The sequence below is a fragment of the Cryptomeria japonica genome, chromosome 11 (genome assembly GCF_030272615.1).
Source record: "Cryptomeria japonica chromosome 11, Sugi_1.0, whole genome shotgun sequence".
NCBI lineage: Eukaryota > Viridiplantae > Streptophyta > Pinopsida > Cupressales > Cupressaceae > Cryptomeria > Cryptomeria japonica.
Window position 1 is genome coordinate 699306936 of NC_081415.1, and position 72089 is coordinate 699379024.

A 72089-nucleotide genomic window follows, 5' to 3' on the forward strand; every position below is an offset into this window, starting at 1 on the left:
CTCTGAGTTTAACTATTAATTAATTCTATGTATCTCCATCATACTAATAGTTAACTTTGTAATTATGTCAATTCATATGATAATAATAATTAGTCTTAATAGATTTTTTTGATTGGGTGAAGAGTATAAGAGAAATATGAAAATATAGTAATATCTTAATAATAATAATTTAATATTGATTACAATATCGTAATATAATAATAATTTAATATTAATTATAATATAATAATATAATAATTTTTAAGTGGAATAATGAACGAATATGATATTTTTGGCGTACTTTACCTATTTTTAAAGAAAAGAAAAATAGGTATACCAGTAATTATAAAAGTGAAAATAGACATTTTTTGAACAACTTAGTAAAAAATATTTAAATTTATGATAAAAAGTAATTAAATTATTTTGTATATATCAAAATGATTAATTTTTTTTTTTAAATGATGAAAAAATTGGCTTGTTAATGGGCTTGCTCGGGCTAATTCGGAATTCGAGAAGGTGAAGGTGGTGGAGTGGTCCAAGTCGAGGGAAGGATGGTATAAAATTAACTTTGATGGGGCCTCAAAGGGTAACCTAGGACCGTCGAGAGCTAGATTTGTCACATGAGATTGGGAGGGCAATATTGTGGCAATTCAAGCTTCAAAACTTGCAGAGGGAATGAACAATGAATTTGAGGCTCAAGCGGCTATTGAAGCATTAAAAATGGGGAAAAAATTGGGCTTCTTGAAAATAATTAGCTTGAAGGAGATTCCTTGATTATTATTAATGCGATAAAAAATAGTGTAATACATGCTTGGAATTTGAATAAATATATAACCATTGCCAAGAATTTATTAGAAACTTTTGAAGAATTTGAAGTTGGGCATGTGATGAGATCAAGGAATGAGGTGGCACACCAACCATCCAAATGGCTAGTGACTCTTGATGATGGGCCAAAAAGTATGGTGGAAGATTTTCGTAAACTTGAGTTTGGTCTCTGAGTTAGAATAGTACACCATCTTTTTTGGAAGCTATTAATGAAAGGGTGTGGTGGCTGGGTGATGTGACATGGATAACACTTGGTGCTCACAATTGAGGATAGGTGGAGACTACATTTTAATATAGAGGCCACCTTTTCCTTGATTATGTCAAGGCAACAATTAGCATTTATGGGCAAAGTCGCTAAGAAAAAAATAAAAAATCTTTTCAAATTTGATGAAGATATTTTTATTTAGATAATGGAAATCCTTCTGGGTGAAGAGTTTTTGATGACTAAACATAGGTATAGGATGAATATAGACATTGTGTCAATGGTGGTGACGTGGGGGTTGGAGGTTGGACAGAAAAAAGATGTTGGATGGGTGTTGAAGGGTTGTGTGGAAAATGATTGGTTGTATGGTTTGCATTCAATGTTGAAAAGGACAATTTTAGGGGCATGGTTTATTCCTCCAAGGTGGCCAAGGACATAGGTGAGGAGACTCCCCAATAGCTGATGTTGTTATTCACTAGGCATGGGGGACGAACAAGGATGATCACCATGCAGAAACGTATGTCGATTATGATTTGTTGAATCATTACTTGCGGGTGAAGGAAAGAGAGCAAACCAAAGGAAAGAGAAAGGTAGGGTCAGAGGAAGAACCTGAAGCAAGATTCAAGATGAAATACCAAAGGTTAATGGGACTTTGAAAGTAGTGAGGAAGAAATGAAAAGAAAAACACAACACAAGTTGTAGAGATAGATATTGAGCATGACTATGAAGAGATACTAAACTCTATAGAATGACACACAGTTTGTAGGGAGTGTGCATGCCTAAGGAAAAAAGGAGGCAGGATGGTTTGCAGATAACTATTTAATTTGTCAAAAAAATTCACATGTTTAAATATATAAAAATTATGCCAATTAATGAAATATATGAGTTCATATTCATTGTAGGTATAAAGGCCCTTGTTTGTTGAATCTAGATTGATCCAAATTATATGAAGACATAGAGACAGGAGACAAAAAATTTGAAGGTCAGTAAGAAATGATGAGAGAATGAATTCACATAATTGCCACGTATTGCAATTATGGAGAGAAAATATAAATTGACAAGTTGTTCTTTCCAAGCATGCTATAATGAAATATATTACAAAGTATGCAACAAAAGTATAAAAAAACTTAGAAACATATAGCCAAATATTGATGCATCTTTCAAACATGGAAAACCTTGATGATTTAGCTGCACAAGCATATAGAAGGCTTCTATTCAAGACACTCATAGAAAGAGACATTGGAGCTCAAGAAACATGCCACATGTTGTTAGAACTTTCATTAGTATAAAGAAGTAGAATATTTGTTAATCTAAATGTTTCACATGAGGTGTTTAAACCTATAGTTGTACATATTGAAGAGAATGTTGAAGAACAACCAATATCTCTTAGGGATGGATATAAAGTAAGGCCTCCTTGATTGATGCAACAAGAGCATGGATTTATAATCCTAAAAGAAAAGGAGACAACAAACGTGAGACAAGGAAAAGTGCGTCTATTATCAGAGTTATCCCTAGGTTTGTATGATCCATTCCTCCACATGACTTAGATAAAAGGATTGACTTCCTTTTTTCAGATTTATTGTTGTACAAACCATTTCATGACATAGAAAGAGATATTGGCCATGATCATGACTCCATAATAGCAAAGTGGGAGTCATTCAACTATATTGTTAGGCATGTAGAACGAACAATGGCTAAAGAAAATCTTGAAAATACCAATGATTCTGAAATTGAAGACAATGAATCTGTTCAAATAAATCCCATAGACCATGAATGGGAAATTTTATCTACGTTGCATTAAGGTCAAAATATACAAGTTTTTGAAATAGATATTTTGGTTTGATAAACATACAAATTGGTCTCATGAATATCAAGGTGAAGAGTACACAGTCCGAGCAATAAATTTCATAAGTAGTAGGAAAGAATATGGATGTCTCATATATGATGATATATTGCAATGCATCAACTACATAACCCTCAGTAGTAAACAAAGAAAAGAAATCAACATAATTTTATCCCACTGCCATAGAAATTGAAATGGAGAGTCATTATTCATGATAATACAGGGAACAACATGAACATGAAAGTTGTATTTGATCGGTACCATTAGTTAAGCCCTTGAAAATGAGACAATGCTAGGTCATCCTTCCCTTATATTACTTGCACCAACATGAGTTACAACATTCAATATATGAGCCTCTAGAGTTCATTCAAAATTGATAATCCTAATATGAGACTTTTCTTGGGTAAAAGGAACAAGACTTACAAGCTTTCAAGAAGATATTACATATATTCAAATACCTTTTGATTGATGAAATGAGCTTCATTGGTCAAAACATGTTGGAAAACATAGATTCTCAGCCCCAACAAGCATTCCCACAAAATACACACACAAGCTCTTCATGTAGATCTTTCATTATGACTAATCAAGACAACTATTTTATATTATATTTATTATAATTCATATCTATGAAATTTTTATAATTTTATTACATAATTTAAAAAAAAAATCTAGTCTTCTTTCAAGTATATCTATGATTTTGGTTGGAGATTTGGGCCAATTGCCTCTAGTCAATGATAGACCAACATATGCCAAAAACAAAGGAGCAAAGTTCTTGTGGCAAGAATTCAAAACTGTGGTTACATTCGATAAAATATTCAAGCAAGATGGATAAAATAGTCAACAACAAAGGTTTTGTCAACTTTTGACAAATCTAAGAGATGCACACCCATAAATTGATGACTGGAGATTACTTATGAGAAGAACCCCTATTAACATAGATGTTATAACTAATGTTTTTGATTAAGTAAAAACAGGTTTTAAGGGACCCAAAACCCAATTACATTCGAAAGATATTCAAGAAGGAAACAAACAAGACAGTTGCAAAAGACCAGCAAAAAAACCAACAGCAAAGAAAAGGACAACAAGAGGCCAGCAAGAAGTTGACCCCAAGCCCAACATTACAAGAAAATTAAAAACTCTTCATAGTTTCCTCAACATTCTGCACCAAAAGCATCATTGCCTTGGCCGCTTCCCTTAGGTCATTGTTTTCCTGTCCAATCTGACTCTCTTTCATTTTTGTGTCCTTGTCAGCAGTAGTCTGCCTAGTTCTACGCCTAGTGTTCTGGTGGGTTGGGCTGGAAGTTGGAGCATCTTCTATAATTACCAGGTTCTTCTCTTGGTTTTTCTTTTCCAGATGATCCACCAGCGCGTTCATATTCTGGGAAGAAACTTTAAGGACCTGGAGGCTGTGATTCATAAGGCTTTTCAATGCTTTCTCATTACGGGCAATCCGGGTGTTGACATTGTCTTTGTCCTCCTCCACCTATTCTTTCATAATTTTAATAACGTCCTCCAAATGTTTCAGGTCACCTTTTATCAGATCTTTCTCCAGCCAGTCCTCCATCTCCATTTCCTCCTCTGCTTCACTATTTTCCGTATCCTCATTCTGTTTCCCAGAGTCAGACATCTTAATCAACTTATTGATCTTATCTTCCAGCTCCCTTTGCTTACCCTGCATGCTGGTGATGTTTTCAACAACCCATTTCTGGAAATTGAAGAATTCAAGGGTGTAGTTGTGGGCGGTGTCCAGGATGGTATTCGCAGAGTCCTTGCTCTGTTCAGTTTCCTTAGCATTAGTGTTGTCACCCTCCTTAGGAATCTGAGCCTCATTCTCGCTTTCTGCACCCTTAGGGTTAGAGTGAGGGTTCTCAGAATTACCCCCTTCCTCCCCTTCACCATAGTTCTCATCCTTGTTTGGCTCCATTTCAGTATCAGTGTCCTTATCCTTTCCCTCATCTTCATCATAATGCACCCCCTTTTCTTCATGCTCTGTTTCAACTTTCCTTTTTTTATGGGTAGTGGTGCTGAGCTGATCCCCATTCGAATCACAGTCTTTGCATTTCTTAGATATATGAGCGTTGATGATCAAAGGATCATCCTTGGTTGCCCTAGCCTTATCCTTAATATGTTCATATATAAGCAAAATGAGTCCCTGGTGAGCTAAAGGATAGGAGCTAGGCTTTTTAGCATAGTCGACAAGGCTGTCGTTTAGAGAGGAAGCTAAATAGAAGGGTAAGGATATTTTAGCCCCATGACGGAAATGATTCAGGATAGCGAAATGATAGTTATAATTTTTTGTAAATCTTCCATCCACAGTCAAATATTCCATTAAAGCCCTAAGAACTTTTTGCCAGAAAGGCTTTACCTGCTGGGGGGTGTAATAGGATAAGTTGTCCTTCTTCACAAGGTTGCCCTTCTCATCCTCCATCTTTGGGAAATTTTTGAAAGCCTCCGCTACATACTTCCGATCCCTGTAGAATTTAGTCCCCTCCATCTTGAGTCTTGTGACCTCTGCAATCAGGTTTTCATCGATTTGCCAAATCTCCCCAAACAAGGTGGCTCTGTTGTTACTCCAGCTTTTAGCGAAGCCATAAGACACAGATTTTCTGCTTCCATGAAGCTTTTCCATATAATCAGTGAAGCCATGTCTTTGGAGCCTTCTCCAAACCTTTCTTTCACTCTTCCAATTCTTGTAGCCTGGAGGCTCGTTCCTATTTAGGTTACCACCCATTCTGATTTCCAAGTAAAGATACCCTCTGCTGCAATTCTCAATCCGCGGATAAAACTCTAAAAACTTGTTATTTCTGGATTCCCCATTTAAAGACTCTTTCATAGTTTTGAAGTGGCTACTCATGTCCACACAAACCCAGCTATTATTACTATAATCTTTCGCACACATATGATCTTGGTTATGATGCCAAGAAACACTCATTATCTGACAGTTAATCCACCCCCAAAATCTGTCCTTGGAACTCGTTCTCCAGAAATAAATCATGAGATTAACTTGAACCATTGATGCGATCAAAGTATAATTGCTCTTTAATCTCCCGTTTGATGTGAGTTTCTCCAATGTATTTGACATCGTTCTCCAAATTGACCCCTTCATTGGCTAGGATATCCGCAACCTTATTGCCCTCTCTAAAGGTATGAGTGATACTAATGCTAACATAGTTATTTAGAATATCTTTAGCATTTTAAATTAAATTGGTAATATTCTAGGAAACAAAACTAGTACCTTTGAGGGCTTGTATGATGTTTAAAGAGTCCCCTTCGAGCCAGATTTTTTTGAATTTGAATTCCTAAGCTAGCTGGAGGCTCTTTAGCATTGCCAGAGCTTCAGCCACATGGTTATTTTGGGTCCCAAAAGGAGAAGCAAAAGCAGCAATACAAATTCCTTGAGCATTTCTAATAACTCCCCCTCCACCAGCCTTTCCAGGGTTCCCTTTAGCCGCCCCATCAAAATTAACCTTTATCTAGTCATAATCAGGAAACCTCCATACAATGTTATCTCTCTTCTTCTTATTTTCCAATCTGTAGACCTTATGCATTAGGTTCCATTTAGTAAGGATGTCTTTTTCCATATCATTCATACCTGTAGTAGACCATTGCTGATTATTCTTGTGAGAAATGTTGATATTCTCCTTTATAGGCCTGCATATTTTTTCAAAGACCACCTGAGTATTGCACTTAACTTCCCTAAATATCCTATTGTTCCTTTCTTTCCAAATGCCCCAGCATATCATGGGGAGGGTCAAAGACCAAAGGTTCTTGATGATTTGGCATTTGGTTGGAAAATTCCATTACCAGATGATATCCTTGATGCTCTTATCCATGACCCAGTTAATTTTCCATTTTTCCCACTTTTTGCACCAAATATCCAAGGTGAAGGAGAAGTGGAAAAAAAAGGTGATCAATTGATTCCCCCTCCTTCTGGAAAAGCTCACATCTATTAGGGTATTTGAAACCCCTTCGGATTAAATTGTCAAGAGTAAGGGTGCTATTATGAGTAGCAAGCCAAAAGAAAATGTTGACTTTAGGGATCAGAATGCTATTCCAAACTTTACTCCAAATGGGATTGCTGGTTTGAGAGAAGGTGTTTGTATAGGCAGAAGCAGTCGTAAATTCACCTTTAGGATCACTTTTCCAGAGAAAAACATCATCATAGCCTTTGTTAGGGGAAAAGGACAGCAACTCCTTCTAGAGAGAGGAAAGCCCAGAATGGAGGTCATCAAGCCTAACCCACTTATCCTCCTTCCAATAGTCACATACCATAATCCCAAACCTCCTTTTACACTCTTCAATAATTGTTTTTATAACTAATGTTGAGTTTGACAATAGTGTCAAATTGTTCTCCACAAATGAAAATGCTCATAATCATAACAAAAAAATGTTATATACATTGAAACAACCTATTGCACATAGTCTCGCAACAAACATAGGAAGTGTACATCAAGAAAAATATTTTTCAAATGATGAACTTGATCTAGAGATATTCATCAAGAAGAATTCAAGGGTGATGTTGACTTCGAATATTTGAATACACGCAGGAATTGTAAATGGAACTTTCTAGGATATGTTTGAAATATTATCTATAAACCAAGAAGTTCTCCACCTGAACCACCATCATATGTCATGGTTGAATTTGACAAGTATACATGAATACCCTTTGAAGATCATCATCCAAATATTATTCTAATTACACCGATACAAAGGGGCAGTACATTTTAGTTACCATTGAGATTCGCATAGGCATTGACTATACATAAAACTCAGGGGTTGACTCTATCAAAAGCCATAATAGATATAGGACCAATGGAAAGAACATGATTGATATTTGTGGTAGTGTCTTGAGTAAAATCTTTAGAAAGCCTCAAAATAATGTCAGCATTCACATATGAGCGTTATGAAAAAATAAAAATTGGTAGATAACTTGCAAAGCAAAAGGCCGGAGAAAACATATTAAAGTTCTTAGAAGATAATTGATGTAATATATATTTTGCTAATACTATTTTTGTTGTTAACTTTACATCCTTTGGGTTGTTGTTTATAGGAACAACAACCTTGTTTTGTTGCTTATAAATATATAAAACAATTGAAACTTTGTTCCAATATCTTCTATTTTCCCCAATTTTTACTTTTATTAATGACTTATATTGTGACAAATAATTTGATCAAAGTCATTCTATTTTTTTTACCATTTATTCAAAATTATAAAAAACAAAATGCAATTGAATACTATTTATAGTTTTATGTATCTATTTATTAATACATAATTCAAATTTTGTTTGAAAATCTTCTATTTTTCGTAATGTCTAAGTTTAATACATACACATAACAAGTATAATATTAGTTTTCTCCATAACATCTTATACATTATCTATGCATGCTTCAAATTCTTAAAGAAAAAAATTATATATTACTATTATTATCAAAATATACAACCATTGATATATTGATTTTGTTCATCTATGTTGTGCATTACATTCTCCAATTTCTCTCAAATACTCTCAATTATCTATTCAACCATTTCACTTCAAACTCGCTACTAATAAAATCTTTATTATTATGTATGAATATTAAATATTTTCATAATTTGATATCTCTCAGCGTATCTTACTTAGATTTTTTAAAATATAGGCATGCTAGTAATATTAGATTGACATAATTAAGAAGTTAACTATTAGTATGATGGAGATAGATAGAATTAATTAATAGTTAAACTCGAAGTGAGTGGTAGTTGAGAGGAGAAAATAATAAAATATGTTTTTGTCTTTCATGCATTTAAGTGTCACAAATACGTCAAATTTAATGATTCTAGTTTTTATTAATACATGTGTGTGCATCTATTATGTGAATTGTTATATTATCATATTTTTATATTATTATTATTATTATATTAGATTGACATAATTAAGAAGTCAACTATTAGTATGATGGAGATAGATAGAATCTATTATGTGAGTGTAATACACCTTCAACGTAATAATTAATAACATGTAATAGTATTTTATACATATGTGTGTGTGTTTAATGCATAATCTAAGAAATAAAATAATACTAAAATATAATATAATATAATATCAATAAATATATTAATATATAATGTTATAATAAATGATATACTATATACTACATAATATAATATACTAATATAATATATGTAGTGGGGTTCACCCCACAACGTGACGATGGTCACGAGCCTTGTTGATAGGGAGGTTTTGTGTTCGAATCCCACCCCGATTTGGCATGTTGTGCAGGTCTTCTCGTGGCAGCTGGTCGAGTGGAGGCTGGTGCTGTTGGTGTTCTCGTTGACCGACTGGTGGATGGGTGTTCATGCTTGTCCACTGCGGTCGCTATTGATGTTGGTCGATGTTTCCCCCCCATCGGTCTGTGTTGGTCTTCCTCGCCCGTGTTGTTCCCTGCCTCGCTAGGTGTCCTTGCTATTGTTGTGTTGGATTCTGCCAGGCGCCATGACTGTGGAGGGATAAGTTGTTGATATGGAGTGATAAGGTTGAATTTGGAGTGATAAGGAGCGGGAGTATAAGGCGTATGGAGAGATAAGGAGTGGGAGATATAAGGCGTATGGAGAGATAAGGAGAAGGGAGATATAAGGAGTATTGCAGAGAGCTAAGGATTAAGGGAGTTATAAGGATTCTTAATGCCTTAACATGTTCACCTCGAGGATGGGGTCCCCCTTTGTGACCCCACTAGTTCATAGCTCCAATCAAAAAAAGCATCTCTATTGTAGGGGCGAGACCCCATGTTGTCTTGAGTTAGTGGAACGCTGCTGTGCAGCTGAAATTGAAATACCTGTTACCGATCAAAAAAACAAAAAAAATATAATATAAGTAGTAATAATATTATAATATTAATATATAATATAATTATTGCATAATATTTTACTTAGTGGCTGCACTTTTTAACTCATTATATTTTTCTAAATCAAAAGTTACAGTTTTTCAATGTTATAATTTTTTAATGTAGTTTATAATCAATTTTTTGTATTCTTCGCCAATATTGCCTCAAATTACAAGGGCCAATTACATTTAAGTAAAATCATTTTTCAATATTTTTTTGTTAAAAAATTGCATCTAAACTTTGGTGAAGTAAAAAAAATATACGAAAAAGAATCTTGATATGTGATTGGTTGAAAATATGATTTTTAATAACGAGTTAAAACAACGCTATTGCTATAGTTCTATGACATAACTAATAATATATTAAAACAAAATAATATAACCATATATTAATAATAATTTAATATTAATTACAATATAATAAATTTTCAAGGATAATAATGAACAAATATGATATCTTTGACATACTTTACCTATATTCCTTGAAAGATAGGTATGCTAGTGAGTTAATAGTCTTTCAATTAGGGTCTTGTACTCTATTTACTCTTGTGCATTTTTTTATGAAACCAATCATTATGGATGGTTTACATGTATTTATAGATTTCTTATTAATAAGTTATAGATATAGTGATTTAAGTTGCATTTATATATATAAGTAGAGAATTCTCAAAGTAATTTTTTTTTTTTTATATAAAAGTGACTGAAGTCAGTGAAAAATTCTCAAAGTAATATTAATTTTAGACAAGTTTTTTTTTTTTCTTAAATATGTTTATGAAAACATATATGTTTCACAATTTATAATAATGTTAATGAACAGATTGAGAAACAAAACTTAGCATATGGACAAAGGTTATAAGTTAGGCCTTATTGAATCAAGTCTTATGACACAAAGGTTAGGCAATCATGTAATACTACACACACACAAAGATCATTTCAAAGGCTAGGTAATATGATTTTTCAAAACATATAAAAATTCAAAGATAGGAAGGCATTATCATTAGGCTCTATACCAAATGTAATGACACTTTTCTTCGTTAATTAAATTGTAGTAGGGGATTCAATAGATTAAATATTAGAGTTGAGATCATTTATAAGATTTAATGTTATTAAAATAGATCTAAATAACCAATGTAAACTATAACATGTAAGATTTTGGCAAGAATTCTAAAGTGGATAGTTAACACAATAAATTAAATAACATAGCCATACAGCTCAATAATATTATCATCAAAACATATTTTAAAATATTTATAATATCTTATAACATCAAGGCTTTACAATACTTATATGAATCAAGTGAGCACTCTAAGAATATTTTAGTGGTCTTGGTCCTCATAGCTACAACACATCTAGGAAGAAAGAATTCCTTTCAAAATGCAATGGAATATTGCACTCTACACAAGTGTTGGTTCAACAGAACAATGCTCAACACAAGTGCACGCCATTCCCTAGTCAAGACCATTCCAGTCTACATTGTACCCTAAGTTGGACACACATTGTGTGCCCCCTTCTCCCAATGGCCATAGCCCACCAAGCCACCTTCTTCTTCTTCTTCCCTGAGTGATCTACATGCCCCTTCCAAGCCTCACATGAATTCTTTATATAACCTTTTAAGGGGTGGTTTCCAACCCTCACACCATTTCAAAAAAGATTTCATTTTAATTATATTTAAATAAATAACTATTCCTCCACTTTTATAAGAGTTTTAATAAATAATCTTTATTAATGTCTCTTTTAACCAAATCATTGTAATATCCTTTATTTTATGCCCCTCTTAATTCAAAAAAGATTATTTTATAATTTCATCTTTTCTTTTGGAAAAGTCACATAATACTAGGAATAGTCTTTTAAGTCTAAACTAAGCTCAAATTATAGAAGAGATTACTCACTCTCATCAATTGACATTTAACCCTCCCCAATCTATTAAAGAACTCCTTTTTACCTTCTTGGTGAAAAATTATTTACCCTAAAAGTGAAAGAAAATTTAGAATTGTGGCATAGAAATTCTAAAGTTGCTATAGAAAGATTAAAAGGAACATGGAATACAGGTTAGACTTGAACAACTAACAACTAATTTATACCAATGTATACTCATTAGCTTCCATATCCCTCTTTTTATGGCTTACCAATTGATTGCTAAGGTTTCTCTTATGCATTGTTGGCTATGCCCCTTTGAAGATGAAAGGATTCCAATTACTTAGAATGGAAAGAGAAACAAAATTATGAATGTTATAACTTTTTTTGTTTGATTTGAGTAAACCACCATGACACAAGCACACTTATCACTTGCCACATGCATAGTTGTTTACAAAGTTGACACTTTTTTTTAGTTTCAAATGGGAAATTGATGTCTAGATGAATTTTCTTGAGAGTTAATTATTTTCATTGATCTTGTTATTGTTCTTTGGGTTCTTCATGATGATGAATAATACAATAGCAAGGTGAAATGATTAAAAAAAATGGGACCTAGAATTAATTTGGTGGAAAAGATGAGGCTTTCCATCACATTTCCTTCTTTGCTTTTATTTATTCAATTAATGTGTTGGGCGAATTTGAATCTTGTTGCATAGCATGAACAATTTTTGGTCTTTGTTCAATTTTATTTGCGTAAACATAATAATGAATTAATATATGATATCTCTAAAAGGATATAATGATTTATAATAGACGAGATTGCACATATCTTTATGATTTATAACAAGACAATGAAAGAAATTTAATACTCATTAACTTATATGAAATTTAAAGAATTTTATTTTTTTCTCTTTAGACATTTGTAATATCTCTACTAAGTTTTTAACCATTAAAATTAGATCTCAAAATGATAAAATAACTTTACACCATTTACAACAAATCTCCCACACACAACCAAAATACATCAGAAACCCTTCAAATGCAATTTTATTGAAATAATAATACTTATGCATCAAAAGAGATTAATATAGCAACTCAAGATTAGTAGCATCAAAAAATATAAATTAGAACATAAAATAGAAACTCTACATAAAATCAATACTAACTAGCAATCTAATTAACACTAAAACTCCAACAAATAAAATTGAAATGCTTGCAAACTTTATATTCTAATAGTTTTCTGATTTTTGCAACAAATGAGACTAACATGACAATCATTTCAACTACTACAATAGCTCATACAAAACTAAAATAACATCAATCAAACTACTAAACAACCTTACTAGAACTTCACACAAATCATTGTCAAATTACCTCCACATGAAATGTGAATGTTATATCTTGATGGAATGGTTTTGAACATTGATATACTAACAAAATACACACCACACAATAGAAAAAATATCTACACGAAATCTGAAAAACCTACGCATAAGCATACCCCACTGAAACTAACTAATTTGCAGTAAGTTGTGAAGCTCCCTCCGTTGCACTTCCTAGATAAAAATGCCATATGAATCAAAGGGGTTTCATCATTTAACCCCTGTAACTCGTGAGTTTTCATCCATAACCCATAGTCCTCTATGGATTTGTGTCCACATAAAGGATATTGTAGAACACTAAGTTCATACAATAAAAAGCTAAAGTAAAAAGAAATTGGTAAAAGATGATCCCTTTTGATGAAATATTTTTCAAGTTTTATATGTTGCAAGCCAAATTTAGGCACTTAAACTCTACATAAAATCAATACAAACTAACAAACTAGTTAACACTAAAATTGCACCAAATGAAACTAGAATGCTTGCAAACATTATATAACTATCTTTTCTATTTTTGCAACAAATGGGACTGTTATGATAGTTATTACGAAATTTACACAATAGCTCATACAAAACTAAAAACAACATCAACTAAAATACTACAAGAATTGCTAACAACCTCACTAGAATTTCACCCAAATCATTGTCAAAATGCCTCCACATGAAATGTGAATGCTATAGCTTGATGCAATGGTCTTGAGTATTGACGTACCAACAAAATACACACCACATAAACACTTACAATAAATCTAAAAAACAAACTCCAAACCCATAGTTGCACACAAGCATACCACACTAAAGCTAGGTAGTTAAGTTGTGAAGCTTCGTTACACTTCTAGGATAAAAATGTTATGAATCAAAGGGATTTCTTCATCTGACTCCTATAACTTATGAGTTTTCATCCATAAGCCATTGTTCTCTGTGGGTTTTCGTCCACATTGAGAATATTGTAGAATACTAAGGTCATACAATAAAAAGTTGTCTAGAAGAAATAGTAAAAGATGATCCTTTCTAATGAAATTTTTTTCAAGTTTTTTATGTTGCAAGTCAAATTTGAGCACTCAAAATCCCATACCCCATTTTAGAGAGGAAATTAATTGAAAATAATATCTGAAGACCACTCCATGACCGTTAGCCAAAAATAGTAAATGACAACTATCATAAAAGATACTCTATTTAAATTTAAAGTAAATACCAAATGCTTCGACAGATTTCTAACACATCTACTTGCTGATAAAATTAAATTTAATATTTAATCTGACCTCATTAATATTCTTTAAAGATATAAATTACTATAAATTATATAAACAAATATTAAATAAATTTATTTACTAAATCTCATCTTAATCCATGGAAGACACTGAAATGTATGAAATTAAATTAATTATATGTGAGACATGACAACATTGCCCTCCTAATCACAATGCAAATAAAACAATTGTATGTACTATACAATGACTACGCAGAAAGGGATAACAACAAAATCTAATAGCTGCAAAGCATAAACTGTTTTACATTAGAAACTGTAAATCCCTCTGGTCTATAATGGAGAAAAGTGAAAACAGATGAAATTTCATTACGTCTGCCTCATTCTTTAGAAATTTCTATCCAATATATGATCAGGCATGCCCTCATGAAATTAAACAAGTGACCAGCTTTAGGAAGTTCATGGTAATAAAATACCAAGAGATCCTTTTAGCGATGTAAAGCTGCAACAACACTAGTACAATTGTATAGTGATTCCCTTCCCATAAATGCACTCAACCTTGATGGTTGAGAAACTTGAAATCCAAGGGATCAAAATTCTACTTAACAATGATAGTTATTAATTGTCGGTGTAAAGATTCAAAAGATTCAAAGTGTGAAGGGTTTATCTATTTTACTAAAATTGTATGGAGTGCGATCCTAGTCTTATTTCTGATATAACATACCTCTAAAATTAGAAATCTTAATCTTGGTAGGTGGTGTAATCAAACAACATACCATCACCTTCACTGATTGTATTCAACCAATTGAACTACACCTCTTTTATTACATCTCAAAATTAAAATCAACTATCTTCTTAGAATCTTTGGTGTAAACTCTATATTATTTCAATGGAAATAAACAAAGACAATCAACCTCCATAAAAAAATAAAAATTCAATTGGATGAAAATTCGGAGAACACTACATCATTCTAATTTATTGTTTGATGGTGTTCCTACTAGGGAGAAACATATGGAACCTTGACTGCAAATAAATCAAGAAATTGGGTCACAAAATATAACCCATACAATTATATGGGTGGGAATTAGAGAATAATATAAGCTCAAAAGAGAGCTTTCTTGGAAATCATGATGGATACTTGAAAAGAACTTCTTAAGACTTTGGAAACCTAACAATCCCTTCAACTATTTGAAAACCTCGCAATCCCCTCCTCAATCATTGAAGCCCCACTTTGTGCCCGTACACTTTATAGATGGATTTGTTGCTCCTTACTCAAACTTGACAAGTGTAGTGTACTCCAAACATGCCCATACACGTGAATTTAGACCTAGCAACGTGCATACCTCTTCTGGTCTTGACTGTTGCCTCCCTCTTTTGGTCTTGATTGTTGCTCAATCTTAGGTGGATTCCATGCACTTCCACTGAGGTTTTCCAAAGACCAAATTGGAAATATAATTCATATTTGGGATTATTTTGATGTAAAGGTGGGTTGTTATTCTTCTCCATTAAAGCTACTCTTGCCTAGGTTGCATTTGTAGTACTCTTCAACCTCCATTGTGGCCTTTTTCCAAACCACGATGAGATTGATAAAGTCTTGGTCATCCTTGCCAACAACCTTTCTATTATATCTTATTTTGTGCAATAACTTACTATAAGGTTGAAAATTGCATACCCTAAAATTTTGATATTATAAATTGACCTCATTTTAGCATTTGTTTTCCATAACATGCTTTTAAAATTTATTTAGCCTAGCCTTGGCCTTTGCCCCACTCCTAATGCCAACATGGTTTTGTGTTCTTATATGTTAAAGTCTTTTTAATGTGTTCATATATATTTTTTGTGTCCTTGTGATGTTCTATTTCAATTTTGTGAAGCTTTTGAGCATGTTGTACTTAGATGTTAGTGTTGACATGCGAGCAAGTTGCCATCCTATGACATTATAGTCATACACCATACATTTATTGACGAGCCAATAACCATTCAAAGTCCAAAGTCTCTATTGTAACCATCACATGATCCATTGGAAGGACACCCAACCATCACCTTGGCCTTGGGGTGACTCTTGAGTGTCCCTCCTATACACTCTTCTCTATCATACAATTTTGAATTTTCCATGTAATGTACAACAATTATCTTAGCCTCTTGAACTAAAGTCTATAAAAAACACCCTTGTGAGCTTGATAACAGCCTTCTACATCACTCTTAACATCTTGTGTTCTAGATTCTTTATTCTATAAAAAACACCCTTGTGAACTTGATAGCAGCCTGCTACATCATTCTTACAATCTTACAAGTACAACTTCATTCGTCAACAAAACATTCATTTTCATATCCCTCTTGGGTAAGGTAACACTTGTTTTTGTTGTTTCCTTCAATTTTTCCTTGTATTTAAATTTCTTAGACATTATTCTTCTTGCTTTGATACCATTCTTTCTCTCCGTCTAGCGAGAAATTCACAAGCATTTACCTTGTCAATTCATTATTATGTTTCCTCTTGACACTTTGGGGCTCCATCTGCCACATTACCATCCATACACACCAAGATGTTAAAATATTTGTAGAACTAAGATTATGTCATTCGTAGATCATTTATTGTTCTTATATTCTAGAGACACTTAGGATTAAGAGGGCACACATAAATCCAATCTCATTTCATTCAACTACCTGTTGAGGTTGAAAGATCAACATAGGGGCTTGACCAAATTAGCAAGCTCCCAAGTAGTCACCCCCTTTTCTCTGTCTTATTCATAGGTACATTAGAGGATTTAGAGGATTCAACTCATAAAGGAGGTTTTCCATTTTATGCCTTTGCCTTATCATTTTGTTATTTCATATAAATTAGATTGATTAGACTAGATCACTGTTATTTTATATTTCTCTGCAATTCCAATTTTTCATTTCTGTAGTTAATTTCCATAGCTTGTTTCTGTATTTCTAACAATCCATTATTTTGTACTAAATTTTCTCAAAAGAATAGAAAATTTCAACTCCACAAGTTCTAATTAGGCCATATTGTCAATCTAGTTAGAACACTAACATACGGTAGTATGCATTAAGCTACTTAAGCATTTAATTTGTTCAATTTCCCTAATACACTTACCACCGACATTGAAATGGTCAACATGCATACCTTGGTCATGGTCAACTCATCCTTAGTAAATGCTATTCTCCTTTGCTTCGAAAGTCATTTTTTTGCTTTCCACCTCTTCATCATGATTTTGAAAATCTACATAAACTCCTTTCCCAACAAATAATAAATATTGCTGCAGTTTGTCCATGATACCAACAAAGAAACCAAAGTGGCTGGTCAATTAATTTGCAATTTCTGATCCTCCATTTTCAGGTGTTGCTTCTCCTCAAGCATTTGGCCATGGCTGTACTCTATGCAAGCACCAATCCGTGCAACACTTTGTCATAGGATTTTGTATACAATCTTGCAAAACATTCTACAAATGGCTGAAATGTGTTACAAAACATTCTACAAGCCTCCATGAACTTCCTGCACTGATACCACACAATCTGTATTTTCCCTTACAATTCTGTATTTTCCCTAACAATTCTGCTTGTGAGAAAAGTGATACAAAATTTAGTTTACCCATGTCGCTAATACTTAATTTAACTTGAAATCATGGTGACTTTAAAGTGTGTTGCGGTAGTATAATGTGACTTAGAATGAGTAGTTCATTCACAAACCATAAGCAACTAGAAAGAATTGAAACCATGCACATGGCTCAAAGGATTTTTAATCTCTCGGCGAGGGTATAACAGGCTACAAGTGGCAAATGCACAGCTTCATTTCCTTCCTTCAGCAATGGGACAAATATAAAGAGCTCTAAAGAGCATAATACCTCACACACACTGTTGTCTGCTGTCTTCCAAATGCTATTATAGAAAGATTACAAGCATAGTTTAGATATCAGCCTTGAACGACTGACAACTAATTGCTACAAAAATACATTCATTAACTTCTACACTTCACTCTTTGCATCTTGCCAATTGCTTGCTAAAGTTTCCTCTTATGCATTGTTAACTATCCCCTTTCAAAGATGAAAAAATTCCAATAACCCAGCATGCTAAGAGAAACAAAATATGACTTAAATATTTTTGTTTGATTCAGGCAAACCGCTACAACACAAGCATGTCTGCCATAACACAAGCACAACCATCACTTGACACATGCACAATTGCTTGCAAAATTAACAATTCCTTAGTTGGAGTTGGAAGATTGATATCTTGATGGATTTTGTCTAGAGTTTATTTGTTTTCACTGATCTTGTGATTGTTCTTGTCCATAATGGATCAGAAATAATACACTAACAAGGTGAAATGGTCAAAAAAAATACGAGGGACCTAGAAATGGTGAAATGGTGGAGAAAATGAGGCTTTACATCGTACTCTCTTTCTTTGATTTGCCTTCGACTTTTTAAATTGATATGTTGGATGAACTTAAATTTTGATACATGGCACTTAGAAATTTTGGTCTTCGGTCATTTTTAGCTGTGTTAACATAAGCAACAATTAATATGTAATACCTCCAGAAGGATATTAAGGTTTGTAAGAGACAGGATTGCAGATCCCTTTAAGGTTATAACAAGAAAATACAAGGAATGTAATACAATAATTTTAAAATTTTTTAAATTTTAATACTCATTAACTTGAATAAATTTTAAAGAAAATAAGTTTTTGATCTCAGGCATTGCCCTCCTAATCATAATGCACATAAAACCATTATACGTACTATACAACGACTATGCAATAAAGGACAACAAGAACATCTAATAACTGCAAAGCACAAAGCTGTTTATATCAGAAAATTAGAAACTACAAATTCCTCTGGTCTATAATGGAGAAAAGTGATAATAGATATAAATCGTCATCAAGTCTAACTCGTATTGTTTGGAGATTCCTCTCCCAACAAAAGACTCCTCAATATGCGATCAGTCATGCCCTCCATGAAACTGAACAAGTGACCAGCCTCGGGAACCTCATGGTAATGAATCCAAGGGAGCCTTTTAGCAACATAACGCTGCAACGACACTGGTACAAGTGCATCCTCATCCCCTTGCCATAGATGCACAGAAACTTCATTGTTGGGAAATGGATTCTGGAGATCCATGGGATCAAAATCCCACTTACCAAACATAACCATCATGTCTTTGTGCAAAGACTCAAAGACTCCTTGCTGCACTGTTGCCCTGAAATGCTGCAAATGTGGAAGAGGAAATTAGTAAGCACAGTACAAGCACTACATCCCAAAATTAGGATCAACTATCTTATTAGAATCCTCTGTATAAGCTCTGCATTGTTTCAATGGGAATAAACAAAGTAATCAACCTCCATGAAAACTCAAAATTGAATTTGGTGGAAATTCAGAGAACACTAAAGCACGCTAACTTCATGTTTGATACTGTTCCTCCTAAGAAGAAATGCATGAGTTGCTAGCCACATGAAAGGAACCTCAACAACAAATAAATAAAAAATTTTGGTCACGAAATATAATAATAATAATCATATTGGTAGGAACTAGAGAAAACATATACTCCAGCTGCTCGTTGACGGGCAAAAACATTTTGCATCATCTCAGCATCATATCGGTTCACAGTTTTCCAAGTACCAGATATAACACTTGAAGAAGGAAACCAGTTTTGTGTCATCCACCAATAAGTTAACCAAGGGGTATAATGTGGAATACGAAGTGCCCATTGATCTTGTAGAGCTTGCAGAGAATAAGCTTCATTAAATAAATTAGCAGGGAATCCTTGCCACCAGTAATTTACAACAGGTGCTAGGAGTGCCGCACCTGCTAATCTGCAATATTGCAATTCATGTGTCAGTTAAATAAAAAATAATCCCAAAAGAAAAAGCTCCCTGTAAAAATGATCTAACAAATCTACATCAAACATAGTCACAGAGACCTATAAGGCTTTATATGGACTATTTTATCTCAAATAGTACAATCATAAACAAAACCCTGGGTGCCCTCCACACAAAAAAAGGATAAAAACCTGTGAGGTATATATTTGAGGCATCCCCAAATTGAATATCCCCCCATAGAGAGGCCCGTTACATAAAATTTAGGGCCAAGATCAAGTTGGTCTGCAAGCTGTTCGATATCAAGAGCTGCACTTCTGACAGATCGCTTAGGATCTGGATCACTTTCTCCATACCCAGCTCTGTCAAAAGTTACAATGTACACACCCAGTTCTTCCTGAAGTTCCTGCAAGATTCTATAAATCTTAAGCTTTAAGATATGTTACTACCAAACATTCAGAAGTGTTAACTACTAAATTGTAAAGGAATAAGCTTTATTTCAGCCTTACCTTGGAAACATTAAGGGATTCGTTTCTGGATCCCCTAAAACCATGCGCGAAAATAATCTTGTACTTAGCTCTCTCTTTTGGAACTCCGTGTTCCTTATAGGCCAAATGTCTACCATCTGGAAGCTGAACACGAGGAGCAGTTACAGGAGGGCCATTGGGAGATCCACAAATATTAGGAGGGGGTGGTTGGATGGATTTGTATGCCCATGCAAGGAACACCACAAATGAAACAAGGAACAGTTTCTTTAATATACCTGCATTCATGATGCCTGTTCTTAGCAATTTTTCATTCTTGTAGTCTGATAAGCTAAAAACACAAGGTCTGACTTCAATAATAACAGAATTAGCACAAAAAACCAGATAACAGTGGTATATATGCCTCTGGTTAAATAAGTTTGCAATTAAAGCTTCTTTGAAATTGAAAAAAAAAAGAGAGAAAATCTATAATTAGTTACCTCTACCAAATGGAGATCCCCCCTCAGACTTGCCTTTCCGGGTGTGGGCTCGGGCAGAGGCAGCAGAAACCCTTCTGGTCCCAGCAGCCATGTTGCATACAATTTGGTATCCTTGGATGCTTACCTCAGCACTGTACCAAAAAAATAAATTTATATGAATAAAAACCCAGACTCTAAAGCAGGGCGCTTTCTATCTTCCCTGCCTAGAGCTCGAATCAAATAACTTTATAAGATCCTTCTCACAACAACAATACTATAAATGTTCTAATCTACGGGTAAATTAAATTTATTGATTTTTAGTTGTGCGTACGAGGCGCAAGAATCTATGGGAACACAAAGATTACAGATGCACAAATCATTATAAGATAATTCTGGAGCAAGACATACGAAACAGTAGCCAAGAGAAAAACAGGGACCAAGAGATTAAGTTCAGAGATTATTGCTTTATTAGAACAGCATATCTGATAATGATCAGAAATTCTACTGCATTATTTATTTTAGTCACTTCAAAGAGCTCAAACATGGAATCAACTTCCAATATAGCTGACCCAAATGGCATTGAAGGTTGAAATTCCAAGCAGAAATGATTCTCAATTTCCACGACTCCTAAGGTGCAGAACAGCCAAATCCTTTACATTTCTCTTTAGGTATCACCCCATCTACCTCTATCATTTATAAATCTGTGAGTACTAAGTCCTCATTTGATCCATAATATCTCAATTTCTGTGAAATACTATTTATTTGGGCTAAAATCATCTGAATTTGAGAAGACTTAATGGACATCATGCGTACGACCCAGATCCACTTCCATATCAACTGGGATCATTTCTGTAAAATATGCTATCAAGAAGTGAAATTACGACTGGGTATGGCCTCATATTGTGAAAAAATCAAAACCTAAGAATGCCTATCGTTTTTCACCCAATCAAATGTAACTCTCAATCGATGGATTTTGAATCCATCCGTAAAGTGAATGAAAAAACAGGACAAAAAATTGTACAAAATCTGATGTTTTAGCAGTTTCTTTCTCACAGAAAATACCTCCGACTCGGTGCCGGCTTTGGAAATCGGGCCTCTCGAGGTAAGTTAATCTGAGCAATGAGGATATTCTTCTGCTTCAAATGCACAAGTTTTACAGACAGTTAATGCAATGATCGTTGAGTGAAAACCCATACCAAAAACATGGGTTGGGCATGAACATCTCGAAAAACACTTCAACGACTTTAAATCGAAGCCTACCTCAAATTCGGCCTACCGTCTGATACGTGACTAGCTGCTCGCTGTCGCCCTTCGAATTAAAAATAGGCGTTTCTTACTTTCCTCTTAAAATCAATGAGCGGTTATGGTTGGCAATCGGCACAATCAAGATTAGGGTCTGGCCAAGATTCATTTTTTTAGTCATCGTGACGTATACCTAGGTTTAAAAGATGAGTGTGCCTTACTAATCCCTTCTAATTAGAATTGGGATGGACACAGCTATTCTGGTTTCAAAATCGTTAGTATTATTGACTCTTTTGAAAAATTGCAATTGTAGCTTGTAATGCATTTATAACTTCGTGTTAGTTGACTTTCTGTGGTACATTAGTGCGTTTTTTAAGCCAAAATAGGTGTCGTCATGAGGGATGTGTCACTTCTACCATAAATGGTTTAAGGCAATTTTTATAGCAATAAGAAGAATGTTAAATAAAATTTGTTAATTTTTTTAGGAATAAAAAATATTTATACATATGTTAAAGGTCTTTAATTTTGTAGGAATTTTTTAAAAATGATATAGGGGAGAGGAAATGGCTATCGAGTCCCTAGGATGCACCAATGCATAAGTTTAATGGGTTATAGGGGAAGAGCACCAATTACTGGGCCATGTTCCAATAACTGTGCACTCCTTGTGCACCCAACCCCCTAGTTACTAATTATAAAGAAACCAAAAAAATGATAATTAAAATCCCACTAACACATCTCACATGTACCAATAGCCACTCATTTTTTAGCTTTTTTGCTTCATAATTGGCTCATTTGTGGACGACTATTGGGGCATTTGTGCACAACTACTAGGTCATTTGTGCATAAGTATTGGAAACTTTAAGTGCATGGTTATTGGGGCATCTTTAAGTAGGTATCAGGTGACACTTTGAAATGTGTACTTTTTGACCCTTGCGTGCATAATAGATCCCACAACGTGCGTTGTTACTACCTAGAAGCCAAAACAATAGCTATAAGTAGCTAAGTCACATTAAAAGACAACAACAAAAAATCGTCAAAATTCGACGTATTGTTTAGGATTTGTGGGTGCATGAAATTAGCTATAATGACAACCGGTACACTTCCCCTATCGTGGTATCATTTTTAGTTGCCTATAAGTAGGAATACTTATGCATCCATTGGACGCAATGACTTTTCTTTTTCCTACTGGCTTATTTTCTTCAAGTCATTACATTGCATAATACATTTATTTTTTCTTTTCTTTAAAGGGAATTAATAATATTTTCAAAGTGTTTGCATTTATTTTATTTCATTGACGAAATACATGAATCTAGAAAAATCTCATCTTATTCAATGCAACCAAGTAAATGGGCAACAGACCCAATTGAATGCACCCATTTGTTTTATAGATGTTGACAAATGTGGACAAATCTCATCTCATTCAATAGATATTGAATACGGGTAAGTAAAAAATAGATCATGTCTCTATTCTCAATTCATACAAGTATTTTAATTAATTTGCTAGATTTTTTATGTTGACCAATAATATGACAATTAAAAAAAAGGTGATGTGCAATTCTATTGTTCTCATATTTGCACATATTTTAATGATTTTAAAAAATTACTTATTCCTTTTCCTATTAGCTTATTTTCGTAACATTCATTACATAATGCATTCATTTTTTCTTTTCTCTGAAGGGAATTAATAATATTTTCAAAGTGTTATTTGGACCACCACTACTTTCTATGTCAAACCATGTTCAATACAAACACAATTTGCTAGTTATAAGCCTAATTTGTACAATTAATTCTCATGATTTGCTTAAACTTCTTTTTAGACAATTATTTGTATAGAATTTCAAACTTTAATAGTTCTTCTTGTATACTGCTAAAGCTTTTTAGTCTATGACTATATTTTTTATCTTCAAGAATATCTCTCAAACTAATTTAAATTCTTTTGTTATTAAATTTTTAAACTAGTCCAAATCATTACAACAACGAGAGGAACTTGGCTCAAATGTGTCTCTTGTTTATAGTTGTTATAGGAATTGATTATGTAGGTTTTATTTATTGTAATATTTTTATTTACTTGTATAGATATCTTAAAAACACCTATCTATTATTTGCGACCAAGTTCATACCAAAGAAGATTTGGAGGAAGTTGATTTCATAATGGTTAATGACAAGGCTCTTGACTTGAATGGGTTCCCTTGTGATATATATATATATATATATATATATATATATATGGGATATAATGGGAGACAACCTTCATAAGGTCTATATTGAAGTGTTTCATTCCAAATCCATTAAAAATTTAATTAATAAAGGGAATGTTACGTTCATACTCGAAGCTAGCAATCCTAAAGAAAATTGTAACCAATGGTCAATCACTTTTTTAAATATTTCTTATAAAATCATCACCAAAGCTCTGGCTCTCAAGATTTGTCCTATGCTCCCTCAACTTGCTCCTCTTTAGTATAGGAGTTTCATTCAACCTAGATTTATCTTAGACAATATTATTGTTGTTTGATAAGGAACATAATGGGTTCAATGCTCTTAACAACCCACCATTTTTCTTAAAATTGTTTTTTCTAGGGCTTATGACTACATTGAATGGTTGTTTATCCTTGTCATGCTCCATGTGGTTGGATTTGGGCCTTGTTTTGTTCAATTTGTGGAGATGTTGTTTATGAATGCTTTAACTTGCATCATCATTTCTATCCAACAATTATCCCATGTTAGCCTTCATAGGTCCATCAGTTAAGGCTATCATCTTTCCCCAACACTTTTTGTTCTTGCTACTAAAGGATTTGATTACCTCTTTGCTCATGCAATCTATCAATCCCTAGTCAAGGGGATAAATTTTCCCAATAATTGATCTTGGTCATTTGGTTGACAACTCTTTTCTTACTCTTATTAAAGAAGAAAATAATGTCACTTAACTTTTTTGTGCTTGGATAACTTCTACTAGGCTTCTAGTTCAAGCATTCATGCAAAAGAATTAGTGTTATAAGCAACCTTTCTTTCCAAGCATAATTGGCTTGACCATTTCGACAGGAAATGGATTGATCATGGAGAAGTGTTTCATTTTTGGGGCATACCCTTTTCTTTTCAAGTTATCCCCTTTGTTCTTTAGTAAGTTGTGATTGATAGAATTGAAAAAATATCAATTGTTAGATTACCAAGCCTCTTTATTTAGTAGTTAAATTCTAAAGTTTTGGTAGCCACTTGTTAAGTTCCTTCCAAGGCTTCATACTATGGAATTGAAAAGCTTCTTATAGATTTTCTCTAGACTACAAGTGAAAGACATTACAATTTCCACTGTATGGCTTGGGAATTTTGCTACCTACCTCACAATTCAAGATACCTAGGCTTTCTCTCCATCCATTGACAAGACATTGTCCTATGTGCTAAATAGATTATTAGAACATTAGAGGCCAACACAATCTAAAAAATTATTGTTAGGCATTGTATTAATTTTGGTGTTCCTTCAAGTTGATCGACTCAAAGGGCTTGGATTTTAATACTTTCTACCATGTGGGAAACTATCAAAATTCAAGGATCTTTTGTTATAAAGTATATGGACATCCTGTGAAGCTATCAAGCCTTAGCTTCATTATGTTGGAAATGACTTTTTGCAATTGTTTTCTATTGACCAACAATTTGTTTGGTGGTCTCTAGTTCTTTCTTGTCATGACCACCCACTAGCCAAAGTGTCATGGATTAATGCCTTGAAATTAATTAAGATGGGCATTGCGCGTGTTGCCAATTTTTATCAATAATTCCACCAAGAATTTTCTTTCTTGGCCTAAATTCAAAGTGAAATTCAATATTTCTAACCTAGACTAAGAAGCCTTTTAATTTGTTTTTGATGTTATACCTCCCTAGATGCTTCATAAAATTGGGTTTAGGTCTCTTAAACCTTAGTGGAAGGACTAGAAATGCTACCTAGATACACCCTTTCAAAATTACAAGCCTAACAAAGGCTATTTGCACCTACCCCTCATCTTCTTATAGCGGATAAACTAAATCTTTGGTGGTAACTTTACTCCTCTTCTGGGATCTAGCATCATCTATTCCAGTGCATTTGGTTGATAGTTCTAGAGCCTAAGTTGGCTCATTTTGCTTGGTGCAGTCTTTATTAGGCACCTCTTTTGGTTTTGTCCTAGAGCTTTAAAAACTTAGAATTTGATTCATGATTTTTTTCAAGCCTTTTAGATTGGTTTGTTTTCTCTTGGCATATGGTTTTACTTTGTGATTGGTCTTATATTTTGCATAAATATACACAAATTTGGTATTTAAAAATATATAAATACAACTCTTTTTTTATTGTTCTACCAATGCTCATTGTTGGTGTAAATAAATATTCATCATGGATATTATTACACTTTACTTAAGTTAACTTAGGATAATGCATCTCTTCGTAGTTTGGATTTGAGACACTTAGGGAAGTGTGCACATAGGGATATAGCTTGTAGGAGAAATTCCACCTTTTGTGGTCTTATTTTGTTGTTACACTCCACATTTGGTGGGTCATCCACCTCTTGTGGAATATTATATTATTTCTTCTACCTACCCCTAGTATTTCTTACCTACCCTTGTTTCTCATTGAGCCACATGTCATGATTGTGTGCTTGTACATCCATATGGCTTTGCCTATATAAGCAGACCTATATTCATTGTATTGGTGAATCCAGTTGATCATTTGCATATTGATGAGAATACAATTTGTTCTTGTCATTCTTTTGTATCTCTTTTATTTCATTGTGCCCTTGATCTTGGAAAAATATCACATGGTATCAGAGCCATTGGGGCTTCAATTGATTGGTTTTTGAAGACATCTTAGAAGGCTTCTATTTTCGGATCTAAGGGACATCATTTTTTGGAGGCATCTTAGAGCGTTTTCGACCCCACCATTGCGTTTGGGAGGCTGTTTCCATAAAAATCAAGTATAAACTCGACCTATTTTGGCAAAAATCAAATTTTGGGTGTTGGAGGAATTTTTTGCCCAATTAGGGCAAAAATCTGATTTTTTTTTTCTAGTTTTGAAAAAAAATTTTGTGGGTTCGTAACTTCTGCCCAGTCAGTAGCACACAGTCAGCGCCCAATCAGCATTTTTTGAAAAAAAATTAGACCCTCAACATTGAGCAGTTTGGATTTTTGGGTCAACTTTGGAGGCTCATAACTTGCTCAATTTTGCTCCTTTTTTGGTGCAATATTTTTTTATTTGGGTTAATTTTTCGTGCTCTTCGTAGTGGTGTGGTTATTTTCTGATTTTGGTGCACATGTTTTTTAGAATTTTTGGATTCTCTCAGTTGTACCTATCAAATCCTCAATTTTGCAACTTCAAAGGCTTCGTTTGAGCTCATCGACCTCCTTTTCAAGTGCCATTTTTTTGAAAGTGCATATTTTTTCATCTACTTGCATAATATATGATCAGATTTCAAAGATTGTGAGTGGAAATTGTACTTTCAGATATTGGTCTTATTTGGCCTACTTGGTACTTGTAATTTGCTTGGATCTTAGTTTAGATCTCTTGCATTATTAGTTTGAATCTTCTTTGGCCTTATCAAGGCAATTGTAAAGTTGAAATTAGAAGTCCACTTTGCCATTTTTTGCAAGTGGCCCATTGTACACGCACTAAGTATAAAGTGCTAAATCATCATTTTTTTATTTTATTTTTTTTTCGGGGGGGGGGGGGGGGTTCTTTGATTGAGTGAATTTGGGGGGGTGTCTTGTGTGATTATGCCTCTCTTTCCTTGTTCTCTTTCATTTTTGTTGCAATGAGTCCTCATAAATTTTCACCTTTAACTCCACATAATTATGTATCATGGAAAATTAAAGTATGGAGCAAATTAATGGAAAAAGGTCTCACGCATTACATAGATGGAACAATAGCATCACCACCTAATCCTAAGGCTGATCCTAATGCTCAATTGGAATGACTCACTAAGAATTGCATGGCTCTTGGAACTTTGCGTAAGTATGTATCAGATGACCTCATTTTTCACATTGAGAAGTGTACAACAATCAAAGAGGCTTGGGATATGTACCAGAAATTGTATGGTCAAGTTGATGAAATTAGAGGTTACAAGATTGACAATGAGCTCACCAACTTGGATCCCAAGAGTTTTAATATAATCCAAGATTATGTCACCAAAGCAAATGAGCTAAGAGCAAAGCTTAAGGATTGTGGAATTGACAAAAAGGATGCGCAGTTGATATTCAACTTGTTGGACAAGCTTGCACCAGAATATGCAACATTTGTGTCTAGCTTCCAAACTCATCATTGACAGTGGGGAGTTCCTACACTATGCCTTCATTTGATGCTTTCACAGAAATGTTGATATTGGAACAATCTAAGTTGTTGAACATGGGGCTTCTCAAGTCTTCAAAGTCCAAGGCTTTGGTAGCTAATCGAGGGAGTCAAGGGAGTCAAGGCAAAGATTCCAAGAAGAAGAAGAAGCAATCTAAGTCAAAACCACAATAGGAAAAAGGACAATCATCCTCTCCATCACAAGGTGATTTTTCATCCTCTTTCAAAAAGGGGACTTCACCTAAGAAGGATAAACCAACTGGTGCATATTGCAAAAAGTATGGTCATGATGAGCATCGATGCCACACCAAGCAAGTTGATGAGTTGACAAATCTTCTTAAGAAAAACAACATCAACTTGCCATCTGCCTACACAAAGAAGGATTCATCTCCTTCCTCTTCCTCACAGTCTAAGGGAAAAGGGCAAGCATTTGTGGCTACAACAGGTTCTTCACAACAGTGGATACTTGACTCGGTTGCCTCTTATCACATGGGTTCTACAAAGGAGCAGTTTTCTTCATTGGAGCCATCTAAGGTACCTCACATTTACATAGGCGATGATACACAAGTAGAGGTTGAAGGGAAAGGTTCAGTTGATATGGATGATGGAACATTTGAGAATGTTCTCTATGTTCCTAACTTGTCTACCGACCTTCTCTCTATCTACCAAATCACTCACTATGGGAATGGGAAAAAGGTTGAGTTTACACCTGAATCAGTCGTGGTAAAGGAACTTGATGATGATGCCTTGGTAGCAGTGGGACAAGTCAATGACAACTCAAGGCTTTATTCATTCTCCCACTTTGTGCCAAGTTCTCCTTCTAGGGCCTTGCTTACTCATTCAAATTCAGAAAGTAAGCTATGGCATGAGCGGTTTGGTCACCTCAACTACTGCTATCTTCAGCAGCTCAGCACTAAAGACATGGTCACAGCTCTACCTCGAATCACTTTTTCAGAGGGTGTATGTTTAGGTTGTTCCATGGGCAAGCATCCCGAGGGGAAGTTTGATAAGGGGAAATCTTGGAGAGCTTTGGAAGTTCTTCAACTTGTTCATAGCGATGTAGCAAGTCTATTTCCAACACCTTCATTTAGCAAGGCCCGTTATGTCCTCACCTTCATTGATGACTACTCCCGCTTCACTTGGGTCTTCTTTCTCATTCATAAGAGTGAAGTATTTGACAAATTTCAGGACTTCAAGACTCATGTGGAGAAGCAATCCGGGAAAGTGGTCAAGATTCTTCGTACAGATAATGGAAGGGAATATGTGAACAAAAGACTTGAGGATTTCAGCATTTTGTTGCATACACTCCACAACATTACGAAGTTGCAGAGTGCAAGAATAGAACTCTCAAAGAAATGGCTAGATATATGATACATGCTCATTCTCTTGATCCCGCCTTTTGGGTAGAGGCTATCAGTTGTGCCACACACATCCAGAATCGGGTTCCTCACAAAGCTTTGAAAGGTATTACTCCTTTTGAAGCTTGGGCTGGTAGGAAACCAATTGCAAGACATTTCAGAGTCTTTGGGTGTCCAACATGGGCTCGCATACCTCCATAGAAACGCAAGGCATTGGAACCTTAGAGTAGGATTTGCATATTTGTTGGATATCCTGAGGGAATTAAGGCATATAGATTGATGGACACTGAGACACATGAGGTGTTTATTGAGAGGAGTGTTCACTTTGAGGAAGGCTCTTCTAGCTTAGCCTCTCTACCTCCTCCACCTTCCTCCATTATGGATAGTGATGCTAGTGATTCAGATGATGAGACTCCATCAACTTCGACTCGCATGGTTACACCTATGCAGCGTCCACTTGCAGTTGAGGAGCCTCATTCTCCACCTCCACCTAGACCTCGTAGACACTTGAGTCTGCAGGTTCTCTTGTTGGGGATCCTTCAGATACACGAAGGACTCAATCACAACATCAAGATCTTCCACATGCATTCATTGCTACCACTTCCGATCCACAGACATTTCGGGAAGCATCAGGGGTTCCAGAGTAGGACCAAGCTATGGAGGAAGAGTATAGTTCCTTGATGAGGAACAACACACTGAATTTAGTTCATCTCCTTAAGGGGAGAAAGATGGTCTGATGTAAGTGGATCTATTGAACCAAGTTTGCAGCGGATGGTAGTGTGGATAAGTATAAGGCTCGACTTGTTGCGAAAGGTTTCTCTCAGGTTCTAGGTGTTGACTATACTGAGACCTTTGCACCCGTAGCCAAGATGAACTACATTCGCTTGACACTTTCTATTGTTGCAGCTCATGGTTGGGTTGTACATCAGATGGATGTAAAGAGTGATTTTCTTCATGGGGATCTTAATGAGGAGATTTATATGGAGTAGCCACATGGTTTCATCCAAGATACTTCTTTGGTTTGTAGACTAAGGAAATCTCTCTATGGCCTCAAGCAGGCCCCCAGGGCTTGGTATGCCAAGATGGATTCCTTTCTTCTCTCAGCAGGGTTCACCAGGTGTCATTCTGATCCGAATGTCTACATTTTGCGACAGGATGACTCTCACTTGATACTTGTTCTCTATGTTGATGATTTGATCATTATAGGGAGCACCACATCCATCATTAGTAGGGTCAAATCTTCTTTGCATGATAGATTTTCTATGACTGACTTTGGTCTTTTGCACTAGTTTCTCGGGATAGAGATTTCACAGTCACCTTCGGGGATTACACTATCGCAGCCCAAGTATGCTCTTGATCTACTTGCACACTTTCATATGGCTGATTGTAAGCCTGCACTGACTTCCTTTGTTTCAGGAGTCAAGCTTGAGGCTCAGTGTTCTTCTCCACCAGTTAATGCCACATTGTATCATCAACTTGTGGGTAGTCTCATTTACTTGACTCACACACGTCCTGATATTTTATTTGCAGTTGGCATGGTTTACCGCTTCATGTAGGAACCACATGAGCTTCATTGGAAATCTGCCAAACACATCCTTCATTACATCTAGGGTACACATCACTATGGGATTCACTATGTAGCAGGCACATGACTTCGCTTGGTTGGTTACATAGACTCTGATTGGGCTGGCGATCTTGATGATCGTAAGTCTACTTCAGGTTACAGTTTTCACCTTGGTTTAGACCCCATTTGTTGGAAAAGCAAGAAGCAGCATGCTATTGCTCTCTCTTCGACTGAGGTTGAATATCAAGGAGCTGTTAACGCAACAACTGAGACCATTTGGCTTCAGTAGATTCTCACAGAGTTTGGGTTCACCACTCCATGACTAATAGTTCTACATTGCGACAATCAGAGTGCTATTGCAATCTCGAAGAACCCGGTCCAACACTAGCGGACCAAACACATCGAGATCCATATGCACTATATCCAAGAGCTGATTCAGGAGCAGGTCATTGATTTGTAGTATTGTCCTACAATGGAGCAGGTTGCAGACATATTCACCAAACCTTTCACCGAGAGTAAGTTCCAGTAGTTGAGAGCTCTCTTGGGAGTGCGGGATGTCTCATTAGGGGGGGTCAGCTGACTTCTCCTTCCTCTCTTATGGGGGGGGGAATTTTTCCTCTTTAAGGTTTTGTCCTTCTTCTTTGAGGGTCTTTTGTACATTCATCTCTCTTTTGGGGGGAGTTTTTTCCCACTGGGTTTTCTCCCTTTCTCCGTTTGTGAGAGATTGCATTGCATAGTTTTGCTTGCATTTGCATATTGTACATGGGTACCTATCATGGCCTCGTATCTGGGACCCATCTTGCATTGTTGACTTGAGTCTTCATTCCCCTAAGTTGCACTTAAGGGGGGGTGTTGGTGTAAATAAATATTCATCATGGATATTATTACACTTTACTTAAATTAACTTAGGATAATGCATCTCTTTGTAGTTTAGATTTGAGACACTCAGGGAAGTGTGCACATAGGGATATAGCTTGTAGGAGAAATTCCACCTTTTGTGGTCTTATTTTGCTGTTACACTCCACATTCGGTGGGTCATCCACCTCTTGTGGAATATTACATTATTTCTCCTACCTACCCCTAGTATTTCTTACCTACCCTTGTTTCTTATTGAGCCACATGTCATGATTGTGTGCTCGTACATCCATATGGCCTTGCCTATATAAGCAAGCCTATATTAATTGTATTGGTGAATCTAGTTGATCATTTGCATATTGATGAGAATACAGTTTGTTTTTTTCATTCTTTTGTCTCTCTTTTATACTTTTCATTGTACCCTTGATCTTGGCAAAATCTCACACTCATTTTTATTTATACACTAGAGCCACGATTTTTTCTAATGTGTTTAAGTAGATTCAAGTACAAGATAGTAAATTTACACTTGTAGTTTATCGTCTTTAGGAGTTCTTGGACCTTTGGGGGAATGCCCCTTGCACTATTGTCAAAGTTCCATCAGATCCTCTCCTCATCAAGGATGTTAGCATACCAAATATGACAACAAATCCCATTCTTGTGGTCCCCATTGCTTTTAGCATTTGATTCTTAGAGGTAATGATAATCATGGTGGGCAGCCCCATCCTTCCAAGATACCTTCCACCTCTTCTCAATAGCATAGTGATGCTCTTGGTTGTCTCTACTAAGGCACGTATTATGATCTAGAGTTGGCCATTTCTCTAGTCCATGCTCACCAACCTTCAAACAACCCCCTTAAAGAAGAAGGTTCTCTCAATAGCTAGGATTTCATTGATGATTTTTTCCTCAAATATGTTTGGGACAATCCTAATGATAAGCATCCCCCTCCTTTTGGCTTTTCTTTAGCTACTTATACTTTGTTGGGCTTGGCCCTATTTATGTTTATTCATCATTGTTACGAACTTGATCTTGCTAGGTTTTATGGGTGTGCCCCTCTACCATCCCCTGTTTTCTATGATTATTGTACTATTATCCTTTATTTAATAAACTTAAATAGGATATATTCATAAAAACTATGCATCTATCTAAGAAAATGCTCTAATATTTCAATATACTACATACATCTAGATATAAAAATTCTTATATAATATCTAATGATTTGTTCAATTAAGAATAAAGTATTATTTACATAGCTTTACTAATAGCTTTTATATATATCAATGTTCTTAGTATTTTTCGATAGACGTATTTAAGATATATATATTTTTATATTTATATATATAACTATGTTTAGTATTAAATATTAACCCTTTGAGACATAAAAAATTCTATCAAACTTAGGTTAAAGAGTTTTTATTTACACAATCACTACGTGATGCATCATGCCTTGTTGGCACTATATAACACCTCTTGACATTAAAAAATATTTATAATAAAACTTATTTATTTTATTTTATTTCTTATAACTTTTAATGCAAGGTACTAGTAATTTTCATAAAATATTCAATCAATGTTTAGCATTAAAATATTCATTAAAAATAGTATTCTTGATAGTGATCATTACTAAAAAATATTTTCCCATATCATTAGTAGAAAGCTAATCATGGAAATATCATCCTTCATGGAAGTTCCCTTTCCTCAACTAGTGAAGCAACCTACTCATCATCCACTCTTCCCTCAAGTTCTTTGCTTTGTCAATGTCCTTTTTGTATATTCATTTACTTTAATCCATGTGTGAAATGGACTCTCTCTCAATTATTTCACTCATAGCATCCTCATCTCTTTCAATTCATCTAACTCATTCATGTGACTTGTGATTCCCTCTTCTATTTTATGTTCCTATTCAATTTTGCATAGGAATTTTACATCTTAATTTCATATCTTTACCATGGTACATGATTTCATCTGCCTTGAATTGTCCTCTTGCAAATTTTTGAAGAAGAATGAAATAATCTAGAACATCATAAAACAGGAGTCATTTGAACTACTACACTAAGAAGATCAAAGGAAGTAATTTTGACCTTTTAATTGATTTTTCTCAAGAATTTAAGGACCATTCTATCATATTGAGAGGTGTCATTATCAAAAAAATTGAGGAAAGTTGGTTGTTGTCACTAGAATTCCTATAAACAAACTAAAATTCTTCAAGGATTAGAGATAGAAAAGGGTGGACCTTAAGGATTTATATAAGGCTAATGAATGCATTCATGAACTCTAATATGATATTCTATACATCTCCCTTTCACACCCATGCAATGAGGTATTCTTTCCCATTATGAAATACATCACATTTTGAGGAAGATGTTGGAATCTCTTCTCCCACCACTTCTCTTTTCTCAACTACTTTTCACATAACAATTTAATGAGCATTCTATTATTTTTATTCATTTCTATTGAGTCCACTATTTTTAAATATCAATATGGGAAGATTGATATGCCAATCATCAAGTTCTCATCTTTGAATCTAGTAAACCCAAGTAGTAGGTCCTCAAATTATTTGTTTTGAATTTGTAGGCCTCAAGCCCTAAGGAAAAGTGTTTAGTGGCCCTGAATTCCACCCCCTTATTATTGAAATTCCCTCTTTATATCTTTACAGTTAGTATGAATATGCCTCATAATTTCAACTATCGGATCCCATATCCGAGGACAAGAAAGTGATGGATATTTGTGGAAACTAATCAAATGTGTCAAAGTTTACTCTAATCCCATCCCTAGCTCCCCTACCATCCCCATCACTACCCCTTCCCAAGTGCCTTTCCCATTGTTCTATCTTTTGTTAGTTCTTCTTCTAGGAATTTAAAGTCCCAAAAAAATTTCTCTCTTCTCCTAGTGTGAAGAAATCAAAGGTCTGATTTCTAAAAATAAAAAGATAAACAAAGGCCTCTAGGGTTTACACTATTAGATGGAAAAAATCAAGAAAGATAACAAATCATAGACTTAGTAGACCTTTCTTTTGATTCAATACAAGATTAAGGGGTATGTCTAGAGTGGGAAGACTAGAATGCGATCTATAAGAAAAAGGATAGTTTTCATGGGGAATTTGATATACTAGTTTCAGGGACACTACCTACATCAAAGAGACCATGATGAATATTAAAAAAAATATTAAGTCTAGATGCTTAGAAATGACCTACCAGAAGATAAGAGGTTGAAAGAGAAATAATGAGGTTAAAGATGGGAGGACCAAGAAATATTCTCTTACCTCCAAAGTCCAAGTAATGTGTGAAGAATGAGAAGTTTTTAAGTTTCTTAATGTTCCAATTAACCAATAAATCAATGATCACATGTGTTGTTCCACTTATGTTATTTTTTGGTTGAATTTTGTCTTATTATCAACTAATTTTTTTTTGTTCTCTATTTGGCCAGTGATATTCTAGAGGTCTAGTTTGATGTTTATTTTTTTGTTTTCTTAATACTTCCTATATGGATATTTGTAAAAGGTTATGAGACCCTTTCATTGGTTCATATCTTTGGTCAAAAGTGTTTACCTCCAATTTTAAAAAATGATGAAAAAATATCCTCATAGTGCTACCAATCTATGATTAAAAATTTAAATTTATCCCTTTTAAATAAATTTATGTGATATGGAATAAATGTCACTTTTTAAAAATATTGTTAACTATAAAAAATAAGTTATTAAAAATTATGTAAAATAAATGTATATCATTAAAAAAAAAAGAATGTACACACAAAATCTCAAAAATCACTAGTTCGCATCATCTTCAAATTCTTAATAATTTAGTTGCTATGGGTGACATGAGGTGAAAAATTGATTAAAAATACCATTTTCCATGTTCCACTTTAGCCAAAAAGTGGCACACTATCGTAGGATCATAGTAGGATTAGGTTAGGGATCATTTTATCCAAGAGCTCGAAAGATCTACTAACATTAAAGTAGATTTAACATATTGGATGCATGAATTGTCAAGTTTTGATCTTTTACCAACATAGACACCTTAAAGAAACAAATAAAATCATCCACTTAGTTGCTCCAACATTTTCATGACCTAGCATACAAGACCCTGAAGATGATTGATTTTTTGGATCAATTATCTTTTCAAGAGAAGTGGAATGATCCCTATTTCACTTTTGTTTCATGTGTAAAATCAACCATCAATAGATTAGATCCAAATTCCTTTTGATTATATTTGTTCCATTCAAGCTTAACATTTTTCTTTAGTAGCCTTGTAAAAAGGAAATGTATTATTTTTTAATTGGGAAACAAAGCATCTAATAGCTTGTATTTTTTTTTTCTAAATTATGAGATCGTGATAATTTATTTAGAGAAATCATATCAACAATACAATCAATATTATTACAATCTACCTCAATGTCTCTTTAAGATATAATGAATCCTAATAAGAAATACATATAAACTCTAAAAGAACACTTATTAGGAGTTAAACTTAATCTATATTATCACAAGTATTCTAATATTATCCTCAAATAATGTAAATGATATACCCATCATTAAAATTCTACTAATAGATCATTCACATAGTCCTCTAACATCTTATACATAAGATCATGGAAGATTGATCTGCCATATAAGTTTGATGTGTAGACCCTTTTTTTTCCAACCCAAAATACATGAAAACATAAAAAATGTTCTCCAAGGTGTAGTAAAATAAATCTTTTGTTGGACTTGGAGATTAATCATGATTTTATTATGCCCAAAATATCAATCTATAAATGATAACAAATCATGTTTGGTGACAAAATCTACAATTATATCAATGTTAGGAAAATGAAAATAATGTTTAGAAGATGCTTAGTTACATCTAAAGTTAGTACAAGGGAAAATATGGCCATCAAGTTTTGCAATAGGTGTCCATTAAAGAAACCTTAGAAATGTAATCGACAAGTCTAATAAATCTAGCCTTAATCATCTTTTCTAATTCTTTTTCAACTATTAAAGGAAAGTTTGGATGCATCTACCCAACTTCTTTTTTAACAAGTTTGGCATTGTGCTCTAAGACAATATTCTACATCAGAATATTAAGATATAGTCCCAACATACCTTGATATAGAAATGTAAAAACATCTCCAAAATCTATAAGAAAAATATTCATTTTACAATGTTTTTGTAAGTCCAAATAATAACTAAGTTTTTGGATATTTTCTTCATTGATTGGATCCATCTCCAGATCATATGTTCTACCAACCTTAAGTTTATTATTGTCCTTAATATATGGCTAAGTATTTAAAATATCAAGATTGCTATGTAAAAATTGACCATTTTTCGTTAAATTGTGAACTTAAATACATGTGATAAGTCTCTATCATGATGATATCTAGACAAATCCTTATAGAAACCTAATAATTTGACTAAAGATTTGTAACTCAAAAAAATGTTCAAAGGGAGATAAATGTCTATAAAATCATCCCAAATGATATCCAAATAAACTATGGGAAAACCAATGTCATAACTAAGAGTATGAAACCTAATGCCCTTGGTTTAATTCTTTTCAAGTATTTTAATAGGTTTGCAAACGACTTGTTGATTCAATTTTAATTTTTTCTAATATAAAATCAAGCTTTTCTAAAGTAGAAAATTTGTTTGTCATGATTTAACCAACTTAGATGATGGTAAATGTTATTCATAATACTGGATAGATGTCAATTCACAAGAGGTATGACCTTGACTAGAGTGAGTGCTTATATGTCAATCTAAAGGTGATATATCATGTATATTAGAATGAATGTGAGATAGTAAAGACTATTATCATTGTTCTACTATTGTTCTCTAGGGTTCAATGTGTTAAATCCTAATGAACCCTAGTCATCCTCAAGAATAAAACATGAGAAATAAGATGGTTAGGGATAATCAATGGAGACATGGTAGTGTTGGAATGAGGCATTATATTGATGATCGGTTGTTGTCATTGATGGAAACTGGCATCTAGTGAATCAGATATCCAATCCGTAGTTTGTGATTCTTTCATTTCGGAGATTGATTGAGGTTCAGTGAGGTCTGGTAAGAAGAACAGTGTAACCGACAGAGTGTGCAGTTTGGTGGTTAGTGGATTATTTTGGTTAAGTATTTTTATTTATGGATATGGGAGATGTCTTGTGGATATGTAATTAACCTTATTCCATAATTGTAACCTCTGGTGTTAAGTTTGGTGTTGGCTAGAAGATCCGATAGACCATTTTTTCAATATAATAGTGTTTTGGTGTAGTAGCATGTAAAGATTTGTTGTGCGGATCGTGCAGAGTAATTTTGATGATTGTTTGTGTGTTCAAGGTTGATGAGATGAAATATGGGAAGCGTGTGGACATAATTTTTTGGTCCAGATAGTTGTTTTTAGATCGGATTGAGTCGACTTGGATGACACGTTTCATGTTGCGAGTTATGCAGTTTTTTAGGCCGACATGGAATTGATTTATTTTGTTGGTGTTGATATATTATTCCGATTGATATGATCATTTGGGTAAAAGTAAATATGTATGAGTGATTGTGCTCAATTGATATATATGTGCTTCGGTATGTGACATAGCAAAGAGACAGAGTAGTGGCAAAAGATCTTTTGTGCTTAACCGAAACTGCTTTATGACATTTCTAGATGCTACTATTCAATTTAGTTATTCTTGGTATCATCTGTAATCACTTGTAAGGAAGTGATACTTCCTCTAGGTTGTAGCCCTCTTTTGTATTTGAGTAGTGAGCTCTAGGTAGTGTTCCTGAATGCATGTGCATTCCCCTCTTGTAACATTATTATACTCCTGATCATAGTATTATAATATTGTTTATCTCAATCCCGTCGTGGTTTTTCCCTTAACTAGGTTTCCACATAAAAATCTTGGTGTTGTGGTGTTGATGATCTTGGCTATGAGTTTATACATTTACTTTACCTCATTTGCATAATATGGTTGTATGATCAGATTATTGAAATCAATTTTGTTGAACATTGATTCACCACCCCCCCCTCAATGTTCCCTTGATTCCAATAGGTAGGCCTAATTAGTTTTGTTAAAGAGATTAGTATTTTATAATTTTCAATTACTTGAAAAAAAAAATGGGTTATTGTAATATGTCACCCCGTGCAATTTATTTTGACAATAAAATTTATTTATGATAAAGAGTGGATGGAAATGTGCCTATTGCATGGATTTAAGGTCACTCTAAAATCATATATACACTAAAAATCTAGGTATAAAATGAAAAGTAGTCACAAGAGTAATAGGTAAAGTGGCATAGCCAATAGAATACTATATTAAATTACTAAATCATTGTAGTGACCTCATATTTTGAAATATTAGATTAACTGACTTGGATAACATCTAGAAACTATTACTACATATGTTTAATCTAAATCCATTGTCTAATAAGGTACATTTTACTCTAATATGCCCACACCTATCCATAATTATATACACTCATAAATTGCATTTAGAGAAATTAACTCATGGGTATAAAAGAAGTAAGGTTGTAATACCTCGAGTGTATATTCCTAGGTGTAGGATTAGTTAGTGGTAAAACTAAGCATGAAAAGTAGAAATAGACTAGTCTTCGTGTAAGATAAAAACACATAAATAATAATATGAATTATAGTATGATCCATAAAAAAGGAATGTATAATTAGGTCACATCTCTCCATAATATATGTATCACAAAATGAATCATATGCATGAGAAATAACTAAAGATAAAGTACAATTAGAATCAAGAATACTACTAATATCACTCTCCATAGAAGAAGTTAGACAACTATGACATTCAAGGAGGAGTTAAGTATGAGTATCCAATTTAAAGAAGGAAAAGTGATGAGATCCTTGAATGAATAAAATAAGAATATATGGTGCTATAATGATTTCATAGATAAATTGATCCCATTTGTTTGATATAATATCAACTTGTGAATCAATAACAAAAGGATCACATATCAAAAAATATATACACGTCACAAAATGTATAGACATGTCAAGGCTAGTGATGGAAGAATGAATGGATGACAAGGACAAGGGCCAAGAGAATCTATGATATGAAGAGAAGGTCTACTTGATGATGTAATGTTTACAACAATGAGGATTAAGTGCTTAAAACCCTAGTAGGAGTAAAATTAATTTATCAAAAAATGTATAATCGTATTTATATGAGAATACAAGTCCTCTATTAGACCTTTAAAAATGTGTAATATACAAACCCAAAATCTTATCCAAGGGTGGGTATAGTGGTGCTAGATGTGAAGAATTAATAAATACAAAACATTAAAAGATATATTTATGAAGGATGATAACATTGATGAAAAATCATATGTTAAAGTGGTGTGAAATTTAAAAAAGTGTAGATATTCTAATGTTGGTTTAAAAATTCTATAGAAGCTATAGGTTGTGTAGGATTGGTTTGGTTCAACAAACATACAATGGAAAAATTATCTTTTCCTAGGTTTTGTCAAGGCTAATTAGAAAATGATCTACTTAGTTGATAATTAATGAATGCACAAAGAGTGAAGAAGGTTCAAATTTGATGTCTTAAGATTAAAAGTTATTAATGTTAGGCTAGTAATTATTTTGAAATCAAAATTCATTATTGTTACATGCATGGATGAATGTGATTGATAAGGATGAACTTATAACCACAAAGTTGTCCTATGCCTACAAACTTGACCTATATGATTTGAGTACTACTTATCTACACTTCATTTGAGGTATCTAGATTTATAATGATTTTTTTGATATTGGTAGGAGTTATATTGATAAATACCTTTACTAGGATTCCATACTAACAAGATTTAAGGCCTCTTCACCTTGATTTATGCTTGAGAATAAACAAAATCAAAGACAACATTCTTCATCCACACAAACGATCCCAAAATGATTGTGCGATGTTATAATCCTTTTAGAGCAACGATTGAATTGTATTTATGTGAATGATTTTCAAATTATTTAATTGATTCCTAGAGTATTAGAATGAGTGCATTAAATTTGCCTTTTAATATAAAGGCTACAACATATCAAACAAATTTGTGTTTAGTCAATCCTAGGTGGAAAGAGAAAATGTGGGAAGTTGATCAAATGTATGATTTAATTTTTTTAAATTTGGATGGGTTAAATTCATGATCGTGAGCATGAGTCCATGACCATAAATTAGTTTAGGGATACAAAATAAGCTAGATCACATTAAATAGTGTGTGAAAGGGAGCAATAAATAAGTAGGTAGGGTGAAAGAATAAGGACATATGAATGTGTTGAAGGAGATACTTGGTAGTGTAGCATCCTAAATTGTACTCCCTGACAATTTTATCCTCATTTGGGCCCTCACCTTGGTTTTCGTGTCCCAAGGCTTGATTGGAGCCTTGATTCTGCTCACGCCATGCAAATTCTTTATTATTTTAACCTTGCACTTCATTTCCCCCTTTTTTCTTGGTTCCTAATTGGTTAGGACCAGGGTGCTAGTGCCCTATTCGTTAAGGACTAGAGCACCTAGCACTCTAGTCCTCCCAATCAAGATCCATTTTTGGGTCCCTTAATGGTCACATCATTTTAGTTGGGACCTAGATCCCGTGTCGGCTCATGTTGAAAAATTAAGTTGTTTTTGATGGGCAAGTATAAAAGGAGGTCTACCCCTCTCATTTTGATATATAATTCGAATCCGACAATCATATTCAATCAATCGTTCAAGTGAGCAAGCAATTAGTCTTCTTAAAAGCATTGGAGTAGAAGTAAGGTCAAGATTCAAGCATGGGAGTTGGCATTCATGTTCTATGTTTATGAAGACTTCATGAAACCCTAATTCCTTGTGGAGACAAACAAAACTCCATTAAAAGGTATATCATTAGTGTTTTAGTCATTATTCAACATCTCCCTCAAAAAGAGAACATTTTCATTACTGCAATTCAATTACATTTCATTTCTATTTCATTGTTAATTCTGAAACCAGGGTTTGACCTAAGGCAAACCCCTATTCCCAACCTATTTCCCTTCTCTAGTGTGCACAAGAAAAGGTACGGAGTTGCAATCTTTAAAATTGGCCTTATTTATAGTGACGAACAGATTCCCCTTTGGATGGAGAAAAGTGTGGAGGATCAATGCGATGGGCATATCCATCTTGACATTTCAAGATCTCCTTCTAGGAACAGATCAAAACATACTTACATTCCTCAAATCCAAGTTTGTGGATCGATTTGATGACTGTAGCTCGTTGTTCATGTGTTTTCACTTTAATTCTAGTGCATTTACCCTAATTTCGACACTTTACAATTCAACTTAAAAAGAGGGCAATCAATCAAAACCCAGTAAATCCAATAGAATTCCCAACCCTATCCTTGTTAATTTGTGGATAGATCTATTGGGTTTACCCATGTCTTTAATGTAATGGTCCCTAAGTAAAATTTAGTGGTTTTCATATATCTAAGTGTGGAAACCCTAATTTCATAACATTAGATTTTGGTGAACTTGACTCCTTACACTTTGATTTTTGATTTATATTCTCATATTTATTTTAAATTCAAATTTACATTTACAAGTTTAATTTTTCATTGAATTAAAAAAATTTAGAGGTTAAATTCACAAAAACCTTAATTTTTAATTCTAAAATTGAGCTTGTGAGTTGTCTGATTTGGATTTATTATTTTAGATCTAATTATTCATTTAATTTAAAATTCAAATTTTCTTTCCTAGATCTCATTTTCAAATTGAATTACATATAGTGGTTGAATTTACAAAATTCCTAATTTATAATTCTAAAATTTACTTAGGGGTTGCATGATTTTTCAAATTAATTTTCAGATCTGATCTTTATGAATGCTATGTCGTGATCTAGATGCATTTTTCTTTCAAAATCACAAATCAAATTTCTTAATTAATTGGTTAATCAAAATCACTTTTAACAAAATTTTGTATTGCTTAATCACAATTTCCATTTTCAAATTCAAATTTCCATGCTTTGTGCATGAGTTTTACTACTATTGAGGCTAAAGTTGAACTCCAAATACATGTCCTGAAACTTGTTAGTCCATCATGAGATATAAAATAAAGATACAGGAAAACTTAGCTTCAACCAATGAAACAACATGAAATAAAAATAAATAAAAGAGATTATACCTTCATGATTTATGTCTCATTGTGTCCTAACTCCATTGTTCTTGGTTGCAAATAATTTTGCTCTCAGACAAGCACTGGTAGCTTCCAAGATGGAATATGAAGAATGGACTCATAGTTAACTAATACTATGATATTCAAATGCAAATGATTTAAGCTAACATGATATTAAGCTATGATAAAATTTCTAAAATTGCTAATTGCTTCAAACTCAAACTCACGGATGCAAAATAAAGACTCCTAGAATGACTATATGATTAGCTATTAGTTTCAAAATGTTTTAGGAGACCTCTTTTTTATAGATTTTTTAGTGCATGAGCTTAGGTGGCGGAGATAAACGGTCGTGATCAAATCTTGCAAATTGAATGGCTATGAGTAAGAGGTTGAAGGTTGAGAGAAAGGGGGAAGGAGAAGATAAGTGTCACTCATCTCACCTTGACTAAGTTGAAGACTTGAGAGGATATAGGATAGTTGGAGAAGATGTAGGAATGAGAGGACAAGTGGACTCAAGTCCTCCTAAGATATAGGGATGTTGGAGAGAATATAGAAGAAGGTTAGGAAATATGTGTACGTACACAATATTTCATTAATTTTAGAAGTTGGAGATAAGTGGCTAATAAATGATTTATTTAATTTAATTTTGTTGAATTAATTTAGCCACATGATGGATGAGTTGGCAAAGGAAAGATGAAGTGGAGATGGAAAGGTGAGTTGGAAAAGGGATTAAATAATTAAGAAATTATTTAATTAATAAGACTATAGGATAGTCGATAGAGGAATAATTAAATATTATATATTTAATTAATTGATTAGAAGAAAATGATATAACGAATTAATTAATAAAATGATTCAATTAAATCAATTAATAGAAGAATATAAAATGAATTAAATAAATTAATCTTTTCAAATTAACTATTTAATAGAAGAAGAATTATTAAATAAATATAAAATATTTATTTAATTTCTCATAGCCAATTTTATGTGTATACATTTTGCCCCTCTTTGAAATGATGTTGAGACAACATTGTTTCAAAGATTAAATCAAGTCTCGATAATGTGCCTGATGAAGATAAAAATCTTGATTGTGTTCCCCCTTGGGAGATTAATCGTGAAATTGTTGAAAAATTTGGATCTCACGATAATTGATTTAATTTTTTGTAGCTTTGGTTGATGAAAATGTCTGCTCTTTGATTACTTTGATATTCTACTTGATTTGATGATTGATAGAGTTTGATTGACCTCATGATCGATGAGGGTCAATGATATAAAATCGAAGTTGTGATGATCTGATAGGATAGAGTTTGATTGACTTCATGATTGATAGAAATCTCAAGTGATTGGATAGGATAGCTGATTGATTGATCAAGAACTTACATTTTGTTGATATCATGTTGCAAGAGGATCAAGATGTATTGATTCATCTAGGGGGGAGCAGGAGCATTTGGTGGGTCTTCTTGTCCACAACCACAGAGACGGGCAGAGTCGGGTGGTAGTGGTACAGGACAACTTTGATTTTAGACTTGATCTTATCTTGTATTTGTATCATTAATATTTTTGTACTTTATTGATTATGGTGATATCATTGTATACTTGGGCTTTTTATTGTTTTGTGATGATATGGAGACACATACCCTATATGATGCTGATGATTCATGATTTATTATGAATGCTACTATGATGATGATGGCTTATATGATCTATATGCATTGATTACATGAATGATACTTTGATGATCTATATATGCAGTGATTTCATGGATGATGATCTTTTCTTTCCTTTATATTTCATGATGATGATGTTCTCTTGATGCAATGATGATGAAATGAAAATGCATTTGATTTTTGATTCGATAATCATGGATGCAAATGTTTATAATAATAACTTAAATGATATGCTTGATGAGACTCGTGTGATGGATGTGTTGGGTCTCAAATCAACAGATTGGATAGGTTCTAAGGAAATGCCAACTCCTATGATCAAACCCTCCAATTGACTTGGCCAACTTATAGAGTGAAACTATTTGGTTACTAACTCTCTCACTTTAGGCTCTGCGGGACCTAGGCGGGTATACCTACTCACTAGTTGTTCCTTCAACTAATGTTTTTTTATAGCAGATTTAGTGTCTTGATCTGACCTCCTCCTATCTTAGAATGGCATAAGCTCCAAGGATGGAGATATAGCAGATGAGTTCAAGATTGTTGTTGTAGAAGCTATTTGATCTTTGTGCTTGAAATATATATATACACTATTGCTAATTTATTCTCAAATTCCTACTCAGCTACTCCTATTACTTTTAATATGAAAGTATGAATTGATGAGTTGTATTTTATAGATGACCAGTGCCTTTCTTTGCTTTTTGGGCTACAGAGTATTTATATTTCTTTAGGACTTATTGTGTAAACTTATGAGACAATTTTTAATCCCACCCCCTCTCGATGAGTCTATCAGTTACTATTTCTTATGAGCTCTACTTCAATGTCTATATTGTAAACCGCTTGGATGAATTTAACTCTAACCTTAAGAGACCATCCAAGGAAGAAATACAAGGAACAATTACAATTCGCAAGTAAATCTTTTTGATCCAAATCTATAATATGAAACACATAATTTTACTGGAAGAACACAAATAACCTTATCTCCTTTAGATAATATCATAAGCAATTGCCTGCAGAAAAATGCAATAATCTGCAAAACATATGCAAAGGAAAAACAACTGATTATATTATATATATTTGCCAAAATAGTACAGTGGTAAGCCTGAGGCTATAATCTACTCTTTCTCTAATTCCTTTTCTTTGTTACAAAAGTTCCCTTATTTATATGAGAGTATACATTATCACCAAGCGTTGTGGCTTTTCAACATATAACCGTTAATTAACAGTTTTGTTTCAAATATCACTTCGATCAAGTATTTCCTTCATTCATCAAAATACTGTATTCAGTCGCTATGGCTGTCTCCTCACCACTACCCATCTGGTATCCATCGGGTTTCATGTCAAAGAATCCTTGGGCTTCAGTAACTTCCTTTATCCTTCCATCGAAACACTTTTTCTATCGACATCACTACACTCCTTCAATGAATGGGTCTATTGTTTCATCGAGGCCATCTTTCTTTTGATGATTTTCTTCCACTATCATCTTTCATCGATGAGCTCATTAGTAATCTTCCTCGATAAAGTTGCATCGGTAAAACTACACATATCGGTAACATGCCTTTTAGCCTCCTCGAAACTCATATCCTTATCGATATCTTTTATCAATGTAGCTTCCTTATGTTTGATCAATATCATTCTTTCGATAAGAACGCTTCTTTCGGTAAGTTTCCTTCATGTTGCGCTGATGGTATTATTTCCTCTGAAGCCTTTTCCTGTCGATGAAAACCGTCTCTTCTTTCTTCGATATCCTCTTTCAGTGGAATCATTGCTTTTGATAAGTCCTTTTTAGAGTTCATCGGTGTTCCCTTTCCTTCGATACCCTTTTTATATCGATGAGACATCGCTGGGTCTCATCAATACTTTTTGAATTTTGGATATTTCGATAGAATGCTATTAGACTTGTTCGATAACTTATGGGTTATTATGGTATCAATGAAAATGATGATTTCTTCAAAAGATAGATGGCTTCTATGATTTAATTTCTCAAATCAAGATATTTTACTTAATTCATATTTGATGCTCAATAGTGGCTCTGACTGGGGATGGGGGTATGCTACATATACCTTCAAAAATCTAGACTCTCTGGTTTATATAAGGGAAAAGAGATTTGAAGAAAATGTGGCTTTTTTACAGTGGTAGTGAGACCTAAACTATTGTACATGAGGATGGTTCTCCCTTTTCCCTTTAGGAAAAGAATTTTTTTTAGGAATTGTCCGTGCACTGGCAGTTCTTGGACTTCTCCTATAACATTTTGGATAAAATAGGAATCCTCTCTTGCTCTATCCATAATCTTATAAGGTCCAAGCCATAAAGCTTCAAACTTACCATATTTAGCTTTATCTTGACTCTTGGCATTCCACATCAAAACCAAATCACCAATTTGAAATTTCCTATCTGTTGTTCGTTTGTCATACAACCTTTTCATCTGATTCTGGATTTTAATGTTTTGTTCCTGCGCTTCTGTCCTGACTTCATCGAGCTCTATCAATTGCATCAGCCTTTCTTGTAAAGGGTCATCATCTCTATCCCTCCTTGTGTTATGAATTTATATACTGGTAATAGGTTATCCAAAGGGAGTCTAGCCCTTTTACCATAGACCGGTTCATATGGAGATTTCCCTGTAGATTTTTTACTGTCACTCTATTTGCCCACAATGCTAAATTCAATTTTGAATCCCATGCCTTCTTATTTTGTCCTAACATCCTTTTGATAATTTTTAGGATGTTTTTGTTACTTGACTCAGCCTGCCCATTACCTTGAGGGTGATATGGGGATGAATGAGATATTATAATGCCATAATCCCTGCATAAAGCATTGTACTCTTTAGACCTAAAGGCCATGCCATTATCAGAGATGATCCTTGTAGGAACATCGAATCTAGTGATGATATTTTCCAATATAAATCTTACTGGTAGCCTGTTTAGTAGGTATTGCTTCCACCCATTTGGTAAAGTAATCTGCGGTGACCAAGATCCATCTATGTCCCCCACTCGATTTCTCTGATATTTCTCCTATAAAGTCTATTCCCCACTATTGAAATGGTTCTTCAACTTGCATTGGTCTTAGTGGGAGTGATCCTTGATATTTCATTTTGCTCAAAAATTTCTGATAGGCCTCACACTTCCTAACATAAGCATAGGAATCATTGAATACTCGTGGCCAAAAATAGCCAGCTCTCAATATCTTGTGTGCGGTAGTTTTGGCTAAGAAATTACCACCACAAACCCCTTCATGCATCTCTTGTAGGATTTTCTCTGCTTGATGTTCATCTAGGCATAACAATAATATCCCATCCCTATTCTTCCAATACAAATCTCCATTGATGATCACATACCTTGCGGATTTTAATTTCAGTGTTCTCTTTTGATTATCAGTCATATCATCTGGACATTTTATATGTTTGAGATAGTACATAATGTTTGTATACCAGGCTATATTTTCAATACTGAAGCTGGCTTCATCCATGCCAACCTCATTTACTTGAAATTCTTCAACCTTTGCTCTTGCCATAAATTTAGCTAGTCCCTAGCATTTGATAACTTGGGAAATTTTGAGCTCAATATTGAATTCTTGTTTTTGATTGATCCATTTGCACCTCTTCCCTCTGACCTTAGTCTGCCTGAATATGTCTTTTACCGCTGCATTAGGAACTTATGCTCTGACTTCTGCACCTACCAAATATGGTCTGAATTGTTTTACTGCTTTTACTAGGGCATAAGCTTCCTTTTCATTTAGGTCGTATTTAATTTCGGATGAATTCAATGACTTATTGAAATATGCAATAGGTTGTTCATAATTATCCTGGTTCTTTTGTAGCAAGACTGTCACTACTGTATGGCATGATGCAAATGAAAAAACCAAGAAGGGTTTATTAAAATTTGGGGATATCAATATTGGTGCCTCAGATATTGCCCTCTTTATGTTTATAAATGCATCTAATGCCTCTGCATCCCAATCAATTCTAGCTTCCTTTTTCAACATCCTCACTATAGGTTTTATGATATCTACAAAATTAAGGATGAACCTTCTGACAAAATTGATTTGTCCCAAAAATGATTGAATAGCTTTGACAGTCTTTGGGATAGGCACTTCATTTATTGCAGCTACTCTTTCGGGGTCAATTTTCACCCCTTCCTTGGATACTATGTGTCCCAAGAGCTTTCCTTCTTTAACTGCGAAGTGACATTTCTTCGGATTGAGGGAAATTCCATATTCTAGGGCTTTCTTGAATATCTTCTCAAGGTGACCGCAATCGTCTTCAACCCTTTTTGAATAGGCTGTTAAATCATCTTGATACACTACCATCATTACATCAATCAGTTCTGCAAACACTACATCCATTGCCCTCTGAAATGTTGCTCCTACATTTGTTAATCCAAATGGCATTCTTGCATACACATATGTGCCGCATGGTGTTGTGAAAGCTGTCTTATATTGTTCAGCTTCTTTAACTTTCACCTGATTATACCCCGAGAATCCATCCATCATGGACAATAAATTACATCTAGCTACTTTCTGCAGCATATTATCCATGTTTAGCAAAGGATAATTATCTTTTAATGATGATATGTTCATATTTTTGAAGTCCACACATAGTCTTATGTCCCCATTTTTTTTTTCTAACAGGCACTAGGTTTGAAACCCAGGTAGAATATCTACAAGGTTTGATTATCCCTGCATCCTTCATCTTTATTATTTCCTCTTTCATTTTAGGTAGTAAAGTCGGATTTATAGGTCTTGGTTTTTGTCTGAATGGTTTAGCATCAGGTTTGAGAGGTATCTCATGTTGGAAAAGATCTTCATTGTATGCTTTGAGGTCATCCTAAGACCATGCAAATACATGCTTATATTTTTTGAGTAACCTTACTAACTGCTGCTTCATTTCAGGGGTCAATTTATTACCAATAAAAACATGCCTCAGTGATTCTTTGCTTCCCAAATCAATCTGTTCAACATCAGTCTCTTTGACTGAGGCTCCTTTGATCTCAACTTTGTCCTGTATGTTGAAAGCTCTTTCTAATGCAACTAATCCTCTAGGTATCTTATTAGATTTTAACTGTATGATTTCTTGTCCCAACAAAGTCTCCTTCCCATTTGTCATCTCTAAAAAGTTATTAAAATTGATAACTTGTGCTTAGTAGTGATCTACATAGTGCAAAAACTTTAACAAATCGTTGTCATCATGAAAAACTTGCCAGTTGTACAAATTATCCGGAACAGAAGGCCTGACTTTTATTTCCATTTCTGAGACTCCATTCAGTGTTATATCATTCTCCTTCAAAGCAACATTGGCCAAGAAGTCAGCCACGATGTTCTTTGATCTGTCAATCCATTTTATTTGGAAAGCATCAAATAGTTCTATGGTATCCCATACAACATCCCTGTATTGTTTCAACTTGAGATGTTTGGAGGCACATTTTTGTTTGATTTGAGATATTACTAGTTCTGAGTCTCCAAAGACATTGAGCAATTTGATTCCATGCTTGGTAGCCACATTTAGTCTAGTGAGAAAAAGCTTCGTATTCTACAATATTATTTGTACACTCAAACATCAGTTTAGAAGAATATTTGAACGTCTCTCCATCTGGTGAAATAAATACGATCCCAGCCCCACTTCCTTCCTTACTGCATGATCCATCAAAGTACATCTTCCATACTTGATCTTTACTATCCTTGATTGTAGACTCTATTGGGGTCAATCCTCTCAATTTTGTTTTCATCAACTCTACTTTAAAGTTGTCCATATCTGACTAGATGAAACATACCGAATCAACAAGTTCCGCCTCCTCAATGATGTATTCAGAGCGAGGTTCTCTCTCAATCGTTACCTCCTATCCATTTACTAGTATAGTAGCATATGACAAGTCTAGCTAGACATGGCCTCCTATCAGATTCGACCATTGTCCTGACAAACATACCATAGTTAGGAGGGACATCAACCACAGTGATGTCTATTTTATAAGATGCTTCTGGACATGCTGCCAATTTGAATTCAACATCCTTCATGACACCAACTACTAGGACAGAACAATTATCCATGGTGTAGCATTTACCAAAATTTGTGTCCACTGACATTCCAAGTTCCCTCATGACTCCTACTGGCATAACATTTATAGCAGCTCCTGAGTCAATCATGCAATTTTTTATCATCTTGTTATTGATCATCAGGGTTACATAAAATGGGTCTACTTGAGAGGGTTTTTTTGTTATTTCTGACCTCAAATATATGGTTGGAACATGGTTATCATTATTTTGGCTATTTTGTTTATGTTCTTTGGTCTCTTACTTAGATACACCATTGATCACCTTCAAGGTTTTTTCTCGATACTCCGGGAACTTCATCATCTCAAGTAGTGGGATAGAGACCTTCATCTGTGTCAAGGTGTTGGCAATATCAAATGATGTTGTAGTAGGCAATACTGAAGTGTCCATCATCCCATCCTTATCACCCTTTTGCATCCTAGAAACTTGCAACTCCTTTTCCTTAATTAACTTTGTGTTTTCTCCCTAGGTTCTACTCGGCTTAGTTATCAGTTTAGATGTTCTATTAATCTCCTTCATGAACATGCCTGATGGTTTGCCTTGTTCAGGTTTTATAGTTTTGTTTCTTAGCATATAAGTCCTTTTGGCTTGTTCAACAATAGCTGTAGTAATCCTCTCTCATTCTTCTTTAGTAGGGATCCTCAGCTTGACTTAATCTTCCTCATCTGAGAATACTTGTTGCATACAACACTGCTGATTAATCTGCCTAGAATTTACATCATTTCCTTCACTCCCCTCAGATGAGTCATAGCCCTCAAAGGATAGTAAGTTTATCACATGATCATCTGCATATTCTTCACATTCTTCCTCTCTTCCCTGCAACTTCATTACCACCGCACGCTGGTAAGGATAATGAGGCATATCACACACTAAGCACCACATATCTTCTTCAACCACCTAGTTCACCACTTTTCTCAAGGGATCTGGTATTTGGTTACCTTCTTTCGGGTTCTTGTCCACTGGTTTTTTGTCTTTCCATGCGGTATTATAAGGCATATCATACAATCTAGGCCTATCATGGTGATAAAACTATTGTTTCTCTGTTTTATTCACTCTGACAGACAAATCCTTGAGAACATTCAACACCTTGTCCAACTTGTCATCGTCCTTTGTTTGTTTAGGGGCCTTTGGATTGAACAACCTTGCATCCTCCCTTCTTCCTATAGTTCCAACTGCTTTTCTATTATTCTCTATAGTGATGGCCACTTTCATGACTCCTTGAAGGGTTGTATGATTCTTTGTCCCGAGCTCATAGTTTGTTTTATTGTCAAAAGCATTCATGCAGTACAAAATGCTAACTTCAGGAACTGGTTTTATTCTATTAGGGATTTTATTCATAACTCTGTTAAATCTCTTATTGAAATCGGCCACTGCTTCATTTGTATCCTTCTTGATGCTTATGATCTCATGTAAGGCAAACTCTGAGCTATTGTGGTCTCCGTATTGTTCAAGAAAAAGTCTTTTGAATTCTGTAAGGCTGTTTACCGAAAAATCTGGCAGTGCTCTAAACCAATCTCGGGCGTCCTTTGTCAATGACTACATGAACAACTTCATCTTGACATCCTCATATGGGAGACAAAAATCCTCCATAGCTATGTCAAAAGCTTTGCAATGTGCTTCCCCTGAGATGACATTACTCCCAGTGAACTTTGGTATTGCAGTCCTAATTTCATTAGGGATAGGATGAGGATACACCATCATCCCTGAGAAGTCAAACTGCCTGATGCATTTTGTATTCATCAGCCCGTATCCACCTTGGAAAAAGTTTCCATAGTTTGGTCTCACATTGTTATTACCAGGAGGAAATTGGTTTTGTGGTTGAAAGTGGTTTTGATATGTAAAGGCATTGAATTGGTTATGCTGATATTTAGGAGGTAAATTGGGGTATGGGAAGTTGTTGAAGTGATTGTGTTGGTACTCAGGAGGTATATTATTATATGGAAAGTCATTTGGCTTAGGATTATATAGAGGGTTTTCAGACACCTTGTAAGTATTGTTCTTCGCATTGGTTTTATATGTACTGTTTCTCCCTCTATTTGATCCTTGGGCTGCCTGTTCACACCTCGCCTTGTATCTCTCCAAGTCATGATCAATATCATCTTCATTGATATTTATACCCAATCTAGCACATGATTATATGTATTCTTGTACTCTTCCTTCATCTTTCATTTCAATGGCTGCTTCCATCATTTGTCTCATCAAGTCTGCCATACAATCTGATGCATCTACCTTGCTTGAGCCCGAGGAGCTCGAAGCTCCTGCCCTTGAATTTGGATGATGATTCTCGAAGCCAGGAGGGTATTTCCCTTTCCGCACTCTATCCACAGTTGCCAAATCCTCATCCCTGGGGTATGTGGGAATTGTATAATTTTGTTTACTCAAGGCTGGATGTGAATGGTTTTCAGAATAGTGTTGATTATACTTCCCATTCATAAAGTCATTTTTAGGTTCCATCGGACTATCTATTGATTTCTCCTTTAGATTTATTTTACTTCCCTTCTGATCAAACTTTAATTGGACTATGGGGTGGCCTTGTGTTATTGACCTCCTTTCGTACATAAAATTTATTTTAGAGTCGGCACCATTCTTCTCGAAAGGAATTTGTATTTTGTATATGAGTTCTTTCCCACAACAGAGTACTTTTTTTTGAATGTCCCCAGCAGAGTCGCCAATCTGTTGGGTCTCAAATCAACAGATTGGATAGGTTCTAAGGAAATGCCAACTCCTATGATCAAACCCTCCAATTGACTTGGCCAACTTATAGAGTGAACCTATTTGGTTACTAACTCTCTCACTTTAGGCTCTGCAGGACCTAGATGGGTATACCTACTCACTAGTTGTTCCTTCAACTAATGCTTTTTATAGTAGATTTAGTGTCTTGATCTGACTTCATCCTATCTCAGAATGGCATAAGCTCCAAGGATTGAGATATAGAAGATGAGTTCAAGATTGTTGTTGTAGAAGCTATTTGATCTTTGTGTTTGAAATATATATATATATATATATATATATATATACACACTATTGCTAATTTATTCTAGAATTTCTACTCAGCTACTCCTATTACTTTTAATGTGAAAGTATGAATTGATGAGTTGTATTTTATAGATGACCAGTGCCTTTCTTTGCTTTTTGGGCTACAGAGTCTTTATATTTCTTTAGGACTTATTGTGTAAACTTATGAGACAGTTATTAAACCCACCCCCTCTCGATGAGTTTGTTAGTTACTATTTCTTATGAGCTCTACTTCAATGTCTATATTGTAAACCGCTTGAATGAATTTAACTCTAACCTTAAGAGACTAGCCAAGGAAGAAATACAAGGAACAATCATGTGGGTATTTTGGGATTCAATAGTAGGATTCAAGATATCTTCCACCAGGAATTCGTAACGTTGTTGATTTTCTTGATTCTGCAAAAGAGATGCTATTGTAGCCATTGCATCTATTGCTTTGTTCTCATTTCTTGGGATCTGAGTAAATATTATTTCTTGAAAGTGCTCTTTAAAATCTTCGACCAGTTGTTTGTAAGGCATGAGCTTGTCATCCTTAGTTTGATAATCATAATTTATTGGGTTGATTATAAGCTATGAATCACCATAAACATGTAATTCCTTGACGTTCCATTCAATAGCCATTTTGAGCCCAATAACCAATGCTTCATATTTTGCAGTATTGTTTGTGCATAGAAATCATAGTCTATATGGTTTTGGAATTGTGTGTCCCTGAGGTGTGATGAACAAAATTCCAACACCTAATCCATATTGTGTATAAGTACCATCAAAGTACAACTCCCAATTTTTTGTGCTTATTGTCATAATGTTTGCATCAGGAAATATGATGTGCAACAGTGTATCATCTTGTAAGGGTGCTTCGGCCAATTGATCAACAATGACCTATCCTTTGATAGCTTTTCGATCAACATATTCTATATAAAACAAACTTAGTATCATAACCCATTTTGCCAGTCTGCCTGTTAAAGTTAACTTGCTCAACAAATACTTTAGTGGATCTATTTTTTCTATTAGGTTCACATAATGAATCAGCATATAATGTCGTAATTTTTGAGTTGCGAATACAATTGCTAGGCATGTCTTCTCAACTGATGTATAGTTCAATTCATAGCCTACAAGTGTTTTGTTGATGTAATGCGCTGCTCTTTCTTTCCCTTCTTCATCATGTTGTGCTAAGAGAGCTCCTAGTGATAAATTTGTTGCTGAGATGTAAAGCAACAATGGTTTCCCTTTGATTGGTGATACAAGTACTAGAGGATTTACCAAATATTCTTTGATTTGTACAAAAAATTCTTCACACTTCTGATCTCATTTGAATGGAACATTCTTGTGTAAAATATGAGTGAATGGATGACATCTATCTGCTAATTGAGAGACAAATCTTTTGATTGATTGCAATCTCCCTTGTAGAGAACACAATTGACCTATGTTCCTAGGTGAGTGCATTTCCATGATAGCTTTGAATTTTTTAGGATCTACTTCAATTCCTCGAGCTGATATAATGTACCCAATAATTTTTCCAGAGATTACTCCAAATGCACATTTCTTTGGATTCAATCTTAACTGATATTGTTCAAGCCTCTCAAAGATCTTGTCCAAGATGTTCAAATGTTCTTTCCTTGTATGAGATTTTGCAAGTATGTCATCTACATAATCTTCCATTATTGTATGGATCATGTCATGGAAAATTGTCGTCATGGCCCTCTGATAAGTTGCTCCTACTTTTTAAAGCCCAAATGACATAACATTCTAGCAATAAGTACCCCATGCACAAGTGAATTATGTCTTTTCTTATCTTCAGGGGAAATTATTATTTGGTACCTCAAGAATCTATCCATTAATGAAAACATCTCATGTCCTGCTGATAAGTCTACAATTATATCAATGTTGGGCAATGGGAAATCATCTTTTGGACATACTTTGTTCAAATCCCTAAAATTGGTGCAGACTCTTATGCTTTTATCTGGCTTTGACACTGGCACAATGGTTGAGACCCATTATGGATAGGCAACAAGTCTTATGAAACCCACATCCAATAGTTTCTTTAGCTCTACTTTTACAAGGAGAGCGATGTGTGGATGCATCTTCCTTAGCTTTTATTTAACCGGTTTTGCTTTTGGATCCACATTGAGATGATGCATGATAAGATCTGGATCTAGTCCTGGTATGTCTGCATAGGACCAAGCAAAATTTATATGTCTTTGTTTGAAGAACTACATGTATTCTTTCTTTTCTTTATATGATAATGATGCATCAGGATGCAGGACTTTGGGGTCCTTTGATGTACCAATGTTTATTGATTTTGTTGGCTCTATTAAAATAGCAGATCTCTTTTGAAAATATGCAGGGAGGGTGTCAAAATTTCCATCTTTTGGCACCTCATGAAGATTTTCACCGTCAGATACGTCCTTTATTTATCCTCTTGATTGATCTAGTGTTGCCATGAAATGGTTTTCAACACTAGGTCTTTTTCCTTCTTTTATTTCAATTTTGTGACTAAAAAGTTTGGCACTCTCTTGAATGCAAGAAGCATTACTTGATTCATCGGTGGAAGATATGTTAGGTGTTATTGGTTCTACAATATTAAGATATATGGCTAAGTCATGATCATTGGAAAAGACATCCAATTCAGGGTCTTCTAGGATATCCCAATCAATTGGCTCTAGATGAAGCAGGAGTAAGTCATAGTCATCGTCATTGTTAGGTGTTTCAAGGTTCATGACATGATAGTTATAGTTTGGCATAGAATAGGTTATTGGCATTTGATCATTTGATCTAAACCGGTAATTATTTGTTTGCTTGATGCAACCGTTACATGTTTGATTAGATTGTTGTATGATGACTATGTTGTATGTTGTCATTGATGGAAACTATGTTCTTACAGTCATCTAAGTCCTATAGGTCAATCAAGGCTTAATCGGTAAGCAGAGATAGTTCTATCAGAATCAGTAATTAGGACTTTAACTGGTAAAAGACAAACAAAGTTATATTTTGACAATCGGAACAGGAAATCTATGAAGAATGAGATGACGTGGTTTTACAACAGCAATGAAGGATTCTAGATGAAGTTATGATCGTGACTGCATGTGCTGATTCAATCAAATCAATGAGATTTGATTGACAAAGCATGTATTCTGACTAAGACTTAACTGGTAGAAATGAAAATCACTTAGATTTGTAAAACACCACAGAATTGGATTTGTTATGTCGGTGGCTGACATAACTAAAGCGCACAATGCAAGATTGTCTAGATGCATTGAACCTAGGGAATTGTAAACAAGGCTCTAGCTGACCTAATGATGATTTTAAATGTGTGATTAGGTATGAAAGGAGATATATGTGTATGAGCTTGAAAGTGTAAAAGATTATTAGCAAATTTTGTATTTATGATAGTGCGGTGATCAGAGGAGTTGAGAGATGAACTTTTTGTGATGTTTTAATGTTTTGAATCAGATCTTATCAGACACTGAAGGTATTATACTAAGATCATTTTTACTTGTTGTCTTCCTAACAGTTGCAGAAAGAAATTCCTCTTACAAGGTCACTCCTAACAGGGCGCAGTCAGATCCTAATAGTTTTGATCATTAAATCCTCTAACCAAGTGACACAGTAACTTGTGTTTTCAAATCCTAGGAACTTGGGTAGCTCCTAATAGGGTTGTTCCTCACAAGCCTTTTTTTAAATCTCTTAGCCGGGCTTAGACACTTCTAACCGGGTGTTCCCCTAACTGGGTGTTGTAGACCTTAACCGATCAGATCTCTATATTGTAGATAGAGGATCTTTGTGGGTACCTACTCCCACCGTGGTTTTTCCCATTTGGGTTTTCTACATATAAACTCTTGTGCCATGTGGTTTATTCTTTATGTGGTGATTGCATACTTGGTGTTATTTCTTATATGCCTATTAAGTTTTAAGTTGGTGAAATTGATAATTAGATTTGTATTGTTCTTACTTGCATTGATTCACCCCCCCTATCAGTGCCTTATAAGTTCATCAATTGGTATCAGAGCCTAAATTCCTTAAGGCTTAATCACTTGGAAGTGATCTCTAATCCTAAGGTAAATATGGGGGAAGGAATGAGTTATCGAGAGATGGCTAAAGAACTTGCAGAAACTAAGGAAGAGCTAGAAACTCTAAGAGGCAAGTTTAAGACATCACTAGCTAAAAGGAAGGAACTAACCGAACAATTGTTGGAGATCAATGAAAGTAGCTCTTCTGATGAAGAAAATATAGATGCATTGGTTGAGGAAGTGGAGAAACTTAACCTAAGGAGAGAACTTGAAGCCCTTACAATCTGCATGAGTCAAGAACTTGAAACTAAGAGGGTAGTTGAAGACAAGATCATGAGATATTTAAGATAAATAAGAAGAATAGCACTCTTTATGAACACTGGCATGAGGAGAAAGAAGAGAAAGAAGAAATCAAAGTCGATCTTAATATGGAAATATCTCGTAGAGAGACTCTTATGAAGCAAAATGGAGATATTACTAGAGAGCTTACAAAAGCTAATGAGAAGCTTGCAAAATTCAACAACTGCTATGTTGGATGAACACATCCAATCTTAGAGGATGAAAGGTGGTACATCTGGGTTAGGATACAATACATTTGAGAAGGGAGAACCTTCCGGTACCAAGAGCAACATGCATGGAGGTGAAATAACTCCTAAGGCTCAAAAGCCTACTGGTAAGAAAGCTTACAAACCCGTTTGTTTTAATTGTCATAAACCAAGACATACTGCAGATGTTTGTAGAAGTAGATTTGATGCTAATACTGGTTATAGACCTAATACTAGATATGTGCCTAGAAAATTTGAAGGTTACTGTTATACATGCAACATGTATGGGCATAGATCTATTGAATGCAGGCATGGAGATAATTATCCAATACCTCATATGAATCCAAGAACTAATGGTGATTGGAGAAGGAATTTCAATGACCGGAGAAACACAAATTGGCAAAGACCTCATGTTAATCGGTCTAGTCATTATGAGATGGAGAAAAGAACTAATGTGATTTGTGCAAAATGCAACAACTTTGGACATGTGACAATGAACTATGAAAGAAGGATAGGTAGATGCAATGCAGGACCGAGGAAAGCATCTGGAATGGCATGTTATCATTGTAACAAACCAGGACACATTACTAAGTTTTGCAGAACACAGAAGAACAACCAGTGAATCATCTTGTAGACCGGAAAGGAAAGCAGAATTATTGATATTGAAGAAACTAGAGATGAGATGAATAGAACCTGGAAGAAGAAGAGTGATGACAAACCATCAGAGGAATCAATTTCTTCACCTAGTGTGGAGAACCCATCACCGACAAACTAAGTTATTTTTACAACTTGGGGTGAGCTTATTGTCAAATTTTGAGATGAACCCCTGGATGAAGTAATGTAAGTTAAATTTGCATATTCTGATGCATTTTTATGTTTATAAGTATTTTTGAATCATAACTGGTGAATATCATTGAGTTTTTGTAATCGATAATATGCTTAAGAGTGTTTTAAGGCATTTTAGGCTTTTGTCAGTTAAAGCATTTAATGTTGTAGTTTTAAAGCAAATAAAAGAAACATTTTGAATTTCATTTGACACATTGCAATCTTGAGAGCATTTGGCGAACAAGAAGAGCAAAAGAAATTTTGTAATTGCAACATTCAACATGTCTAGCATAGATCTAAGGTGATTGAAAGTGCATTGTGAATCGATGAACGATGTTGAAGGTTTTGACGATGTGAAACCCTAGTTCAGAAGCAAGAAAGGTATTTATCAGTGAATCCTACTCTTTGCTTCAAAGTTTTGCATATTTTAGTATGGATATAGACATTGTAGGTGATTGAAGGTTTTGTCATTGATGGCAACCTTATAATCCTATGACACCGACAAGACATTCCACCGACACTAGCAAGATCAGACTCTACACCGGCACTCAGACCACCGGCATCGGCAGTGAAAGGAAGCATACCGGCACAAAGGCCGACAAGATTTTTTTTGTAATATATTTTTTTTATTATTGTAAAATCTTTATAAGCCGACTTGACAACGTTGTAAAATGACTCCTATATATAAGAGATCATTGTAGAATATTTACAAGAAAAAGGATAGAATGTAATTAGGCGAAATAAGGCAGACCTATTATGCGAATTATAGGTTAAGGGTTTATGTAAGAAGCGGAGCAGAAACTAGTACTGGATCTGGCATTATAGATGCTATTCTGAAGCAGTACAAGACACTAGATTTATATAATCCATTTTGTAAGTCAGTGAGACTTCCCACTCTATTATTGAGTAGTGAGCTCTAGGTACTTGGCCTTCCTACATGTGCAGGCCCCTCTAGTAGTAGTAATATTCTCTTATTGGCTAGTAAGTGAATATTGTGGGTCACAAATCCCACCGAGGTTTTTCCCATACCGGGTTTCCTCATTAAATCTTTGTGTTATGGTGTGTTTTTCATGTGGTTGCTTTTATCTCTATTTATTGCATTACTTCTTGTTTACCGGTACACTGTTCTAATATGTTCTACATGTTTTAAGTTAAGAAATTTAATTTAGATACTGATTCACCCCCCCTCTCAGTATCTGTGGGAATCCTAAAAATTGGTATCAGAGCTTGGCCTCTATTTTCAGAAGCCTAACAGCTTGAGGAAGATCTTGACACCGGTAGAGATGGAAAATCTGATGAAGCAACTAGAAGCAGCTCTCTCAGACCATGATATAGAAAAATTGAAAAATATCAAACTTGAAGATGATCTAAAGGCAGCTCAGGATATCATTCAAGCACTTCAAGAGAATTTTACCATTGCAAGAAATAAGAGAAGAGAATTATGTGAAAAAATGTAAAATGAGAATGATGAAAAGGAAACTCTTAATGATACAATAAACAAGCTGAAACAAGAGAACATGACAATAAAGAATGAAATGCAAGATATGACCATAAGATTCTGTAAGGAAATTGAAGATAGGAAGAAGAATGAAGAAGGGTTGACTAGAAGATTAAGTGATGCAGCAAATGAGAACACAAGATGTAGCTATGAAAATGACATGTTGAAGACAGATCTGATGCATACACAGAATGACTCTAATGAACTGATGAGACAAAAAGAGATCTTATAAAGAGAACTAGATATTACAACTCAACACAAAGAAAAATTCAAGAAAAGCTAAGAAGAACTTGGTGACTTGTTGAAGATTCAAAAACCTAATGGTGACACTTGTGGAATTGGCTTTGAGGTAGGAGAAAGCTTCGGTACTGCAAACACACAAGATCATAGCAAACCGGTAAGACAACCTACTGCTTACAAATTTAATGGAAAATGCTTTAACTGTAATAAGTACGGTCATAGAGAAAATCAATGTAGATCTAGAAATTATCAAAATATCAACACACCCACTGATCAATGTTCAAAATGCAACAAAGTTGGTCATAACTCTGAAAATTGCAGAATGAATGTGAGATGTTATGTTTGTGGAAGATTTGGACACCTATCTAATCAATGTAGAACACAAATCAACATAGGTTATGGGAAAGCTATTCAGAAGAATAATGTGACTTTCTATGCATGTAACAAGATTAGGCATATTGCAAAATTCTGCAGAAGTAAAGGATCACCAGCAGACAACAAAAGTTCTAATTTGAAAGGAAAAGAAAAGGTTGAAGAGGTTAAGCAAGAATTCTCAAAACAATGGATTAGAAAGTCAGACCTAAAAAATGTTGGAAATACTCCTCCACCGGTAGAACCAATCAACACTCCACCAGCAGAATAGAGTAGTACTCCACCGACAGGAAGCTCTTCATCAAATTGAAGAAAGTTTCTTTGAGGGTTTGGCAATCAAATGAGACATATGCTATTATTCTCTCGGTTGATGATGAGAAGTTAATTTTTTTTTTTACTTCTACACCGGCAGACAAAGTTAAGTGATTACTTAACCGTCATGCATTAAATGTGGTAGATGACAAATTGACATTATAAATTTGTGATTTTGGCTCCATTTCACTTCATCGAGAATTCAAACGTTCGAAGAGCGCAAAATTTCCAGAGCTAAGGCATTTCGAGCAAAGAGGCAAGGCACTTCAACAATCAATCTTTCCTAAGGCAAAAAAAGGTATTTATAATCATGGCATCCTCCTCTACACTTGAATTCATAGCAAACCCTACTATAGTCGAGGTAATCAAATGCCCTAGGCCCGTATTTCAACTAGTTCTCGAGATAGCTAAAAAGGATGACAATGTTGGTGCATTCTCCCAAATTCCCAAAGGAGTTGTTTTTGCAGAAGATCCTAGAATGTACATCCATTGCCACATAGAAGAACTAGGAGATGAAGAAATAAAAAACATGTACAAAACTGATATGTGATAATTCTGGAAATGTGAAACCTGAACATAAAATTGTTGAAACCCTAGGATTCACTGAGATCCTTAGCATTCTGGACTTTCCTAAGGAAGTTATTAGGATAGTATTGAGCAGGGTACATGGTGCATTCTTTTGGTTAGATTCCATTCACAAAATTACCAAGGAAGCTATGAAAGTTGTAACAAGGTTACCTTCCACTTGTTATAGACCAGACAAGACAAAGAAGGTCTCAAACGACCTATTAACAAACCTAACAGGTGCAACATCTGACAAAAGGTCCTTAAGGGTTAATGATGTAACTGACATAAATGTGAGATTCATTAGCATGATTCTAGGTTAAAAAGCAACTCATGCAAATAGACTTAACTCAGTTTCTAGTTTATGCATAAAGAGTGCTTATGACATGGTTAAGGACAATGTGAAAATTGATATATGTGAATGGATAAAGGATGAGTTGACTGATAATTTAGGAAAAATCAAGAAGGATAAGAAAGGGACTTTTAGATTTGGTAATTTACTTGTATGCTTAATGCTACACATAACCAAATAGGTGCCCGGTATAGGCAACAAGAACCGTGGATTTGACATACCGGTAGGGAAACAGTTATCAGACCTATTCAACAACATGGGTGAAAACAAGGAAAAGAATATCAATGAGTATTTTCAAGCACTAAAGGCCAGAATGAACAAAAGAATCACACTGTCACATAAAATTGTTAACAAATATAAGGATGATATATGCTTTGTAATTAAAAAGGATGAGATCTGGATGGAAGCAGTTATCTTAGGAATAATTTGGGTTATTGAGATGGGTTATGAGACCGATGATCACATCATTGAAACTTATGCAAAAGCCCTTCTGGAAGCACCCAAGGAACCCAAGGAAGAAGTATTTGGTAGTGCTAAGACCATCGAAAGCCAAATTCAATCTAAGAAGAGAGTAAAGAAAGTTGAAGCAATTGTGAGAAGAGGCTCAAGGCAGGCTAAGGCTATCAAAGAAGATGTACTGAAACAAACTGGTATCACTGAGGATGAGTTAGTAACATTACAGCCTGAAACTCACCTATCATCGGTAGCAACTTCTTCAAAGAATGACATGCCAACAACATTTTAAAGAGTTGTAAGGAAAAGGGATCCTTCACCGGCATCCACACCCTCACCTAGAAGAACTAGACAAAAACAACAGGCAGTGAGGTCTCCAGTCAAGAAGACAACCCCAAAGAAAAAGCTAACACCTAAGAAGAAAAGGACTCAACAAAACATTGCCCCAATTGACAAATTGTTGAATGAAATCACAAAGGAAAAAAAACTCAAGAACATAGAAAAATTATATGATACACTATCAGCAGATGAGAAAGAGCAAGTTGAAAATAGTGTCATTTTACACCTGGATATCCATAAGAAGTTCTTAATGCAAGTGGCAAATGAACTACCAGATGAACTATTCAAGAGACTGGAAGCAAGAAGACAAGCTGTTGTAGAGCTTGATAACAAAATTAAAGTTGAAAAATTACTTGTTGTTTACCCAGTAAACTCACCAAAGGAGATAGATGACTTAATTGCAGAAGCCAACCGGTCAATATTCTATACTGCACACTGACATATTGCACTAATGGTTGGAAGAGTAAATGAGGTAACATAAGAAACAAAAAATGCATGGGATATATTCCTTGTTGAGAAGGAAAAATAGGAAGAGTATAGAAATCCTAAACCAATAAAAGTATATTAGAAAGACAAGGACAAAGGGAAAGGAAAGGTTGGTGGACCTCCTAGCATCAAAATAAAAGATAACTTATCCCCACCACCTCTGATTACTCCACCAGTAACAACAACTGAAGATCAACTGACAGATGAGAGTATGGATATAGAGGATACAAATCCTAATCCTGAGGTACTATACACAGTTGATGTTGATACTCAAACAGTCAACATTATGATAGACCAGGACACAACCAGTAAGATAGACATGGCTAGTGAGCCACCGGTAACTGACAACATTGATAACACTGAAGGAAAAGTGGAAGGATAGAACAGGGCAACAGGCAGAGACTCAGATAGAGACTGAAACAGATCAACAGATAGAGAGACAAGCAGAGCAAAAGGCTTCGGAACAGGAACAGGTTCATGTGGAAATAGTGCCACCGGCAATAGGAGAGAAACAAAAACCCTTGCTTAAGGAAATGGAAATACAGACTGACCTACTAGAGGTCACTACAAGCATGGTTACTTTCTCCACGGGCGGAATTCAGAATGTTGGTTCCTCCTTAGCAGGTTACAAATCAACAAATGTAACTGAAGTTCTTTTGGACTCCATTAAGAGAATAACAAATTGTAGTTCATAGGAATATAGAGCTATAGATGACACAATCCCAATTTTGAAGATGATAGCTCCAAACTGCAATGTAGATAATAAGGATTCTTTGAGCCAACTCGACACTTTGTCTAAGTACATTATTGATAACACAGTGACAATTAAGCAAATAAAGGAAGAGGCATTCAAAGACAGGTTGGAAATTGAAAAACAAAAATTCTTTGAGGATCAAATAAAGAAGTGTACTAGGGAATTTGACACACTTCTACCGGAACTATGCAACTCATTGAAGGAATTTAAAACTCTATACAAAGACATTTGCAAGACAAACTTTCTAACAGTTGACATAGATAAGAAAATGAGCAAGGTATAGGATGAAATCAATAAACTTGCTGACAATTTTGTTAACTCACCTGATACATTATCAGTTTTTGAACAAAAGATAACAGGTTTTGAGGAAGAATTACTTAAGTTAGGAAGAGAAAATGAGAGAATAATAAACAAGGCTAAGAATCTGAGACTAAGACTAAGTCCAAGATTGGACTTTCTAGCGTCCTTGAGGAAGGAAATATTTGAGGCATTAGTACAAGGACAAAAAACACCGGCAGAGAATATGCAGCACCTCACCGATACAATTCAAAGAATAGAGGCAACAATAAAAGACAGTAAGAAGTTTATGGAAAGCATAAATTTGGTTTTGGTGGATCTTTTTCAAATTGTAACCACCCAGTTACAAGGTTGAGACAGAAAGCTACAACTCTATTGACACCTTGACAACCTTTGTCATTGATGCCAAAGGGGGAGTAGTAGTATGAGAAAATAATCAGCAAAAGACTTATCGGCTCAGGGGGAGCTCATATATTTTTGGTACACATTTTTGGAAACAATTTTTGGATTACAAGTTTTGGATACACTTTTGAAATTTTCTCATGAGTGTTGCCATTAATGCCAAAGGGGGATATTGTTGGCATATGCACACTCCAATGAGACATTGTAGGTAATTGAAGGTTTTGTCATTGATGGCAACCTTACAATCCTATGACACCAACAAGACATTCCACTAGCACTAGCAAGATCAGACTCTACACCGACACTCAGACCACAGACACCGATAGTGAAAGGAAGCATACCGGCACATAGGTCGACATGATTTTTTTTGTAATATATTTTGTTTGTTATTGTAAAATATTTATAAGCCGACTTGGCAACATTGTAAAATGACTCCTATATATAAGAGATCATTGTAGAATATTTACAAGAAAAAGGATAGAATGTAATTAGGTGAAATAAGGCAGACCTATTATGCGAATTATAGGTTAAGGGTTTATGTAAGAAGCAGAGCAGAAACTAGTACTGGATCTAGCATTATAGATGCTATTTTGAAGCAGTACAAGACACTGGATTTATATAATCCATTTTGTAAGTTAGTGAGACTTCCCATTCTTTATTGAGCAGTGAACTCTAGGCACTTGGCCTTCCTGCATGTGCAGGCCCTTCTAGTAGCAGTAATATTCTCTTATTGGCCAGTAAGTGAATATTGTGGGTCACAAATCCCACTGAGGTTTTTCCCACACTGGGTTTCCTCGTTAAATCTTTGTGTTATGGTGTGTTTTTCATGTGTTGCTTTTATCTCTGTTTATTGCATTACTTCTTGTTTACCGGTACACTATTCTAATATGTTCTACATGTTTTAAGTTAAGAAATTTAATATACCGGTTAGATACTAATTCACCCCCCCTCTCAGTATCTGTGGGAATCCTAACAGATACTCTGCATCTAGTTGGTGTGACCGAGAGGCCATGACCAAAGTTTAAACGACATCCTTACAAATCAGAGGAAACAGACCCTGTCAGTGCCCTATCTAGTGTACCATATGGAGTTTTGCATGTCGAGGATGTTAGATGTTTTTATCACTACAAATTGGAGGATATGGGTGTATTAGTTATCTATGAACAATATAGATCATTGTATGATAACAAGGGCATATTGAAATAACAGTTTAAGAGTCGAGAAAGGGTTCCATCATACAGTTAACTTCATTAATGATTTTGATAATGAATTACTTAGATTTGTTTTGAGTCACATTCATGATCAATTTATGTGGTTGGATAGACCACACAAAATAACTAAGGAGGTCATTCATGTAGTAACCAGATTCTACTCAATTGGTGAAGTACCCTTACTTAGATCAGTACCCAAGAATGATGTTGAGAAGCTGATAGGATCAAGATGGGATGGTAGAGCCATGACAACAAACAACATCAATGATCTAGCTGTGAAATATGCCTCCATGGTGATCAGATATAGAATCTACTTGATGTTGTGGAAATGGGGACAAGGTAACAACAAAGTTCAATGTTAATAAGTTAGTTTCAACCATAAAACCAAAACAAAGAACTAAAAACCATTCCAAACATATCAAACGAGATTTCAAAAAGCATGAAAGAAGTTTAACAAAATAAAAGAAAGGAGAAGAGCCTCCCTAAGATGCTTCCATGATGCTTTTTGATGCTTCTCCCTTGTTTCTCCCCTCTCCAAGTCCCAAATGAGTGTAGCTCTTAGCTTTTAGCACTAGTCATGGATGCCATATGAAGATTCAAGATGGTTGGATATGATAAACAAATCCTATGCAAGTGTAGATAGTGATGCTATGAGAAAACTCTATGCTAATACCAGTATAGTAACAATACTCTAATGCTTCCTCCTTTTCTTGAGGAGAAGGGTTCTATTTATAGAAGAAATGAGGAAATGAAGGGTTAAGATTGAGCACTCTTAACAAGGGTTAGGATTGAAAGATATTCAATCCATGTGAGACTTTCAACCCAATCCCATGTTGACAAGTTTCACCATGAGGAGGCTTGAGAGGAGAGATAAGGAGAATTAAATGCTTAAGGGGACATGATGGTTACCCTAGTGGGTTGGGTTAGGGTTAGGTTAATAGATATTCCTTTTATCCAAGCGATAAATGAATGTGCAAGGGTTAAATGGTTACCTTAATCAAATAAATAAATGCTTTGAAGAGACCCATGAGTCAAAAGGATGGTTAAGTTAGAGGAAAGTCTCTAAACAAAGGTAAAAGGTGAGTTAACCATAAATGATTATGTAAGAGCCTTTAATGGTTTAGAAGGCTTTAGAGGTTAACCATTTGAAGACATAAATCCTTTAATGGTTATTGAAGACTTTGAAGGTTTTTGAGAAGTGACTTCCTTTTATTTAGGAATGTGACAATGATTAGGATAGGAATAGGCTAATTAGAAGGAGTTAGAAGAATCTAGAAGGGATTTAGGCATGCAAGTGGATTTTGTAGGAGAATGCAAGTGGGAGGAATTTTGAGTTTTTCAATTAAAATAAAATCATTTATTTCAATTAAATGGTGTAATTTGGATTTGGATAGATATTTAAATAAATATTAATTTATTTAAATGTGAATGTGAATTTTGGATTTTATTTAAATACATCTTAATTTATTTAAATGAGAAAAAGGGGGACAAAGCATTAAATGCTTGAAGACTTTGAGGGAAACCATTAAAGGCTTAGGAAGACTCTAGAAAGAAGCCATTAAGTTTGAAGACTTTATGGGAAACCATTAAAGGTTTCAAGTGGGTGAGGATAAATAGGATTTTAAATAAATAATTTATTTATTTAAAATAGTTGTGCAACTTGCATTTGTTGGAAAATGCAAGTGGGTGAAGGATAAAGGTTATTTAAATAAATGCTAATTTATTTAAATGTGAGAGAAGATTTAATTAAACAAATGTGATTTATTTATTTAATTAATGGTCTGAATTTGGTTAAGTGAATTATATCTGTAGACACCTAAAATTAATATTTAATTAATTTAAGCCTATCAACATAATTGATTAATTTAATCGTGTTATCCTTATTCCTCTCAGAATCAATTAAATATAATTTAATTAATCCTGTCACTATTGTCCAATAATTAATTTATCAAATAAATTAATTATTCTCCTATTCTTCTAAAGTCCTCTCAATAATTATTTCCTCTAAAAACCCACTCAGTTAATTAATTTTAATTAATTAACCTAGTCATGTGATTCCTACAAATCACTTTTCCTAATCCCACTCAACCTAATTAATCCTTCTTGAATATCTCATAATCATGCTTATCATTATTCTCCTATTTTTAATTCCCACTCGTGTCACATCAACATTGAGTCTCTCAAAGAAATTCAAATTTCTTTGAATCCCTCAATGCATCCTTATTTTGGAATTTTTAATTCCTCAAGTTTGAAATTCAAATTTCTCCCCCCTTTTTCCAAAGGAATTTTATATTCTGTTTATTTTCCCAAGGCACTCTTGATCCATGCCTTCTCTCTAAAATCAATCTCAACCCTTCATAATCAAATCAATCTTGGCCCTCCATTGGCCTTCTCCAATCTATAAATTGGAGCCAATTCTCTTCACAAAAGATGCACTTCTCATGCATTGTCATGCTGCCTATTTCTTCTCTCATCCTCTTCTAATCAAAATCCTCATATCCATCATTCAAATCCAATCCAAATATCAATCCACCTACCTTGTTGAGCACAAGGAGAGCAATCCACATTCACTCCATCTCTCTCCAACTCTCCATTAGTCAAACTTTGGAGCTAGCAAAGTTTGTGGAAGACAAGGAAGAGCTATTTGCAATGGGAGCTTCATGAGTATTCTTTGTCTTGTTTTCATGATGTTCTTATTCAATCTTTCTTGATATCTCATTTAAATGGTTTTTAGGTTTATTAAATATTAATCATGCACTAACCATCTTATTGTGAGACATTTTGACATGCCCGGTGGGACCCATGTCCCGAATTTAACAAAAAAAAATTTGAGTTTTTTGTGAAGGTTTTTCGCAGGAATCACACTTCAGCACGAGCATTTCTAGATCAACGTGATCGATTGCTAATTAGCGCGCCTGTCTCGGGTTTGGCGTGACTGCAGAAAAAATTTCAAAATTTTTGGCGGCTCACTGTGTTTCAGCACGACTGCCGCGAACATTCTTCTATCTCCTCCTCATTCTTCCTCTTCTTCATTCTTCTTTCTTCTCACTTCTGTTTCTTCTTCAGCGCGACCACTCTGCGATTAGCGCGAGCATTTGTCAAAAATTTAAATTTTGAATTTTGGATGCTAACTTTAGTTGTATCAGCGTGAGCGCACGCGCATTAGCACGAGTGCTTGATAATCAGCGCGGCTGCAATTTTCCTTTTGTTGTTATCTGTCTGTTTAAGTTTTAATAATCTGTCTATTTAGTGCGACTGCTTGTGCATTAGCGCGATTGTCTGCAAATCAGTGCGACCGCAGGATATTTGTTATGTTTTTAGTCATATCTTCTTTATCTTAATTCTATCTTCCTCCAAACTCCACTAGATCCCCCGCAATTCCATTTTGCACATTTCCTTCCTTGGGGACCTTATCCCAAAATCCACTTTTTGAAGCCCGAAATCCCACATTCCTCTATTTTTAGGGTTTGCCATAACTTCTGCCACTTTTATCCAATCACCTCCAAATTTTTCCACATTGTCTATCTCCAATTTTTGCTTTTTTGTCCCTCTTGGAATTTTTTTTTCCATTCCTTCACCTCTCCTCCAAAATCCCCATTTTATGCTTACCTATCCCTTGGAAAGTGGCAAAAACCTAGTCAAACCCCATTTACCCATCAAAATTTCCTCCAAATCCACATTTGTCATTAGTAGAAAAAAATTTATTCTTGTTTTTCTACTCATTCCCAAAAAATCAAAAAAATAATATTTTTGTCATTTTTGTTGTCTTTTGCAGGACGCTTGTTGAAGACTTCATTTTCAAACTACTAATCCACTTTTTTGCAGGTTGCCTAAGGAAATCTGACTAAACATTGTGTTTTTCTTAATCATTTTATTCTAGGCACCTAGATCTTAATTAGAGGTAAAAGAACTCTTGCCTTTTGTGTTTGAGAAAAGTGTAGAGGTAGGAGAGTACGCTCTTGTCTACATAGACAATCAGAAATCCCGACCCTAATCCCGACCCTCGAACCTTTTCTTGTTTGATTGCATGTTTACCCTTAGCGGGCCTGCTCTCCCAACTTTCTCTTTGAGAAGGTAAGAGGGGAATGACCCCAGTGAGTACACCCAGATCTGGGGTTCCCAACTCACTATAATAAATAGGCCATTGACTACGAAAGGGTTAATGGTTGGGGCTATATGAGCATTCACTCTCACATTGGGGACTTAGTAGGATCCTAAAGATCTCAATCATGCTTGTGTGACTACTAAGTTCTTGGTGTCGCAGAGGGGATCCAGTGGGGTCAAGCATCTAAGTGGGGTCAAGTATCTAAGTGTCCTCTCTGGGTAAGCGTAGCTGGGAAACCAATTGGGATCCATTTACTATTGTCTTTTCTTGCCATAGGATATATTGTGAAGGAGCATGCATGTCTTTTGAGTCTAACTTCTTTTGACCATTGTGTTTTCTTTACTTTACATCTCTTGCCAATTCCATCCCCCACAACCAATCAATCACCCATCTTTCCAAATTCCATCTTGTCATCATCAAATATTTAATCCATTTCTATCTATCCAAGAAATTCTCTAATCCACAATCCACTTTCATCGATTAAAGCAATCATCCTTCCTCAACTAATATTCATTCTTCCTCTAATCCAATCAAATCTCCAAAATTCCAATCAATCAAATCCAATCAAATCCAACCTAATTCAATCCAATCTAATTCAATCCAATCCATTCAACCAATCAACCAATCTAATCTAATCCAAATCCAATCAAGTCCTAATCTAAGGACTCATCCAATTCCAATCCAAATCAAATCCAATCCAATCAAACTAAGTCCTAATCCAAGGACCAATCCAATCCATTCAAGTCCTAAACCAATCTAATCCATTCAATCAATCATCCAATCCAATCCAATCCAATCAAGTCCTAATCCAAGGACCATTCCAATCCAATCAAGTCCTAATCCAAGGACCAATCCAATCAAATCAATTCCAATCCAAATCAAAACCCAATCAAAATCTAATCAAATCTAATCCCTCATCATTCCAAGCCAAGTCCTAATCCTCATCTTCATTTAACATCATCTTCATAATATTTCTCCTCCAAAACATATTCATCCAATTCCAATCTAATCCTTCACTCTCAACATGACTACCCAAAGTTTCAAAGCTTGGTATGAGAAGATGCTCATGGAAGTTCACAAATCTGCCTACCAAGTTAATCCCATAATCTCTCACTCGCCTATCATACCTTCATCCATCCCATCCCAACACATTATACCCAATCCCAATCTATACCATATCTCTTATCCTTCCTCTACCTTCGACAAGGGAAATCCATAGTATTCCACATCCATATCTCCATAGTATCCCTCATCCACCTACTCCTCTAATCCAATAAGTATACCTCCATCTCCCCTCCC

General features: G+C 34.7%; 1 protein-coding gene across 4 annotated transcripts; it reads right to left on the reverse strand.

Annotated features, from left to right (window-relative positions):
• Positions 1–18925: 18925 nt before the first annotated feature.
• Positions 18926–22316, reverse strand: LOC131067147 (uncharacterized). 4 transcript variants are annotated; one of them, XM_058002081.2, is made up of 7 exons: positions 22161–22316; positions 21963–22033; positions 20922–21052; positions 20467–20720; positions 20152–20363; positions 19687–19954; positions 18926–19349 (listed from the first exon to the last, which is right to left on the reverse strand). In XM_058002081.2, the coding sequence occupies exons 3-7, from the start codon at positions 21010–21012 to the stop codon at positions 19029–19031; spliced, it is 1146 nt and encodes a 381-aa protein (XP_057858064.1). In that variant the 5' UTR covers positions 21013–21052; positions 21963–22033; positions 22161–22316; the 3' UTR covers positions 18926–19028. The 4 variants fall into 4 exon arrangements, with proteins under 4 accessions (XP_057858064.1, XP_057858066.1, XP_059069863.1 ...); XM_058002083.2 differs by having other exon boundaries at positions 21963–22036; positions 22161–22306; XM_059213880.1 differs by having other exon boundaries at positions 21963–22293.
• Positions 22317–72089: the final 49773 nt, after the last annotated feature.

Bases quoted from the DNA above. Each gene is read 5' to 3' on its own strand.
- LOC131067147 (XM_058002081.2), bottom strand. From the start codon at position 21,012: ATGGCTGCTGGGACCAGAAGGGTTTCTGCTGCCTCTGCCCGAGCCCAC. The intron at 20,721-20,921 runs GTAACTAATTAT...TCATGAATGCAG, and splicing joins GGGATCTCCATTTGGTAGAG to GTATATTAAAGAAACTGTTC. The intron at 19,955-20,151 runs GTTTTTATCCTT...GCAATATTGCAG, and splicing joins CTCAAATATATACCTCACAG to ATTAGCAGGTGCGGCACTCC.